The sequence below is a fragment of the Marmota flaviventris genome, chromosome X, assembly GCF_047511675.1.
Source record: "Marmota flaviventris isolate mMarFla1 chromosome X, mMarFla1.hap1, whole genome shotgun sequence".
Taxonomy (NCBI): domain Eukaryota; kingdom Metazoa; phylum Chordata; class Mammalia; order Rodentia; family Sciuridae; genus Marmota; species Marmota flaviventris.
Genome location: NC_092518.1, coordinates 64,832,268 through 64,904,356, shown reverse-complemented (window position 1 = coordinate 64,904,356; position 72,089 = coordinate 64,832,268). Strand labels below are relative to the sequence as shown.

The following is a 72,089-nucleotide window of genomic DNA, read 5'->3' as shown; positions in this document are numbered from 1 at the left end:
TATGTGGAATCTATGGGAGTAAAAGATGACATGAAAACATGAGGAAGACTATTAAAGATGACTAATGGGACACAGGAGGGGAGAGCAACAGGGGATAAGGGGGTCGATATGATTAACTTAAGCTATGTGCATGTACAAATATACCGCAATGAAACCTACTATTCTGTACAATTAAAATACACTTTAAAATGAAAGAATCAAAGGACAGTAAAATGACATTTTCATGTACTAAGAAAAACTAAGTTGAATACCCAGAAAATGTCCATCAAGAATGAGGATGAAATTTTCAGGAAAATTGAAACAAGTATTGTCAGAAGACTCTCACTGTGCCAGTTGTCAATTGTTTCTCGGCTCCATATTTACTGTTCCGCTCTGCAAAGTTAGAGATGGGCTCTTCAATTATTTTTCCTTTACCAGTTGGCATCATGTCAGGCTCAATAGGAGACAAAGGAATTTTCCTTTCTGTTTCAGTTCTTGACATCTCAGAAAACTCTAATAGTGAGCCCAGCTTCCCTAGCACCAGGTTCCTCCAGTGCAATCACCAGTACCTAACAGCCAAAAACTTCTTTTGACAACTCCCCAAGGGTGTGTCCTGATAAATAGCTTTCCTTGGAAACCTAGAGTACAGATTTCTAGTAAGTTTCACAAGCACAGCACCTCAGCAACTTCTCTACTGTTCAGTGGGCCACAGCTGTACTCTTTCCATCAAGGTCTGGAAATTGAACCTAGGCAATTTCTTCTTTGGATGACCTACCTCAGCCTGAGGAGTGGTGAATGCTCACTATATCTGATATTCCAATACTCTTTTTAATTTTCTCTTTACTGCTTACTAACCAATCACTTATTTTTGTTTTATTCCCTACTACACTTAACCATTGGTTCTATTAATCATTTCCTATTCAAAATTTTAAAAATATATCCTCAGGAAGATTAACAGCAAATTTTTTTCTTCAGTAATCTTAGCGGACAGAAGGCATTGAGAAATACATGATATATCATAAATGCTGAAAGAAAAATATGTCAACCAAGAGCAATGCAGGTGACAAGACTATTCAAATTTGAAGAAGAAATTAAGGCATCCCCAAATAAACAAAAATTGGGGGTATTTGTCACCAATAGATCTGTCTAATAATAAATTCTGATGGAAGTCCTTAAGGCTGCAATGAAAAGACACTATAATAACTGAAAGTTATATTGAGAGAACAAAAACAACACTAACAGTAAATTTACATAGGCAAATATAAAAGCCAGTATAGTTGCATTCTGATTTAAAACACTTCTCAATCTTCCATATGATTTAAAACATGAATTCATGAAATAATAAGTATGAATCTGTGCTTAAAAACAATTTATAAAGATATAAACTGCTAACAAAAAATATAAAGGGTGAGAAGATGGATCTGTAAAATTATCATATTTATTGCATACTCTTGAATATAAGTTGTTGTTAATCTATACTTTAGTGTTATGAATTTAAGATATCAATTGTAATCCTATAACTACTAAGAAAATAATATAGGAAAAAATGAGAAGCCAAACAAAATAGTACACTAGGAAAATAGCTAAGCACAAAGAAGGCAGTAATAAAGAAATTATGGAACAAAAAGTTTTGTAAGACATATTGAAAAGAAAAACCAAATGGCAATACAAGTTATTCCTAACCAGAACATAAATACTAAATTATTAACTTCATAAAAATAATATAGAAAAAAATTAAATATAAATGCACACATTTAGCTGAATTGACGAAGGACCAAAAAAACCCCACAAATCTACCCATATGTAATCTGAAAAAAAATTAAGAAAAATTCTACAAAACATCAAAAGAATAAAGTACTTATGAATAAATTTAGCCATGGTGACAGAACTCTTGTACACTGAAAACTTGAAAATATTGCTGGAAGAAATTAATGAAGATCCAAATTAATGAAGAGGCATTCCATGTTTATGGATTGGAATATTTAAGATTGTTAAAATAGCATTATTCCCCAAACTATATCTTCATTGCAATCCTTGTCAAAACCCCAATATTCAGAATTGTAAAATCTCATCTAAAACTTCATATGGAATGTATGGAATTGCAAAGGTCTACAATCAAAACAATCTTTAAAAACAATAAATTTGGATAATATCACTTCTCAACACTTCCCTCCTCCTGCCACATCTCCTACCCTTTGGACCCTTTCCTCTACTGATCTCCCTTTGATTTTTAGGGGATCCAACCCTACATTTCTTTTCCTTTTTCCTCTCTAGCTTCCATATATGAGAGAAAACATATGACTCTTAATCTTTAGAGTTTGACTAATTTCACTTAACACTATGGTCTTTAGTTCCATCCATTTTCATGCATATGACATAATTTCATTTTCTTTATGGTTGAATAAAACTCCATTGTGTATATAAACCTTATTTTCTTTATCCATTATCCATTCATCTGTTGGTGGAGTATTATTAAGCCACAAAGAAGGCTGGTTCCATAGTTTAGCTCTTGTGAACTGTGCTGCTATAAATTTGGGTGTGCATGTATCATTGTAGTAAGATGCCTGTAATTCTTCAGAATAAATTGCGAGGAGTAGTATAGCTGGGTCATATGGTGGTTCCATGCCTAGTCATTTGAGAAACCTCCAGACTAATTTCCATAGCGGTTGTACTAATTTACAGTCCCAAAAACAGTGATCATTTTCCTCCACACCTTTTCCAGCATTTATTATTATTTGTATTCTGAATGACTGCCATCAGTATAGTTTGGATTTGCATTTCCCTAATTGCTAGTGATAGTGAACATTTTTTCATGTATTTGTTGGCCATGTGTATTTTTATTTTGAGAAGTATCTGTTGAATTAATTTGCCCATTTATTAATTGGATTATTTGATTTTTGGTGTTAAAGTTTTTCAGGACTTTACATATTCCAGATATTAATCTTCTGTTAGAAAAGTAGCTATCAAAGATTTTCTCCTATGCTGTAGGTTGTCTCTTCACATTTTTAATTGTTTCCTTTGCTGTGCAGAAGCTTTTTAATTTGATGCTGTCCCATTTATTAACTCTTGGCATTAGTTCCTAAGCTTTAGGTGTCCTATTGAGAAAGTCACTGCCTGTGCCAAGAAAGCTGGAGTGTTGACATATTGTGTGCATGTATGAATATGTAATAACAAATCCCATCAATATTTATAATTATAGGGTTGGGACTGTAGCTCAGTGGCAGAGCGTTTGTCTAGCACATGTGAGGGGCACTGAGTTCAGTTCTTAGCATCACATAAAAAATAAAATAAATAAAATAAAAACATGCTGTCCATCTACAACTACAAAAAATTTAAAAAAATAGAATTATAATGCACCAATAAAAATGTGGTGCTGCAGTCTGGCTGGGCACAATTAACCAAGCCGCCACAAAGCACTTGTATGTTCAAACAGGAAACTTTATTGCCCGAATTCCACCAGCACTCCACACAGGCTCCCTGGGAACCCTCTCTCCCTCCACCGGTCTCTACCCGCACTCTCTCCGAACCCCGGGAGAACCCCAGGGGAACTCCAAAGTTGCAGGCACCAGAGGGAGCAAGAACCGCCCTATTGCTGGACAGTAAAGGTCTATCTACAATTGAATACACAGCTTAACATAACCATCATCATCTCAATGGCTCGCTGGCATCACCTTTCAACCATTCCCTCTGGCAAATTGCTAGGCATCATTCCGACTTGACTGTGGCTCTCAACAATGTGGAGAAAAGAACAAATTTAGAAGACTTATACTTCCAAATTTAGTACAAATAAAAAGTAATAAAAATGGTATGATAATAACAATAAGGAAAGGCACATAGCTCAATGCAATAGAACTGAGAGTCCAAAAGTAAAACTCTTCGCCTACTGTCAAATAATTTTCAACAATGGTGCCGAATAAGGAGTAGTTTCTTCAACAAATAGTGCTGGTACAATCTTACATCCACAAGGAAAAGAATGAAATTAGATTCTTAGTCATGTAAAAAAAAAAGTAACTCAAAATGGATCCAAGACCTAAATGTGTAACATCCTCCTAGAAGAAAATCTAAGATAAAACTTCATGACATTGGACCTAACAATGAGTTCTTTGTGTGATGCCAAAAGCATGTGGAGTAAAATAAAGATAGATAAATTGGATTTCCTCAAAATTAAAAACTTTTTTTGCATCAACAATATCAAGAGAATGGGAAAAGACCTACAGAAGGAAATAAGGTGTTTGAAAATCATAAGTAATAAGGAACTTAGCTCTCAAATATACCAAATATTTTACATTTCAATAAAATGAAACAAATAGCCCGATTGAAAAGTGATCAAATTATCTAAATAGACATTTCACAAAAGAGTATATGTAAATAGTTAACACATGAAATAATGTTCAGTCATTAGTCATGGGGTAATAGAAATTTAAAATACAATAAGAAACCACTTCACCCCTACTAGAATTACATTATTTTTTAAAAGGAAAATAACAAATATTGGAGATGAGGATATACTGAAATCCTTATAGAATACTGATAGGAATGTTAAAAGGTACAGCTAGTGTGGAAAATAGTTTGGCTGTTTCTCAAAATTTATCATAAAAGTCCATATGACCCAGCAATTATACTCTTAGATATATATATATATATATATCTAAAAGATAGAAACAAGTCCACAAAACTTACTCATAAATGACCATAGCAGCATATTCACAATAATCAAAAGGGGGAAACAATGCAAATGTCTATTTACCAATGAATGTATAAACAAAATGTGGTATATTCAGACAATGTAATATTATTTGCCTCTGAAAAATGAAGTCTTGATGTATACTAAAACATAGGTGAACTTCCAAATCATTATGTTGAATCAGTAAAACCAGACACAAACATTCACATATGTATGTCTCTATTTATTTGACACATGTAGGATATGTAGATCCATAGAGACAGAAAGCTGACTTGTGGTTGCCAGGGCTAGGAAGAAGGAGAAATGAAGGAACTGAATAATGAATATGAGTTTTCCTTTTGGGTGATGAAAATATTTTGTAACTGGATATTTATGGTCATACACGTTGCAAATGTATAATCAGTCCAACTTTGAATGGGTCAACTCATGATTTTTCAATTTTACTATGGTGTGATAGTGAAACACATACAGTAGAGACTATACTTTGAACTTTTACTTTTGATCTTTTCCTGTGCTCATAATATGTGGTAAAATAATCTCTCATGGTACCGGGCAATGGCAGTAAATTGTAGCTTCCAGTCAGCCATATGACCACGAAAGCAAATAGCCTGAACTGCACAGTGTACTGCAGTGCAAAGCTATGATGTTTAGTAGATTGTTAGATATTTGTGATATTTTCAGTTTCCCATGGGTTTATTAGGATGTAACCACATCATGTCAAAAAACACCTGTACTAAATGTTACTGAACTCTACATATTAAATGATTAGTTTTATATTATAGGATTTTGTATCATTTTTTAGAAGAGCATATTGTTGGGCTCTACAAAAGACTATGTAAGTCAAATGCTTGAACTGTAACTTCAAAGATCAATTTAAAAAAAAAACAGTTTATGAAAAGACTCTACATCTACAGCCACAGTTAAGAACCATTTTGACACAGTGGAGAAAACAGGATCTTTAGATGACACTTCTGGTGATTATAAAGCTGACCTACAATTAATTGCTGATCATCTCCATGTCAGGATTTTTGTTCACGGACAGAGTTTTTACATCAATATAGATATTGTGCCAGGGCCTGGTAGTGCACAACTGCTTGCAATTCTAGCAACTTGGAAGGCTAATACAGGAGGATAGCAAATTCAAGGCCAACCTAAGCAACTTTGTGATACCTTCAGCAACTTAGCAAGATTCTGTCTCAAAATAAAAATAAAAAATAAAAAAGACAGGAAATATAGGCCAGTGGTTCAATCCACAGTACCTGCCCCTCTCCCCAAAATACAAACATTTCATTAGGGGAAGTTAAAAACAAAATAACACTTTTAAATGTTGTGCTCCTTGATATTGTTAAATTTATGCTGTAATTCAGACAGTATGAGATGAACATAAAGTCTCCTCCAGTAATGATCAACAAAACAAATGATTTGGGAAGCACAGAAGGAGTTGCTTGTGCACATTATATGAAAGCTGATCATAAAATGTACATCTTTCGGGCTGGGGATGTGGCTCAGGCGGTGGCGTGCTCGCCTGGCATGCATGCGGCCCGGGTTCGATCCTCAGCACCACATACAAACAAAGATGTTGTGTCCGCCCATAACTAAAGAAATAAATATTAAAATTCTCTCTCTCTCTCTCTTTAAAAAATGTACATCTTTCAGATTTCTTCAGTGAAACTGAACCAATAGGAAAAAATTACATAGGAAGACATTTATTATGAGGAAGTAACCCACATGATTATGGAGACTGAGAAGTCCCATAGTTTGCCATCTGTAAGTAGGAAAACCAGAAAAGCCAGTGAGGGAAGTCAGTCCAAATCTGAGGCCTGAGAACTAAGAAAGTTGATGGTTTAAATTTCCAAGGGTAAGAGATAACTGATGTCACTCTTCAAGCAGGTTTTCAGGAAGCAAGGCCTAATTCCTCCTTCTTCCATCTTTTATTCTAGTAAAACTTTCAGGGATTGAAGTTGGTCACCCACCTTGGGGAGGATGAACCAAATTGCTTAGTCTGCTTATTAAAATGCTAATGTCATCTGGAAACACTCTCAAAGACACACTCAGAAGTAACTTTTAATCTGAGCACCCCTTGGTCTACTCAAGTCGATGACACATATAATTAACAACCACAAAATATAAGAGAAATGCTATCATAAGTAATTTCCAATGAACCAATTTGTCAAACATGGTGATATTAAGTCAGCATTTCCAAGCTTTTTTCTATTGGAAACAGGTAAAACTGAGTCCATTCCTACTCTCTTTTCCTTCTATGTACAACAGGTGTTTATATACATTTTTCATTTTAGAACAGCAATGTACTAGAAAAAGACTCAAATGGGGCTTTCAGTGTCTTTTTACATCAAGAGAAATTCCTTCAGCAAAATAATTTCGAGGGTCAAACACACAGACTTTGAAGTCACCAGGCTTAATATCACACTCCAGATTTACCAATTATTTGATGTATTATAATGGGAAAGCCACTTATCATTTTTGATATCTATTTCCTTATCTTAAAAATGGTTGTGAAGATAAACTAAGAGTATACTTTGAGAATATCTAGAAAATTATCCAGAAGTATGCTTGTTGCTACACTAAATACTTAATAACATTAAATTAATAGGGGCTGGGGTTGTGGCTTAGTGGTAGAGTGCTCACCTAGCACATGTAAGGCACTGGGTTTGATCCTCAGCACCATATAAAAATAAATAAATAAATAAATAAATAAAGTTATTAAAAATAAATTAATAACAAGACCTTGGAAACATGAGACAGTTTCGAAGCCTCTTGCCAAAAAGAATTACCCTCCCCTATAATTCAGGCCTTCCAATGACTCTATCCCTATAACTCCAAGAATGTTGATCAGTATTCAAATGAAAGTTCTCAACTGCCAAATCAGAAAGAAGCGCTGTGAAAGAAAAACAGTACCTAAGATGATATTTTGCTAAGATAAGCCCTTTCCTTTCCAGTTTGACAAATCCTTCCTTGTTTGAACAGACTCCAAAAGGAATAATTACTTCTATCTTTAATAGAAGCAAGTGTCCTCTGCAGGGATCAGGTTAAAGCATCTAGTAGCAATTGACTGTGCATCTTATCCATTTTGGCTCCAGGTTTCTCAAAACACATTTCCCTCTCCTTGAGTGCATAATAATGGATATATTGTTCTTCAGAGGGAAACGTTCAGGGAAGACATTTTCTTATTATCAAATTCAAATAATTGTTTTTATTTCAAATGTGCCTTTCAGTGTTGGTAGTAACATGAAGAAATACTGGGACCATGTGGTTCTTTTTTAAAAAAAAGCTTACTGGCATTGTAACCTCTTGGCCATTTGTTGCAACAGAAAATAAGACGTCTAGGCCACACGGTCCTTAATCTCATTCCCTTCTCTTCAATTTATTCACTTTGTCAGAAACTCAAAAATGTTGCTATTTACTCATTGATTTTGGATGGTTTTTCCTTTAATCAAGGCTTTGAATGCTATCCTCAAATAATTGAATATGAGGCAGAATAGGTGGTTAGAATTGATCTATCCATTTGCAATTTTTCACAATACCTAAAAACTTGGGATGTACAAAATTAGGAACCACACACTTAAGAAAGGAGATGTAGGGCTGGGGTTGGGGCTTAGTGGTAGAGCCGCTTTCCTAGCATGTGTGAGGCACTGGGTTCGATTCTTAGCACCACATATAAACAAATAAAGTCCATTGACAACAAAAAAAATATTTAAAAAAAGAAAGAAAATGTGTTCTCTAATGTCAGAAATGGTTTGACAAAGCCAGGCATGGTGGTGTGTTCCTGTAATCCCAATGACTCAGGAAGTTGAGGCAGAAGGATCACCAATTCAAAGCCAGCCCACAGCAACTTAACAAGGCTCTAAGCAACTTAAAAAGACTATGTCTCAAAATAAAATGTGGCTCAGAGGTTAAGCACCACACCTCTGAGTTCAATCCCTAATACCAGAAAAAAAAAAGGAAAAAAAAAAAAAGAAATGGTCTGGCAAGTAACTGGATTCACCCAGTAGGGTGGTGATAGTTAGTAATGCATTTCATAGTCATGTGAACTAGGGAAACAGACCACTGAGGATACATCATAAAAGTGGAACCCTCACCATATTGAGAACTCACTCTTTTTCTACTTTTGTTGATCAATTGAATCATTTGTTCACATGTTCATTTAACAAACATTGGACACCTACTAAGTTTGGTGCATAATGCTAGACACTAGAGACACAGTGGTGAGAAAGCAAGAAATTGTTCCTGCCCACAGGAGCTTACATATTAGTGAGGATAAAGGAATAAAATAAATGTACATGTGTTGTAATTAAACATTATGCAAATGATATTTAGAAAGAGTACAGAGTTTTGTAAGGAATGATATAAACCAGCGGATCAAGAAAAGTCTCCTTAGTGAAGTCATTTTGAAACTGAGAATGAGAATGACAAGGAATTAATCATATGAAAGTATGAAGGAAAAGCATAACCAGCAATGGAAAAAGAAAGTGCAAGTGTCTTAATGTAGGAGTGGGCCTCGAGGGTTCAAAGAACTGATAAAGAGTGGGTCAGAAAGGGAGAGTAATAGGAAATAAGGTCCTAGAGGTAGTCTAATGCCAAATCACGAAAAGTTTGTGATGATAATAACTTATTTTAAGTGAAATAAGCCAGTCCCAGAAAGATAAATGTCACATGATCTCACTCATGTGTGAAATATTAAACATTTGATCCTATAGAACTTGAGAGCAGAATAGTGGTTACAAGACACTGGGGATAGCAGAGGGGACAGGGATTGGGGAGAGGTAGGACAATAAGTATAAAGTTACTGTTAGGAGGAATAAGTTCTGGAGCCCTGTGGCACAGCAGGGTAGAGATACTTACTAATGAACTGAATATCTCAAAGTAGTCAGAAAAGAAGATTTTCAATGTACTTGCTATAAAGAAATGATAAAAGTATAAGGTGATGCATATGCTGATTATCCTGACTTGGTCATTATTTAATATACACAGGAATTAAAACATCAAAATATACCTCATAAATATCTACAAATATGTGTTGATCAAAAATAAATTAATTTTTACAAGATCCTGGCTTGTGTTATACATTTGAAAGGAATCTACTAGTGGCTTCTAAATAAGAAATGTAAATGATCTGATTCTTATTTTTAGAAAAAGATAATCTAGGATCTCTATAAAGGTCAGGTTTTAGGGGATTGAGATAGAAATAGGGGATCAATAAAAGGGTTTTAGTAAAAACAAAATTTGGGAACCTGTATAGAAGCACAGAAAATAAAATTAATTTTGCTTTGAAGTAACCACTATTATGCCTCTGGTGCATTTTCTGCCCCTTAGAGAAAAAAAATAAAAGATCTCATTAAAATACAAGGGACAGCATTAGGATAGAGGAAGGAGATTGAGAGGAGGGAAGAGGGGTGAGCAAGAGGAGGTACTAGGAAGTGAAAATAATTAAATTATGTTATAGGCATGCATGAATATTCCACAATGAAACCCAACATCCTGCACTATGAATATGCACAATAAAAAAGTTGATGAAATTATAATGTGCTCAATGTGCAATGTACTTTTTTGGTTAATGATTTGGAGAGATTTTCAATAGAATTTTCTGGAAATAGACTAGGGTAACTGCAGGCATTTCCTATCTCAAAGTTGACTCAGCTTGGATCTATATCCCATTTGTTCCTCCCTGGCCAAATTATTGTTCCTTACAGTCTATATTTGTCCAGATAAACAGAGGATAAATGAAAGGCCTGGATGCAGAGTCAGCAGACATAAAACATATCAGCCTTTAATGTCAATTCTTAGAAATCTTAACCTTCTCTAGCTTTTACTCCTCTATTCCAGAGACTTTGTTTTCTAATATTCCCCACCTCACACATACTTATCAGTGTGCCTAGAGTCTACTACCAAAGTCAGACATTTCTTTTAGGGCCACTAAATGGCAGAACTAAGAAGGAAACCAGAGACTTTAAAATCCACGCTCCCCACCCCCAATTTGGCAGTACAGGGAAGAGAGGCCCACAAAGGGCTAATGATTTGTGTCAGGTCCCTGAAAATAAGCAAAAGAGCATAGACTAGACTTTGGGTCTCCTGGATCCCAGGCCAGAGCAGCAGCATTTTATCTTCTAATTATTAGCAAATTCTAGCTACCAGCACATGTCCATTAGAGACAGAGTCTGGGCTAGAGAACAAAGACACATAGGATAGAAACCAGTCTTACAGAGTTGAAAACAATTTGAGTTTTCATTGGGGTAAGTATTGCCATTTTTCTTCAGTTTGGGATCAAGGTTCTTTGGTCAATTGGTTTATTCTACCACTTTACTTGCCTTCTCACACAAATTTCCTTCCTTCTTTTCTGCTTCCACCCTCTCTTTCTTCCTTCTTTCCTCCTCTTTCTCTCCTTTTCCTTCTCCTCCTTCTCCTTTCTTGCTTTCTTTCTTGTTTGTAAACCTGACTCATGCCAACTCTCTCTTTGCCCACAAAGTCAAATTTTGAGTGTTAGTCAAATATCAAATTTGTAAACTGATTCAAACCAAGATATGAATATAAAGACAGAATTACTGGTAGTAGACTTCACAAATTTAGATGAGTATAAGTATACTTTCCATGGAAATAGTTGTTTCACTCAGGGCTTATTTACATATGACCAAGATCAAATATGTCCATGAATCAGCATCTGTTATTAGATACAGAGAATTCTATTTTTATGCATGAAGCCTGAAAGTTCTGAGAACCAGCTCATAGAAATAATTATTTTGACTACTTTAGGTTGCTCTCATGCTTCTATTACATTTTTAGCCACCCCTCTTGATATGTACCATCTTTCATTACTTCTTTTTCATGTGTAGATTTTGAACCTGATTTGGTAAGGTGTACAAGGAAGAGCACATCAGGGGCAGGAATTTATCCTAGATTCTTTCACCATTCCTATCACCCAATCTGCAAGCTTATTTACAGATATATGCAATGCAGGATTAGAGTCACATGACAGGAATACAATAAAAAAGTCATGTTCCTTAGTAATAACAATTACATTTGACAAAGATTGCCATCATTTACATGTCTTGCATGTCTAACAGGTGTCATATGTTGTAGCAAGAGTTTTCATGTATATTTTCTCTATATCCGCATGATGAGGCATGAGGGGGGCAAAAATACAGTCAGTGTAGGTAATGAATGAATAATCTGGGTCAGATGTGGAAGATGGGGGTTGGTTGGAAAGGAAATAAAATGCTAATACCTCCAAAACATGTCCCCTTCCTCCTTACCTGTTGCCAAGATTACTTGCCTTCAGGGAATTGTTCCTCCCTGCAAGCAGTTGTTAATGAATGGCCCCTTACTGCCTTACCCCTGAGTGGCTTAATTCTCACCCTTGGATCACTCTGACATTTTTTTATAATATCAATTGCATTTTTTAAAATATATTTTTTAGATGTTGATGGGTATTTATTTATTTATTTATATATGATACTGAGAATCAAACCCAGTGCCTCACATATGCTATGCAAGCACTCTACCACTGAGCCACAACACCAGCCACTCTACCTTTTGGTCATTCCACCTTTTGGTCACATAGGGAAGAAGGGGGCATGAGAACAAAGGAAATCTAATATCAATAAAAGAGTCAGGACACCCTCACTTCCTTGGCATCAACTTCTAACTTGAACTCCCTTCCTGCTGAGGAGTCATTCTCTCTCTCTCTCTCTCTCTCTCTCTCTCTCTCTCTCCTCTATCCTTTAAATTAAAACTTTTGCTATTGCATTGGCACTTCCCAGATTTCAATATTCAACATCTCAGGGAAGCAGGACTCAGTCCTGATTCTCAACATCAGTATCAATGAAAGTCTTTCAAGGTAAGAACTTTTTAGTTTCAATTTCCTGTGAGAAAATCAAATCTTTGAGAAATCAAGCAATTCACTCAGGGTTAAATAGTTAATGGTGGAGCTGACATTTAAGCATAGGTTTGCCCAACATTATTCCCACAGTCTCCTTCAGAATTGCATTGCTAAAAGAAAGGTAGAAATAAATTTCCCTGATGTCAGAAGATGAAAGTACAGAATAAGGCAAAATTGACTCATTTGCCAAAATAAGGTTTTATTCACCATTTTGTTTTTCATTCAGCTAAAAATTATCTAATGTGAACTTTAGGGTTTGTATCTTGGTAAGATGGTAATTACTACTTTGCTCATTTTTTTTTTGCACTATTGATACTTTAAGTAAAGAAAAAATTGAGAACTTAGCTTTATTGGCATGTTAAAATTGAAATGGAAGTCATAATGCCATGGTTATGCTGCCATAGTTTTAAAAATAAGGAAACCAAGGCCCAGAGAGGGACTGTGATGTGCTCTAGATTTCAAAAAGCATAATTGGCACCCCTGCTTTATAATACTGATAAAGATACACTGTCATCACTCCATTTTGTCATCAGAACCTTTATTTTTATTTAAATTAATAGGATATGAATACTTATAAAGCAAATATATAAACTTGTTTAGGGCCTACAAAATGAATCCATCAATCTAGAACTACTTATAGATTGTTTGTCTGGTACTCTAGTTTTGTGCTAAACTTTGATGTAAGAAATAGAGATAAAATGACTGCCTCTAGGCTCTGCCTCTGAGGTAAATCATAATTTAGGTAATAACATAAAAATAACAAGTGCATGAAATTAAACAAATAACTCAAAAGGCAGCATAAGGTAATTGAAAGTATATAGGATGTTCAGTATATCAAGCTCTGAATCCTCATTCTAACATAACTTACTCTAAGATCATTTACTGTGTAACTCTCATAATGTTATGGTTCTCTCCATTTCCTCCACCAAAATGAAGAAATCTGACAATGGCTACATCGGGAAATATTATATAATGGTAATAGCTCTCCTCATCTCCATCAGACTCTACTCTCTCATTTTTGAATGTGGACAAATAGCATTTTCTTGATACATTCAAACTCTATTGGCTCCCTTAATATCTTGTTATGCACAGGTAATTTCTAGAAGTCCTTCCTAATTTAGATTCTAATATAGGTATGATAAATATGATAAATGTGGCACAGACAGTTGGTTCTACAGGAGCTCAGAGGAAAAAGTGAACATTGAGAGTGATGGGCATTGGGTTACATTCCTAAGTCAGGTAAGAATTAAATGATTTCAGAATTAAAATAGGATAAATAGTAGAAAGTATATTCTGGAAAGAGACACAGAAAGAAAAGCCCATGGGAAACCTCAGGGAGAGTGAAAAAATTAACTGGAGTAGAGGAACAGAGTGAAGTCCAAGAAGTTAGAGCTGGGTCAAACAGGATGAGTTAGATTGAATGCCATGCCAAGGATTCTGGGTTCTCCTCATCATTGTCAGCAGATGACAAAGGAATTGTGCTGAGGTGAGGAAATGAGAGGTGATACTAAGTGCCATTTTAGGCCCATGTAATAACAACTACCTATAGGACACCACACTATTAACCAATAACAAATATTAAGTTTTCCTTGTATGAGCACTTCCATTCTGTTACCATGCTATATGTGGTCTTTTTGTTCTCTTCCTTTATTGCTCTTCAATTAAAGGAGTTTCACAAATATTGGGGCCTTGAATATGATCAAGACAGTAGCATTCTTGTTGATCTTTGGGTTAGACAAAGTCACTGAAGTCCAATAAGAATATATCCAGACAGCCACCAGCAGTCAAGGGAAATAATAGCTCAAAAGAAATAGAGGGAGCTCAGGGGCAAACCAGAATTGTTGTTGAGTGAAGGCAAGAACAGGAACAGGCTTCCTCGCTACATGATGATACACATAAAGGTAATACTATAAACAATGTAGATAGAATTCACACAAATCTGATTTTATTAGAAGTTTATTGCAGTCACTGGAAATAAAAGAAAGAATGGGGAACACAGATGAAAGAAGGAGAAAGTAATTGATTTTGAGAGATACTGTATTCTACATCAACTCCTTCTACTTCCCTACCGAGAAAAGAAAGAAAAATTATCCTTTGCTAATAATGACAACCACATTATCAAAGCAAAAATGAAGCAAACTTTCAGAAACATTTTTAAAGCACAAATGGCAAACATATTTTATAGAACCACAGAAGTCAGAGTCTAATGTAATACAGTTATTTAATAAACAGAGGCAGCCAGACTTTGGCTTTATTTTTATTCAACAAATTCAGCTAATCTGCCAAGAATTAATGACTCCAATGTCAGGTGTTCATAGTAATAATCCCTTTTTAGGTCCCTAGCTCCTAATGGTTGTCAAGGTAAATAAAGGCCAAGGAAATGAGTGCATAAACTTTGTGGTATTTTTAAATGTCACCTCTATAGGGAATAATATTCTATATATCTAACCAATCCCTATATATTTTCTTTTAAAACACCTAAAAAGGCATGTATTGAGTCTCTTTCATTTTCATGGTGCTGAGAGAATTGAATGAATTATATTTTCATTCCTAATAGACTCTCAGTTTATTTTAGAATTCAATTTCCCTTAGAAAAAGAAATATGCAAATCTTAATTAACCTAGTAATAGAAACTAATTACAGAAGTTTTCCCTATAAGAAATTATGTTCAAATTCAACATGCTACACAGTAAAAGAAATGGTGAGTACCCTCAAGGAATTCATAGTATAAGGGAGATGATGTAGTTTTACAGTGAAATAGAATTTAAACTGAATATTAAATGATTTCTAAGAGTGGATAGACAATGAGGAAGTATAAAGATGACAGAGAAAGAGTATGAGCAAAGCCATGAGTATGCATGTTCAATGATTTTTCAAGAGACTTTGAGGTTTACATATTTTATATTTATGCATATTTCATTATCCAATGTGTTTAAGCACACCAGGAGTTAAAGGGACTATATTGAAAAGAATGAAGTACTTTGAAACTTTAAAGGCCCCTTAGCAAATCTATCCATGTCTCAAAACCTCTAGTAAGTAACATAGTCCTACCCTCATCCCTTCTCTTTACAATAGTAAGTTCCTCTATATTTCTCTCAAATTCATTCCTTCCCAAAGTTCTGAAGGCATTGCTTCCCATCTATATAATTTATTACCTGATAAAAGTGACTAGGCATTATAGAATATTTATTGTTTCCTTAAACCTATCATCAGTCTCTGATACTTAAATTCTTTAGAGATACTTGACACTAATCATAACTCTCACTTCAGGAATACTGGACCTAAGTAACTCAGGGTAGAGTCCTCAGTAAATGGTTCCTTCTGTTACCCTCAAATGGTCTCAGCCAATGATGTCCCAATCCTGAGAACTACTTTAAGCCTTCATATTTCCATGGTGCTAATGGATTGTTTAAAATCTTTGTTAATATCCTCTGTGTTGTTAAGAGTTAAGGAGAAAACTATCTCCTTTCCGTGATCCCATTGTTAATACTACCTCTCCCTTTGTGCTTATGTTTATATAATCATTTTTACAAATTTTTGAAAGAAAAATATTTTTTTAAATTTATCTAATGATATCTTATTAGAGCTTCACAAGAGTCTTGTGAAGCAGAAAGGGCAGATATTATCACCATATTACAGATGAGAAAACAACTTCAAAGCCATAAAGTGTCTTTTTCAAGATTACACAGGAAAGAAAGGGTATTAAGTCTTACTAGTATCAATCAGTTGCAGAAAACAATCATACCATTATTAAAACTCCTTCTCACCGGTGTTTTGGGGAACCAGAAGTAATAGAGATATAGTCTTGGCTATTAATCTGGTCCCAGAAATATTGGATCAAAATTATATCCCCTCTTCTAAAAGCAAGAGTAAATTTGAGAATTCTGATAGATATGAGAGAGTTGTTAATGTAGTTTGTTGTGCTTCTCCAAACTTAATGGATATTGTTCATTATTCATGATAAAACAGGACAATTTCCAAAAATGGATTATTTTTTCTCAAATAGGACTTGAAATACATTGGGGAATTTCTACAAAGTGCCCTTAAAGAGGAAGGAAGCAATGGCCAGAGTGAGCACATGTTTTCTTAAGAGCATTATGGAAAATAGAAAATAACTTCACTTAAAGCAATTAAGTAGTTTTGAATATACTATTTTTTGATGAAACAAGTAATGATTTTGGAAAGTTAATCACATGTATATGGCAATATTTATATTCCAAGAAACTCTAGGTGTCAAAAATAGCTAGTCATGTGTTGGAGATCCAGAGCTCAAATATCTGGCAGCCTCACCTATCTAAACACAGCTGACAGAGCCAGGAAGGAAGCAAAATAGTCCTGAATTGCCAAAATAGATGTCATAAAGTCCATAAACTAAAACCCATACACTTTGTTCCATAGGAGAGTTTCCCTTTTCAACACACATCCTATCCAAATAAAATAAAACAAGCAGGCTTTTACTCATTTTTGGTAAGTCAAAGCTCTATTTTAACTAACTTGGTAGTGCATTTGCAAAGCCACAAAAGATTAGAAAGACCTAATCAAAATGATAGGGACTGCTTAAGACAGGCCTACTGACAATGACAAGTGAGAACTTATAGCTGGAAAAGGTAGAGATATAAGTATTATAGACATAATCAAAAAGAAGAAGAAATGAAAAAAATGGGGCCATTCTAATGTAGGTGAAAACAAAGCTAGAGGTTTTAATAACCCTGAGCAAAGAAACATATACCATACAATACTGATGTTTGTAATAATGACCCTCAGTGATCCTGAAAACATGCATTAAGTAATAACCTTTCTTAAATAACAATAATAATAATACTGAGAATAACAGCAAACATTTATAAAGTGATTTAAGCACTTTCTAAAAATTATGTTGCATACCAGTCACATCTAGTGCAGCTGCCATTATGTACAGATAATAAAACTGAAACCTAAAGAGAATTAACTTGCCTCAAATCACATAGCTTAACAGTGGCCAAACTAAACTGGGATACTTATCCTCTGAATCTGAATTAGTGCTTCTTTCATATACCACGTTCCTTTGGTTAACACAAACTGCTTCACCCATATGAAAAATTGTATTTTTGATATATTTGCAACTAACATGATGTTTTAAATGTTTAGGTATTTAGAGAGCTACATGATCATTTCTACAGAGTACAACTGTCCAAAATACAGATCTTTTTCAGATTTCAGAAAACCTAGGTTTTACCTTATTTTCATGCCCTGTTGTAAATATGAGCTGTTTTGTTTGGACAAGCTATCATTACAAACAATTCGCACAAATAAAACATCATGTGAATTTCCAGTCTTATAAAGGCAAAAACAAAAATGCTTTATAATATTGTAAGACCAACAGCTACTATTTATTTATTTAGTTTTGGTACCAGGGATTGAACTCATGGGTACTTAACCACTGAGCCACATCCCCAGACCATTTTTATATTTTATTTAGAGACAAGGCCTCACTAAGTTGATGAGGCTAACTTTGAAGTTGTGGTCTTTATGCCTTAGCCTCCCTAGCCACTGGCATTACAGGTGTGCACCACCACACTAGGCAACAATTGCTTTTTAAAATGCCATTTTAATGAAGACCAAGGTATAGATTTTGTTTGTTAATTTTCCAGTGGAAATAATTTGTATTATAAAATGATGTAAATAGAGTTTTTAATGGCAAATTTTCATTCTGTATTTAGGATAATATTCAAGTCATCAATATATCTTTATCTGTGAATAATGGGGTCCAAACAGATTTTAACAGTCAAAAAAAACTGTACAAATGCCTGGGATTCTTCATTAACTCATTAGTTTAAACAAATGTATTAAGTAAAGTTGTGACTGAGGTTGTGTATGGAATAATCAATCTCGATAGAAAATGGTACAGACAGTTTTAATTAACAAATATAATAAAATATTTTCTGAATTAGTGCCATTATATAAAAACATGCATCACATTACATGCACTCAGCAGATATTCAAGCGAAGAACCTTTATTTAAACCCTTAAAACTCAAGTTTGCAAAATGTATTAAAACACAATTTTGTGTTTAAGGTATACGCATTGTGGGTGAATCCCATGACACTTTTGAGATATTTGGGGTGCTTCTGATTTGTTTCCCCAAGGAGAAAAAAGTCTCATAGATATTTCAAGTTATAAGGATATTATTTCCTATAATTAATACTAATATCAAAAAGCTTTTCCTCTTCCATCTACCTTGCTCAAGTAGTGTATTATTCCTAAAAAAAAAGTTAAGGCCATATTGTTCTCATGTATACTTTTCAAAGCTTGAATAATTAACTCATATTCACTTGTTTTCAACTTATATTTTGTTTCTCTCAAGAGAAGGTGAATAAATTGGACCCATTGCTGAGAAACAGGTATGCAACTTATTCAGCTGCTCATCAATTTGCGTAAAGAAAGATTTTCTCACAAGGTCCATAGAACAAAATGTTTTCATTTAGACAGATAATATAGGCATGAATAATTCCTTCAGAAGGATCATTTTGAGGATGTAGGGAAGGGTGCCATGTTGCATGAAGACACTCAAACTCCATTTTTAAGAAAAATCTTCACAATGATATAGCTAAATTGCTAGAGCATATAGGTGACCCTAGCTGATTGTTTGACTACATTGTCTTGGAATCATCCAAACATTCAAGTGAGATAGTTTGAAGATCCTCCTCCCTTTGACGAATTTCCAAAGCATTGTCCTTGCATCTCACACATGACTGAAGAACCGAGACTCCATGTTCTGAAAATTGATCACGAAATTCTGAAGTCATAAAATAATATACGACTGGATCAAGACAACAATTCAGATTTGCAAGACACAGGGAAATGATGTGGAAACATAGAGTGCTCTTAATGAAGGAACAATTTGAAAAAACATGTTGCTTTACCATCATAAAGAATGGGAAGTTGAGATGGTAAGGAGTGAAACACACAATGAACACCACTGCACACATCAGGACCATCCTCAAAGCTTTTTTCCTTTCTTTTGTATTCTGAGGGGGAACTTGGAATTCCTGTAAAGATTTTCTTGTTTTCCAGGTGCAATAAGTTATAATTATAACAGGCAATACAAACCCTCCAAGTTCAGCTGCAGTTACCATACCAATGGAAGAAGCCATGCTAATGTTGTGAAGCCCTAAATCAGCAAAGCAGAATTTGGTGTTCTTGGCTAAGTTCGCACTCCTCAGGATGGGAAGTGGCAAACAGGCAGTCCCCACGATGACCCAGATGGCAGCACTGATGCCCACATCATACCTACGCTTCCAGTTTCTGGCCCTGAATGGCTTGAGGAGAAAGAAGCACCTCTGCAGGCTGATGCACGTCAGGAAGAAAATGCTGGCATACATGTTGAGATACTTCAGGTAGAAGCACAACAGACAAAGGGCCCTCTGGAAAGGCCAGTGGTGATTGATGTAATAGTAAATCCGGAGGGGTAAGGACAGCACATGAGCCAGGTCAGCCACAGAGAGGTTGATCATAAAAATGATGGCTTTATTTTTCTTGCTGATGAAGCGGCACAGGACCCACAAGGCTGCGCTGTTGGCCACAAGACCAGGGATGAATATCAGGATATAGGTGGTTGCATAGAGGGAGTCCTGAAATGGCATTTGAAGATCAGTGCAGTTTGCTCTTGTACTGTTTGTGTTGTTATTTCCCATCTTGAGGACTTATACTCCTTCCTTAAGAAAAACATTAGAGTGATGACTTCTGCAGTAAATAGAACAAAAACAGAGTCAAGGCCATGTCAGTTTATGTTTGAATATGCAAATATATTTGTTCTTTATCACAGAAGTTTTCAAGTATGAATTTCTATAAATTCAAAAGATCTCATCTATGTAAACAGAAAATATCATGTCAATCCACAAAGGAATGACAGGAGTGAGAAAGACATTTTCAGGAATCAAAAAGATTAGTACTTTGGTAGTACCTTAAGTCAGATTTTCTCCTTGAAAGGGAGTAATCAAACTCCTAGAGCTAACCAACCAACAGGAAAGACCTCATTGCAAAACAGCCCCTGGACATACATTCCAACACTGTTTTGAGGTTACACATTTCAGTTTTGCAGTCATCTCCATCTGCATATCCAAAGTTTAAAATTTAACTGAGTTCTCTATCACCAACCCTGGGAGAAAGAAAACTTAATTCATTTTTTTACTGCTTCTTTATGAAGGATTAGATGATGGTAAGGTGAGTCTATAAACCTTTGTAAATGAGACATGGGATAGGGGCCTTGGTATGACAGTAAGAGCTGAAAAGATCACCAAATCTTGGGGGGATAGGGGCTTGGAATGACAGTACAACTCAGGTAACTTTTGCCTCTCAGAATTTGAGGGAAAAATTAGTCTTGCTTGTATGATGTAGCACTTTTCAGAAACTCTTGTAATTAAAGTTCTGCGTTTATTAACAGTTTTATGGTAGCTCAGACATTCACGTTTATTGAGACTAACATTGTCACCATTTGAGGCAAATACCTGAAGGATTAAGTGTATCTGGTAGTAGATACAGCAAAAAAGGGCTATGTATCCTTCATCTCTCAGGGCAACTCCAGTAAAAAGTTATTAATGTCAATGATTACATTTTTAATGATCATAATTGTTAGAAATTTCTTCCCTCTAATGAGTCAAAATCTATTCCCCTGTCATTTCAACCTAGTTAGGTCTGTCAAGGCCAAATAAAATAAAAGTCTATTCCCTGTTACACACACAAGCTCTCCAAACATCTAAAGATAGCGATCATGTCCTCTCTTAAATCTTCCTTATCCAGGTTAAACTCTCATTCCTCGAATGACATTGTCCTTGTTCTTAGTTTTGCTTTATGTCAGAATGTTATTGCTTTTGGCCAAAAGCCATTACAGTATGTAGCTTACTTTACTTTTGAAAATTAAACTACCAAATGGTTGGTATTTTTTAGGAAAATATTATTTATACATCTGATGGCAGAAACAAAAGGTAATTGAGATTTCAATACTGCTTTGTGCTTTTTAATTGCCTGCAGAGGCAGTTATTTTGGTAGACATTTTATGGAATTAAAGGAAAAATTAGATAGCTTTAACATTAACTACCTAACACTCAAGTGCAATTGTAAATAAACATTTTCAACAATTCTTGAAATATAAACTTGTAAAACAATATACGATCTAAGCGTGTTTATTCAACCTTAAACACAACCAATTAAAAATGTAAAAATGAGTAACTAAGAACAGAGTAGGGTCGAAGAGCATGAGAAGAAGATTAACATTAAACAGGGATGAGAGGTGGGAGGGAAAGGGAGAGAGAAGGGAAATTGCATGGAAATGGAAGGAGACCCTCAGGGTTATACAAAAGTACATACCAGAGGAAGTGAGGGGAAAGGGAAAAATAATACAAGGGGGACAAATGAATGACAGTAGAGGGGGCAGAGAGAGAAGAGGGGAGGGGAGGGGAGGGGAGGGGGGATAGTAGAGGATAGGAAAGGCAGCAGAATACAACAGACACTAGTATGGCAATATGTAAATCAATGGATGTGTAACTGATGTGATTCTGCAATCTGTATATGGGGTAAAAATGGGAGCTCATAACCCACTTGAATCAAAGGGTGAAATATGATATATCAAGAACTATGTAATGTTTTGAATAACCAACAATAAAAAATTAAAAAATAAATAAATTAATAAATAAATTAAATAAAAAAATGTAAAAATGCATTTAATTATATACAGCACATACAGTGCCAAACAACCTATTTGATGCCTTTATTTACTTAACTGACAGTTCACTGAAATAAAACAACCAGGTGATTCAGGCAAACAACTACTTTGATTATTTTTCACTGAGTTGACTCTGTTGCTGAATTGCTCAATTAGTTTAGTAAACTATAAATATTAAACTGGGTGGTTTATCCATTGGACTAACTAAAATAATTGATATTGTTTTCTGTATGTTCACTGTAAATTTGAAAAAGTCATACACTTGGACAAGAACTAGTCTTGAAATAAAATTAAGAAAAAGTTTAATACACATGATCATCTTTGATTTTGTTACAAAAATGATTAGTGATTACTGAATGCTTATTTTTGGCCAGGTGCTATTATAAGTATTTTATGTACACTCTATTAATCTCTGACAGAAATCCTTTGAAATAATAATATATTATTGCTATTTTATGGATGAGGAAACCTAGGCCCCAAGAAAGGCAAGGCTCACTTTTTCCATGAAGACTTTCCTGAACTCTCCAAACCACAAGTCACTGGCATCACAGTATCCACAGCTCTGATTATTTCTTTTAGGAAGAATGAATTTTTAATACATCCAACATGATGTGGTGGCTTACTTTTTCATGGGGTCTATTTTATTGCCCTAAAAAGATACTAATCTTCTGGCCTCCAAAGTAAAGTGTCTTGAGTACATTATAGGTCAACTAATTATTTGTTGGGTGAATAACTGTATAATAGTTGGATGAATCCGGGAGGCAGAAACTGTCTCAGAGGAAAATAATCAGTGAAAGGGAATAAGTGACTGGGGGATTAAAATTAGTTGTGATGTTTGACTTGACCACCAGGTGTCATAAGTATACCAACGTTCAAATATCTTTTGACATTTAATAGAATTTGTTTTAAAATTTCATTAAGGGAGAAATAAAGGGAGAGGAGTACCAAGAAGCATACCATGTAACTTCAGAAACAGAATTTTTAAAGAGTATTTTAGAGAGTTTACATTTATTTTATTTTTCTCAGTTTCTATACTGCTTCATATACTTCTATAGAGACAGCTTGGCTTCTAGATACATTATGGATTTTTAAAATATTCAAGTTGTTAAAGACCATTAAGATCTTCTGATTCAGTAACTTTTATATGAGGAAACCAAGCCCAGAAAAAAAAAGAGAATGAAATGTTCAAATTCACATAAAAAAAAATTAGTGGCAAAGGCTGAACCAGGATCTCTTGCCTCCCACTACAGAGCAATTTCTACTTTTCCAGGAACTTCTAAGATGAAAACCATATTTTTGTAATTATCTAATAATAATACAAATGTTCAGAAACAAACCAATGCCAGATTTTATACCACTAACCTTGACAGTGAACTGTTACAGCAAGAGGGATTAGTTCCTTCCAAATATTCTAGGACAAATACAGTATTTTGAAAATGAATATTTCTATTCCCTAATGATAAGATTGTGTAAGAAGGCTTCTTAGGATCTTAGATTATTTTGTTTTTAAGCTTTTATTGTTTCTTCACACAAGAAATGTCTCACATTAGAAAAAGAGATTAAAAACAACAAATTTTATTAATATAAACTATATTTCAACCTGAGACTCCCATGTAGTCTATTACACACACACACACACACACACACACACACACAAAACAGATTTTTAAAAAATGTAGTTGTAGATAGACAGCATGCCTTTATTTGTTTATTTTTTTTATGTGGTGCTAAGGATCGAACCCAGGACCTCACACATGCTAGGCAAGTGCTCTGCTACTGAGCTGCAGCCCCAGCCCCCAACCCAGATTTTACATTGTTAACATTTTGAGGCATAACCTCTCGAATTTAATTTTTCTTCTATGTATATAAATCCATATACATACTAAATATGATTTATATGCACATATTTTTTATAAAGCTTTATTTATTCAATCATAATTAATATAAATATCTCTCCATATCAGCATCTAAGTAATTATTTTAATGAACAATTAAAATTCCACCAGAATTATAATACCATGATTTATTAAACTAGTAGACATTGAGGTAGATTCCCATTTTATCACTATCAGAAACAATAGTGAAAATATTGGTAAACATCCTACTGGGCCTGGTGGTACAAGGCTGCAATCCAAAAACTCAGGAGGGTGAGGTAGGATGATTAAAAGTTCAAGGCCAGAGGCCAGTATGGGCAATGTAGGGAGAAAAATAAAAAGGGCTCATGAGGTAGATCAGTGTTGAGTGCCCCTAGGTTCAATCCCTAGTGCCACACAAAAAAATTGTAAACATTCTTTTTATAGATAGATATAGATGTATTTAGTTGTAGATGGACACAATACCTTTATTTTATTTATTTATTTTTATGTGAAGCTAAGGATCAAATTCAGTGCCTCACTCATGCTAGGCAAGCACTCTATCACTGAGCTACAGCCCCAGCCCTAAACGTTCTTATATACTCATTTTTGTACATTTGAACAACTGTTCCCTTTGAATAAGTTATTAAAAGTGGAATTGCTAGGCTGTTGATGTGTAATGACAAATTATTCTGCAGAAATACATCCCATGTGAAATTCCAAAAATGCTCTTTTCAAGAACATCACAATGTCAAATCTAGATATATAAAATTTTGTCTATCTGGAAGATCAAGTATAATGTAGAGAATTGCGATTCAGTCTTAATTTTTTCAAAGGGCAAATGACAAAATTTGGATATTTATGTTGTGCAATGTAATGTTTTGATGTGTGTATACATTGAGGAATGTTGAAACCAAGCTAATTAACATGTCAATCACCTCAAATACAAATCATTTTATTTGAGAACACTTAGCAATTGTCAAGTATACTGTACATTTTTATTAAGTATATAATTATGCTATGCAATAGATCTCCAGAATTTTGGGTTCAATCTTTAATCAGGCTCAAAAATAACTTCTATGTTGTCACAAATAAATCCAATAAATTTTACCATGTCCACCTCAACACCACGGTTCTTGAATTTAAGCCTCAGAATCATCTAGAGGTCTATCACACCTATAGTTTCTGATTCAATAGATCTGGGTTGGGGCCCATGAATTTGCATTTCTAATTAGCTACCAAATGATTCAGGGACCGCTCTTTGAAAATCACTTCCTTAAAACACTTTATGCCAGCAAAGATTGTGTTTTATTTGAGAACCAGTCTCTTCATGAATATTGTGAATCATGTAATTTTTAAAAAATTAAATGTTTTTCTACTTTGAACATGAATAAATTCACAGAAAGCTTGTAGCCTAACTTTTATCACTGTACTATAATCTGTAGTTTTGATTTAGACTCATTTATTTCTCTTGTCTTGACCACATGGAAAAAAATTTCTAGTAAAAAAAAACCAAAAACTGTGTCAAAACATTGCATTGTATTCATATTTCAGAAAAAGGCTAAAGATTCTATGCTTAAAAAATAAAAATTTATGAAGTTGGGAAAGTGTGACAGTTCTCTTAATGCCATAATGAAAAGTTAAGCTTTAATAGATTTTGTTTTTGTTTTTACCACAATGGATTCTTAAGAAAAGCTTAATAAACTTACTTGTAAAATAATAATTATGAAATAAATTATCCAACTGATTCAATTTAAAAAACATTACTAATGTTCAGAATAACCACTGTTCATGGCTTATGAATTTTCATAAACAATGTTTCAAAAATTCAAAACTACTATAAAACATGTATTTTAATAGAACAAACTATGTCATCTCAGAATTCCTAATTTCATTTCCTTGAGTGTCAGAAACTTGAAAACAGTAAGTTCAATCAGTGCAAAGGAATGCATTTGTGTTAAACCCTTTCATTAGCTTTCAAAATCTTCCTGCTAAGCCTTTTGCTAATTTGACTGATTTTCATTTAAAAGGGGAAAATATTTCTGATTTTATTTTCCCCCAGAAATTAGAGAAGCTTATAAAGTTTCTCCCATAACCACCTATTTAAAATTCTTTTTCACCTGATGCCAATATGGTTTTAATTCAGTTTTCTGGATTTATTTATTTTTCTTCTTGACAGTCAGTATACTGTAGTGGTTCCAAATACAGGCTTTAGAGTCAGACAGACCTGATTTTGAATACACATCTCTCTGCTTAGAAGTTGTTTGTCCTAATTTATCTGATCTACAGTTTTTTAAACTGTACAACACATGCCATTGTTTTATACATTCAAAGAGGCAAGATAATTTATGCAATGTATGTGTCCGGTACATAGTTATGTCACAAGTGTTATTATTCTAATTTGTTTTGTGTAGTTGTTCTGTCTCATAAAAGAAGGTGAAATATAAATACATTTCAAAGTTCAGCTTATATTCATGTACCCTTTGAAGGTACATCTGGCTATTCTAGTTTTTGTCAACCTCAATTTTCTTAGAGTTTTTAAGTATCTTACTTATTCTACATGGATTCAGTATTTAATGACATTTAAATTTCTTGAGAATTTTCTATGTGCCAGGCACTATATATATATAGTATTATATTGTAATATATATATATATATATATATATATATATATATATATACATATTATATATATGTAACATATAGTATATATTAGTATAACTACATAGTATATATAAGTAGTATATATATTGTATTGTGTGTGTGTGTGTGTGTGTGTGTGTGTATAGGCTGGGAATATGGCTCAGTGGTTAAGTGCCCCTGAGTTCAATCCCCCATACCTAAAAAAAAATAGTAAAAAATGTTGCCTATGAATAAACTGCTAGTTTGCTACAGAACAGAATTAAACACAATGAATCTGATTCCACAGACAAAATTATGCTCTGTTAACTTATTGCTGGTACTTTATTTATTTTTGTCTTTAGGGCATTGACCTTGAATGCAAGCCCCTTGACACACATGTTGTTTTACCGCCTATGAAACACAGACTTGACTCTTCTTAAAAGTGATTGAATTTGAATGATACATGATCACTCTATCATTCACACAATAAGTGTGAGTATCCATCTAAGTTGAACTTTTAATATATTTACTTACAAATACCATCATACATAATCACCAAATTTTATGATTACTATGGAAGATGATATGTCATGAGCTGTGTAATGTTTTGAACAACCAATAAAAAAAAAAAACTAAAAAAAAAAAACTAAAAAAAAAAATATATATATATATATTTTTCCTTTTTAAAAAATTTAACTACTTTTTCCTGCATCACATCTATTCTAATTCAGGCAGCCATCTTCTTTATCTCTTATTATTATCAGTCTCTATAAATTTTCCATTTTCAATTTTTGGTTGATACTAATGTTTTAAGTTAAGACATTAGTTGAAATTTACAAGGAAACTACAAAGGAAATAACTCAAAAACTAAAGTAAAGAAACAACACATGAGGCCTGGGGTTGTGAGTCAGTGGTAGAACACTAACCTAGCACATGTGAGGCCCTGGGTTCGATCCTCAGCACCACATATAAAGAAAGAAATAAAATAAAGGTATATATAAAAAAAGAAACAACACATGAGTTGAAATGGTGCACAAGAAAATATTTATGTAACACAAATGAAGACAGAAATGGAGGACTGAAGGAAATTGTCAAAATTTCATAAGACATTAAGAAAACTGAAAAGTAGCAGATGTAATCCAACCTTAATGATCATTAAATGTAAATATATTGAATGCTACAATAAAAAGGCAGTTATTGTGGGCTGGGGTTGTAGCTCCGCAGTAAAGCACTCCCCTAATGTGTGCAGGGCACTAGGTTTGATCCTCAGCACCACATAAAAATAAAATTATGTCCAACTACAACTAAAAAACAAAATATTTTTTAAAAAGGCAGTTATTGGTAGAATGGATTAAAAACCATTAAAAATCACAAGTAGATTGAAACAAAAAGGAAGCTAAAAGATATTCCATGCAAGCTTCAAACAAGAGAGCTAGAGGACTGATATAACTCAGTGTTAGAACACATGCTTAACATGTGTGAGGCTTTGGGTTCAATTTCCCATCCCATGAAAAGAATCTAAACAGACTCATTAATTTGTTGGGCCTGGTGGCACATACTTGTAGTCCCAGCTCCTTGGGAGTCTCAAGACAGGAGTTTTACTTGAGCCCAGGAGCTCAAGGCCAGTCTAGACAACATAGCAAGACCCCATCTTGAAAGAAAATAGAGAAGGAGAGAGAATTAAAGAGGCTATACTAATATCAGAGAAAATAAATTTTAGATAAAATTGCTATTAAAGACAGAGAATGCTATATTATGATAAAATGAACAGTTGATCATGGAAACATAGTAATTAAAAATATATAGCCTGGGATATATGAAGTAACTCAAATGAAAAGAGTAATAAACAATTCAACAATAATAGTTGGAGACTTCAATATTTTCGCTAATGGACAGAACAATTAACAAGGATAGACAATTAACAAGGATATACAAGACAATTAGACAATTAACAAGGATATACAAGACTTAAGCAGCACTGTAAATTAAATCAACTCAACAATAGCAACATATATATATATATATATATCCATCTCAAGTTCACATAAAAATTCTTCAAAATAAAATACATCAAGCCATAAAAAAGCCCTGATAAATTTTAAAGAATTGAGATTACACATATGTTCTTTGACAATAATGGAATAAAGTAAAAATTAAATCCGAGAAGGAAACTTTGAAAATTCCTAAATATGTGGAAATTAAAGAATTTTTTTAGTTGTAGGTGGACACAATATCTTTTTTTTAAAGAGAGAGAGGGAATTTTTAATATTTATTTTTTTAGTTTTCCGTGGACACAACATCTTTATTTGTATGTGGTGCTGAGGATTGAACCCAGGCCGCACGCATGCCAGGCGAGCATGCTACTGCTTGAGCCACATCCCCAGCCCAGCACAATATCTATTTTTTTATGTGGTGCTGGGGACCAAACCCAGGGCCTCAAGCATACAAGGCAAGCACTCTACCACTGACCTACAACCCCAGCCCAAGAATACACTCTTGAAAAGCAAATCGATCAAATAAAAATCACAAGAGAAATTAGAATATACTTTCATATGAATGAAAGTAAAAACATAACATATAAGAACTTATTGAACGAAACTAAACTAGTCTTTAAGGAAATTTATAGCTTAAAACATATATTTAAAAATGACAAAGATCTCAGGTCAATGACCTAACCTTCTACCTTAGGAAACTAAACCCAAATAAGCAGAAAAAATAAATAACAAAAATTAGAGAATAAATAAATGAAATATATAATAGACAAACAATAGGAAAATCAATGAAAACAATATTGTTCCTTGAAAGAATATACAAAATGGATGAATTTTTAACTAGACTGACTAAAAAAAAAAAAAAGGAGGAAACACAAATTACCAAAAGCAGGCTTGTGGAGCTGTGGATATAGCTCAGTTGTTAGAGTGCTTGCCTCACATGCACAAGACCCTGGGTTAGGGTTCAATCCCTAGCACCACAAAAAAAAAAAAAAAAAAAAGAAAGAAAGAAAAACTCAATCTTGTAAGAGAGGACATCATTAATGACTAATGTAATACTGAAGATTATGGGAGAAGATTATTAGCAACAGTATGCCAAACTTTTGACAGATAAATTTATATAACAACACACACCTACTGAATCTGAATCAAAAACAAAGACTTAATTTTTTAAAAATGACTTTAAAAACTGAATGGACCTATAATAAGTGAAGAAACCAAATTAGCAATCATAAAACATCCCACAAAGAAACCAGATGGATTCACTAATGAATTGTACTAAACTTTTAAAGGATAATTAACACTGTTCACAAAGTTCCAAAAATAGGACAGGATGAGACATTTCCTAACTCATTCCACAAGGAGGATAGCATTACTCTGATGCCAAAGTCAGCCAAAGATATCACAGGAAAAGGAAATGACAGACTAATAACCCTATAAATATAAATAAGAAAATCCTCACTAAAATTCTAGCCAATGGAATTCAGCAACATATAAAAAAAGAGTACAATATGACTAAGGTTAGTTTAATGCCTGAGCATCAATCAATGTAATATAGCATATTAACAAAACAAAATCCAAAAGCCACATAATCATATCGGTGGCTATGCAAAAGGTATCTGATAAACACCCTTTTTATAATAGAAACCACTCAACTAAGAATAAAATGGCCTTTTTCCCAACCAGAAAAATCCACAGCTAATAGTACACGTAAAGCTTGAGACTGAATGATTTTCCACTTAAAAAAGGAAGAAAAAATATTCATTTCACTACCTCTATTAAATATTGTATTATCCTATATATTTTTTAAATAGTGTATTATAGTTTGGAGCCAGTACAACAGGCAATTAGGGAGAAGCAAAACCGCTTCCTTATAGATTACATGAATTCATATATAGAAAATCCCAAATAATATACTAATTTTTTCCCTTTGTGATGCTGGGGATTTAACCCAGGGACTTTCTACCAATAAGCTACACCCCAGACCTTATTTATTTATTTATTTATTTATTTATTTATTTAGAGACAGGATCTTGCTAGATTGCCAAGACTGGCCTCAAACTTGTGATCCTCCTGCCTCAGCCTCCCTAGTTGCTGGTATTATAGACATACACCATCACTTCAGATTCTTTAAAAAAAATTTTTGAACAAAGTTCAAAAAAACAAGTTCATCAAGATTGTAGAATACAAAATCAAAACACAAAAATATCACATTTCTGCACTTTAACAATGAATAATCCAAAATGAAATTAAGAAAGCAATATCATTTATAATAAACACATTAAGAACAAAATATTCAGAGTAAATTAAATCAAAGATTTTTAAGAATTTCATGCTAAAATTGCCAAATACTGTTGAAAATAAAGGAAATCAAATTAAATGGAATGGCATATCATGTTTGTAAATTGGAAAACTTACTATTGTCACAATGGCAATACAACCAAATTAATTTACCCCAGCTACCTTATTTGTAGAAATTGACAAACTAATCCAAAAATTTCTATGGAAATACAAAGAACCTGGAAGAATAAAATGGACTACTTGATAAAATAACAAAGTTCAAGGGTTCACACTTCCACATTTCAGAAGTCATTACAAAGCCACAGTAATTACACCAGTGTGGCACTAGCATAAAATGATAGATACATAGATATATAGAATGTATTTAAAAGTCTAGAAATCAATCTTTACATTTATGGTCCATTGATTTTTGACAAAAATGTTAATGAAATATCAAAAAGAAGGGACAATCTTTTCAACAAATAATGCTGAAACAAGTCAATGTCCATATAAAAAAGAATGAAATTTGTATCTCTAATGGCCTTTTTTTTTCATATATCAGTTTGGCTAAGCTATAGTCCCCCAGATATTTCAGTAAAACACCAATGTTTTAGGATGATTTTTATTAGTATGTACTAATTATACATATTTAAGGGATGCCGTGTTATATTTTAATAAATATAGAGTACACTGATCAAATCTAGCCTCTATCCACCCTCTCCTGTCCCATTCCAGACCTCTAATAATCACTATTCTACATTCAGATTGACTTTTTTTAAACTTCCACATATGAGAGAGAACATGCAGCACTCTTGTCTTTCTGTATTGGGGCTTATTTTACTTAACAGTGTCTTCCAGTTCCATCATTTTGCTGCAAATGACAAGATTTCACTTTTCTTTATGGATGAATAATATTCCATCATCTATATACAACATTTTCTTATTCATCAATATCTTGATGGCTTGATGGGCAACTAGGTTAATCCCATACCTGAGCTGTTGCAAAGAGTGTTGCAGTAAACAGGCATGCAGGGGCTGAGGTTGTGGCTTAGTGGTAGAGTGCTCCCCTAGTATGGGTGAGGCACTGGGTTCGATCCTCAGCACTACATAAATATAAATAAATAAAAATAAAGGCATTGAGTCCACATACAACTAAAAATATTTTAAAAAATAAATAGGCATGCAGATATCCCTAATATTAATTTGAGGGCATTTTGGTGATGTAATTAAAATTCATAATCATTTGACTTTACATAAGGGAGATTATTTTAAATAATCTGAGTAAGTCTCATCCAGTTGAAACACTTTATAAAAGTAGAGTTGAGGCTTCTCCAAAGAATTTCTGACTTCAGATAATAGCTTCTACTTGTGAACTCAAGCCTGCCATTTCTAATAGCCTGAACTGTGGATGTCTGAATTGCCTGGCCAGCCCCTACAATTGCATAAAATTCTTTACGATAAACCTCTTTTATATTTCCTTTCAGTTATGTTTCACTGGTTGAATGTTGACTGACATTGATTTGAACACTGAGAGTTGTTCTAGAGGACTAGCATCTTAAGGGTGAATTTCTGAATTGCTTCTGAATTTTATGAAATTGATGTTCTCTCATCTGATTGGAATTAAAGGCATCAATGATCATATTCCACAGTAGGACAGAGCAACAGTATAAGGCCTGATTTGGCAGTAGAGATACATAAAATATTGCCATCAATTTTTTAAGTCAAATTCCTAGAGAAGGTAAGTTTCTGAATGACCGTGTATTTATTATTTGAGAGCTAAAATATTTTAAAATGTACAAATAAGGAGTATAATAGGATTGACTAGTTATTTCACTGTGCTAGAGAAAGTGGCAAAAGACCAAAACTTCAAATTTTCAGTTCTCATTTAATATTAATTATCTATAAGGGTCTTCATTTTCCCTGAAAGAAAGAAACCTTTATCTTCTGTAGACTTAGGGCCAAGAGATTTAGTTAAAACAAAAACAATATCGTCCTTCAACTAGCTGAATTATAATGCAAATTAAGCTCCAAAACCTGATGGAGATCTTCTCTTAAAGTGAGGTATTGATTAAGAAAATATGGAAAATAAAACTTGGAATGGGAATATATGGTCAGATCACAATAAAGCTGGAGAGATTAAGACCATAAATTCTTCTATCTTCTTTCTGGTAAAAAGAGTTCCTCCAACCTTGTCTAAGGATTTTATTGAATCTTTGCTTAAGAATTTGTAATGGCCTCCTTTGTGGAAATTGCCTCTAATTCTCTTCAGTACTTACCCCACATCCCCTCTTGCTACATTGACCAAAATATGTACTATTAGTCTTTCCCAAAGGGTACCACTTCTATTTTTAAGTGACTGCAAAATTAGGGAAACAAAACTAATCAGATTACTCAGGAGTTATTGAATACTGTCTCTCACTGTGGGTCCAGTAAGTTCTCAAACCCAGCCTATTCTCAATTTCTTGAATGTTTACATTTCCTTCAGCAGCTCAAAGAATCTCCACATTTTTTTCCTGACCAGTAGAGTGAAGGCTATTATGATAAGAATATTCAGATAGAAGCCACTAGACTGCCTGTATCTAGAAAATTTGTAAACCAATATATATCACATTCCTGGAAGAATCACAGAGATTAATGTCATCAAAAACTGGGGAATTAAATTGATCAAATTATGTTTCCACTAATATGTATAATTACTATGCAAAAATTTTTTAAATCAGAATAAAAGGAAAAAATACTTGAAAGGATAAGGATGTGAATCCCACCATATTCCCATTCAGCTTGTTTATTTGGCCCATGAAAATAGATTTTAGAGAATTTAAATAGTGAATTATCATAAATTCAGTCAGGTAGAGTCTCCACTTGATGCTTCTGCTCATATGTTTTGTTTACATCTCTTGATCTAGGAAATGCTCTTTTCTTGATACCTGCTAGTGAAGACCACCAAAGGCAGTTTGAGTTCAGTTAACAATACCATAAACATAGCATCATTGTCCTTCCACAGGTTTGTAGAAACTCTCTAGCTCTGTATTATAATTTTGTATATATGGACTTTGATCAACTTTTCACAAAATTAAGGACATCACACTGGCCTATTAAATTGAATATATTACACATATTTGTCTTGGGGAACAGGATGTAAAAATAATTCTAGGCATATTAGTAAGATAATTTCATATCAGAAAGTGCAAAATATAAACCACAAATATTCTGGAGCTTTCTCTCTGTGAAGTTTCTAATTATCTAGTAGTGTATGACATGTTAAGGTAAACCTTTAAAGATGAAGTGTAATTATTGTTGTATTTGATCTTTGCCGCAACCAAAAAGGAGACACAACACTTAATAGGCCCTATTGAATTTTGGAAGCAATATATTACACATGTGGGTCTGATAATCCATCCTTGCTTTGGTCTGAATATTTGAATCCCTGCCCCCAAATTCATGATATAATTTAATCATCTGTGTGATGGTATTAGGAGGTAGAGCTTTGTGGGGCTGATTAGATGGACCCCTAAAAATGTGACTAGTGGTTTCATAAAAGAAAACCCAGAGAGTTGCCTTGCTGCCTTCACCATGTGTTTTTTTCACAGCAAAAAAGAAGCCCATCACCAGACACTATGGTGTATTGATCTTATACACTTTCTAGTCTCCAGAACTGTGAGCAGTAAATTTCTATTGTCTATAAGCTAACCAGTTTATAGTATTTTGTTATAGCCTCCCAAATGGACTAAGAGAAGCACATTTACTGAGTGATCCAAAAAGCAGATAGCTTTGAGTAGGGTCCAGAACAAGACAGGCTCTGCAACAAGTCAAAGCTGCTATGTAAGCTATTCTGTCACTTGGGATATATGATGGTAATGTGGCATCAACAGAAGATCAAGATACTGTGTGGAGCCTTTGTGGGCCCCCCTGTAGGTAAATCATAGATCCATAGAATTTGGAGCAAAGCCCTGTCATCCTCTAAAGAAAACTGTTGTTCTTTTGAAAAACACCTTTTAGCTTGCTGCTAGGCCTTAGTAGAGACATAGAATATAACCATGAGCCACCGAGGTACCATGCTACTTCAGCTGCCCATCATTAAACAGATGTTGCTAGACCCTCCAAGCAATAAATCTGGCCCTGCATAGCAGTGCTGTTATGCAATGGAAGTGAAATATGCAAGACCATTATTTAACAGGCCCTAAAACCACAAGTAATTTTCATGAGAAAGTGGCCCAAATGTTTATAGAGCCTATTCTTATGACATTATCTTCTCTCTTACATCCCATAACTATGGCCTCTTAAGGAATTCCTTACAACTAGTTGACTAAGGAAGTGAAAACTCTGGATTTGTTTACAGATGACCACAAGCAGTGTACTTGATAGTCCATCTATCTTAGTAGAAGTGTCAGGAGGATATACTGAATCATGTGCTATAGCCAGTGGTTTGTACAGATGAAGAGTAATCAGATAGAATGCTATTGGAAAATTGGTAACTAGGTTTTGGGTAGAAATACCTGAGTAGAATTCTCTGAATGGATAAAGAAAGTGAAGATAATTGTGTCTCATGTAAATGCTCACCACAATGTAACCTCAGTATGAAGGGTGATTTTAATAATCATAAGAGGATGAGTTCTGTGGATACCAGTCAACTTCTTGTACCAGCCATACCTGATTGCATAATGGGCTTTTGAACAAAGTATCCAAGATGGCAGAGATGAGATTATGCAACATGTATTTCCAAACACCAAGACGGATATGGTTACAGCCAATAGTGAGTGCCCAATATGCTAGCAATAGAGACCAGTAATGAGTACATGATAGGGCACCAACTTCAGAGTGATGAGCCAGCTACTTGGTGGCAGAACTGTTTAACTCCCATCATGGGTAGGGAAGCACTTCCTTTTTACTGAAGTAGACAGTTACTCTGGTATGGATTTTCCCTCCCTGCAGTGTTTCTACCAAAACTATGATATTTATTTACAGAACACATTATATGATTCTATTACCATATCATTCCACATAGTAGGTCTCTGACAAAAGGAAACATATCATTGGCAAAACTAAATGGAGCAATGAGCTCAGGATCATGGAATTCACTGTTCTTCTTGGGTTTGAAATTATCTTAAAGTAGCTGGTCAGATGGCCTCTTAAAATACAATGACCTTTTGAAGAGTTGGTGACAGCAACCAGCAAGCCTTGAGCTACATCCTCTAAGAGCCTGCATGTGCTCTAAATTAGTGTCCTTGATGTTTCTCTCATATACAGGATTTATAAGTTCTGTAGTTGAGAAATGGAAATAGAAGTGAACCACTCATTATTACCTCTAGTTGTCCAATAGCAAAATTTTGCCTCCCATCTTTACAACCTTAGGTTTTGCTGGTCTGGAAGTCTTAGTTCCTATAGGAAGAATATTTCCAGCAGGGACATGACAATTATTCTACTGATCTTGAAATTATATTAATACCCAGCCACTTTGAGCTCCTCATCTATCTGAATCAACAGGCAAATTAGAAACCTACTTTCCTGAGAGGGATGATCGATTCTGCATACAAAGAGAAAATTGGGTTGCTACTACAAAATGGAGGAGAGAAAAGAAAATGGAGGTAAAGAAGCGTATATGGGAGTAGGGAAGAATATTCTGCAACTCAAGAAATTCCTTAAGGAGCCTTTAATACTACCATATCCTGTGAGTAAAGTCACTGAAAAACTATAGCAACCAAATTAAGATAGAACTGTTAATGGCCTAGAACATTTAGTAATAAAAATTTGGGTTATTACACAAGAAATGAGGGGTACACACGAAGATGGAGCACTTGCCAAAGAAAGGGAAATATAGAATGGATAGTAGATGGAGACAGTTTAAAATATCAGCAATGAGGATATCATTAAGATAGTGGGCTAGGAGGTCCCAGCCCTCACCCCCTGACATACACACACAAACAATAATTTGGCTACACTCTGTAGAAGAAAGTAGCCCTGCAAGAGCTTTGGATTATAATTAAGAAGTGGCAATTTAGGAGAGCACAAAAACTGGTGGATCTCCTCTGACTACAGGTTCTCCTACAGGAGAAAAAATGTAGCAGGAGGACCCCAGCAATCTTCAGAACCACTGAGGTCCTGTGTGGCGTTCAGCACAGAAGATGCACAGGGTCTTTGCTAAATGAAGACCCTAGCTTCTGGGGCAGCTTAAGTGAATGAATACATGTCTTACTGGCCTATGTTTAAGTCTTTAATCCATTTTGAATTGACTTTTTCATATGGGATGAGGTCAGAGTTATAATTCATTCAGTGCGTTAATACATAGTTTTCCCAATACCATTTATTGAATAGATTGTCCTTTGTCCATTGTATGTCTTTCATACTTTTGTCAAAGATTCATTGACTGCCAGTATGTTGCTGGTTTGATTACTACAGTTTTGTAATAGATTTTGAAATTAGGAAGTGTGACACCTTCAGCTTTATTTATTTTTTTCCTCAAGATTGGTTTATTTGGGAGTCTTTTGTGGTTCCATAAAATTGGAAGGATACTTTTGCTATTTCTGTGACAACGACCTTAGAATTTTGATAGGGATTTCACTGTCTTTGTAGATTGTCTTGGATCATATGGACATTTTAGCAATATTAGTTATATCAACTGGTGAGCATGTCATTTTGTTCCATTTTCTTGTGTAATCTTCTATTTTTAATCAATAGTTTATAGTTTATATGAATTGTATACACAAACACACATATACATGGCCTCCTTCACTAAATTTATTCCTAAATATTTTGATGCTATTATAAATTAAATTGGTTTTATTCTTTTTTGTTTTGGATAGTTTGTTGTTAGTAAATAAAGACACTAATTATTTTCCTATGTTGTTTCTGTATGCTGTAACTTTAGTGAATTCATTTAGTGTTTCTAAAATTTCTTTGGTGGAATTATTAGGATTTTCCATATAGAAGTTATGTCATGTGCAAATAGGGACAATTTAACTTCTTCCAGGCTGAGTTTGATGTTGTTTCTTTCATTTTTCTTTCTTTCTTCCTTTTCTTTTGGTTCTTAATTGCTATGGCTAAGATTTACAGTACTACATTGAGTAGTAGAGATGAGAGTGGGCATCATTATCTTGTTCTAGATCTTAGATAAAAAGATTTGAACTTTTTGTCATTAGACTGAGTATAATGTTAGATGTGTGCTTGTGACATATGTTCATTATTGGATTGAGGTATATTCCTCTTACACCTATTTTTAGAGCTTTTATGATGACAGTAATTTTGCATTTTTTCAAAACCTTTTCTGCATATGTTGAGATAATAAAGTAGGTTGTGTTTCATTTTATCAATGTAGAATCATATTTATTCATTTGCATGTGATAAACCATCCTTATGTCCCAGGAATAAATCCAATTTGATCATAGTGTATGATCACTTTAATATGCTGTTGCACATGTTTTGTTAGTATTTTGTTGAGAATATTTGCACCTATGTTCATGACAGATAGTAACCTGAAAATTTCTATTATTGCCTTTTTTGATAGTTGGCAGTAATAATGCCATTTTTATTGGTTCTTTTTAGTTATACATGGCAATAGAATTTATTTTGACATAATTATAAAACTTGCCTGGCATGTGTGAGGTACTGGGTTTGAGTCTCAGCACCACATACAAATACATAAATAAAATAAAGGTCTATCAACAACTAAAAAATATTTTTTTAAAAAAATTTGCAAATGCCCTTGATGAAGGTTGTTACCTCTGACTCTTCCATTTTGCTGATATCATTCAAGGGAGATTATTTTAGATTTTCTGGAGAAACCTGACTCAGTGAGCCTTAATGCCATAAGAGCAGAGTTGAGGCATCCTCATAAAAGAAGAAATATCACATTTGGAGAGGAGTTACATTAGTCAACTTTGTGTTGCTATAACAAATACCAAAAGGGGAGAAAAATCTTACAAGAGGATAGAATTATTTGGGCTCACAGTTTCAGATATTTCAATCCATGGTTGTCTGGCTCCATTGCTTTGGGCCTTAGGTAAGGCAGAATATCATGGTAGAAGGGTGTGGAAGAGGACATCTACTCAGCAAATGGCAGTCAGGTAGCAGGGAAAGAGTTGGGGGCAGGGACAAGATACATTCTCCAAAGGTACTCCCCCAGTGACCAACTTCTTCCCACCATGCGCTATCAGCCTACAATTTCACCAATCCCATGTAGTCGATTAAAATCATTGTTAATTAATAATTAGTAATTCATCAAATATATTAATTCACTGCTAAAGTTAAAGCCTTCATAATTCAATTATTTCCTAAAAAACCCACTCTGGACATTGCTACATTGGGGAACAGTTTACAACACATGGGCTTTTGGGGAACATTACATGTTCAAGATGTAACAGCAGCATCAGCCTGCACTAAAGAGAGCCAACTTGTTCTTTGTGCAGCCTGTTTTATGGATTTTGGAGGAATTGGCTAGCCTTTCACACAATTGTGTAAATAATATATATATATATATATTTGGTACCAGAGATTAAACATAGAGGCGCTTAATCACTGAGCCATATCCCCAGGCTTTTTTATATTTGATTTTTGAGACAGAGTCTCACTAAGTTGCTTAGGTCCTTACTAAATTGCTGAGACTGGCTTTGAACTTGTGATCTTCCTGCCTCAGTCTCCTGAGTTATTGGGATTACAGGGATATATCACTGTTGACAATAAAGGAAACCAATTTCTGACAATAAACCTGTGTGTGTGTGTGTGTGTGTTCATAATACTAGAAAAATTCATTTTAGTAAGTTTTGTGGCCTTGGGGTTAGAAAATATTTTCTTAAATACCCTTCTGAATGTACGAGCAATGAAAAAATAGACAAAATAGATAAAATAGGTCTTCATCAAGTGTAAAAATAAAATCCTCTCTACTTTAAAGGGAATCATCAATAAAGTGAAAACACATCTACATACTAGGAGAAAATACTTACAAATAATATGCCTGATCAGGCATTTGTATCCAAAATATGTTTTTAAATAAAGTGTTCTTCTTTTTATTGGTTCACTATAATAATACAAAATAGTGAGATTCATTATGCCATATTCATATATGCACATAACATAATTTGATCAATCTCATTCTTCAGTATGACCCTGTGCCCTTCTTTCCTTCTTCTCCCTAATCCCTTTACTCTACTGGTCTCCTTTCTATTAATATATTATTTTTACTTAGTGAATTGTAAATATATATATATATATATATCAAGAAGTAAAGAGGAGGGGAGTACTGGGGAATGAAATCAATGAAGTTAGGCTAAATCTACGTACAAATATACCATAAAAAAATCTCTTATAATTCAACAATAAAAACACAATCACATTTCAATATGAACAAGGGGTTTGAATATACATTTATCAAAAAATGTAAAAAAGTGGTTCAATAAGCATATGAAATGCCCTATGTCACTAGTCCCTGAGAAGTGCAAATCAAAACCATGAGTTTCAGGGGCTGGGGTTGTAGCTCAGTGGTAAAGTGCTGGCCTGGCAGGTGTGAGGCACTGGGTTTGATCCTCAGCACCACACAAAAACAAACAAACAAATAAATAAATAAAATAAAGGCATTCTGTCCATCTACAACTGTTAATACTTTTTAAAACATGAGTTAACACTTTGTACCTCTGAATGACTAAAATTAAAAATTCAGACAATAAGAAATATTAGAGAAGATTTGATGATTGGATCATAAAATGATGCAGATACTTTGGAAAACAAGTTGGTGGTTCCTCAAAATGTTACATATAGAGTTGACATATAATGCAATAATACTACATCTAAGTACTCAGAGAATTGATAACATTGTCTAGGCTAAAATTCATACATGAATGTTAACAGCAGCATCACTCATAATAGCCAAAAGTAAAAATAATCCATATATCCATCACTTAAAGAATGGATGAACAAAATGTGATATGTCCATACAATAGTATATTATTCAGTACTAAGAAAGTAATTAAGTACTGCTATGAGATGAATTGTGTTCCAGCAAAATTCATAAGGTGAAATACCAACCCTTCGTGTGACTATATTGGAGACAGGGTCTTTAAGGAGGTGATTAAGGTTCAATGAGTTCTTAAGGGTAGGATCCTAATATGGAACTGATACACTGGCAAGCAGTGGAAGAGACACCAGAGTTCTCCCTCTATTATGTGAGCATATAGTAAGAAAGTGACCATCTTATGGCTCCATTTATATGACATGTCCCAAACAGGCAAATGTATAGATACAGATATTAGATTAGTATTTATCAGAGAGTGAAGGCAGAAGGGTGTAGGGTAATTGCTAATCAATACATGATTTTTCTGTGATGGTGAAGACATTCTAAAATAATATAATGATAGTAGTTTTAGATCTCTATGAATATACTAATTAATATGAATACGCTAATAGCCATTGAGTTAACCAACTTAAAAAATTCATTTTATGGTATGTGAATTATGTCAATAAAAACTGTCTGAAGTGCATCCTAAAAGGCTAAATTGAAGATGATGGTAGGGCTTTTCTCCTTTCTGAAGATTGTAGGGTAGATTCCATTTTCTTGTTGTTTCCAGCTTCTTAGACACTTTTTGTATTCTTTGGCACATGACCCCTTTTCTCCTTCAATGTTAACATTAGCCAGTTGTATCTGTCTCACTCTATCATCTATATGCTTTCTATCCTGCTTCCCTCTCCATCTATAAAGACCCTTGTCCATGGATTACATTGGATCCATTTGATTAATTCAGGATTACTCTAAATGTGTGCTTGTCATGTAAATTAACATGTACAGATTCTGGGATTAGGATGAGGACATCATCATGGCCTGTTACTCTATCACATTCAACTATACATTGTCTACAAGAAACTCATATATGAAGCTAGTACTGCCCTGATGCAAAAAAAGAAAGAAAGAAAGAGAAAGAAAAGACAAAGAAACATCAAGAAAAAAAAACTTCAGATCAATAACCCTGATGAACATAGACACAAAAATTATTTTAAAAAATTACTGGCATTACTTACTAAAACCTATTTAAAAGTTATTACACCATGATCAAGTGAGTTTCATCCCAGGGATGCAAGAATGGTTCAACATACAGAAATCAATAAACATAATTCATTACATCAATAGACTTAAAGAAAAGAATCACATGATTATCTTAATAAATGCAAAAAAATCCATTTGACAAAATGCAGCGACCATTTATGTTGAAAACACTAGAAAAACTAGGGATAGTAGAAACATACTCCAAGCTGTACATGCTAAACCCAAGGCCAACATTATTCTTAATGGAATAAAACTGAAAGCATTCCTTCTAAAACCTGAAACAAGACAGAGATGTGCTGTTTTACCAATTATATTCAACACAGTACTGAAAACTGTAGTCAGAACAATTAGACAGAAGAAAGAAATTAAAGGGATAAGAATAGGAAAAGAAGAACTCAAACTATCCCTGTTTGCTGATGACAGGATTTTATATTTAGAAGACAAAAAACAAAACTGCACCAGAAAACTTCTAGGACACATAAATAAATTCAGCAAGTTAGCAGCATATAAAATTAACACCCATAAATCAATTGCATTCCTATACAGAAAGGATAAATCAACTGAAAGAGAAATTAGAAAAACTGCCCCATTCACAATAGCCTTGGGGAAAAAAATATTTTGGAGTCAATTTAACAAAAGAGGTGAAAGACATCTACAATGAAAACTACCAAACACCAAAGAAAGAAATTGAGAGAAATCTTAGAGGGGGCAGAGTGAGAAGAGGGGAGGGGAGGGGAGGGGGGATAGTAGAGGATAGGAAAGGCAGCAGAATACAACAGACACTAGTATGGCAATATGTAAATTAATGGATGTGCAACTGATGTGATTCTGCAATCTGTATATGGGGTAAAAATGGGAGCTCATAACCCACTTGAATCAAATTGTGAAATATGATATATCAAGAACTATGTAATGTTTTGAACAGCCAACAATAAAAAATTTAAAAAAAAAAAAAGAAATTGAAGAAGTCCTTAGAAAATGAAAAGATCAGCCATGATCTTGAATAGGCAGAAGTAATATTGTCGAAATGACCATAATACCAAAAGCATTACACAAGTTTAATGCAATTCTTATTAAAATCCCAATGACATTCTTCATAGAATTAGAAAAAATAATCATGAAATTTATTTAGAAAAATAAGAGAACCAGAATAGCCAAAGCAAACCTTAGCAAGAAAAGTGAAGCAGGATACATCACAATACCAGAACTTAAACTATACTACAAAGACATAGTAACAAAAATGGCATGGTATTGGCACCAAAACAGACATGAAGACCAATGGTACAGAATAGAAGACACAGAGACAAATGCACATAAATACAGTTATTTCATACTAGACGAAGGTGCCAAAAGACCCTGTCCCAAATGGAAGAAAAAGTAGGCCCAAATCTCCCCATGTTGACTTAGGTACTAACTTCCATAAAAAGACTCCTATTGTACAAGAGGTGAAATAAAAAATCAATAAATGGGATGGACTCATATTAAAATCTTCTCAGCAAAGGAAACAATCAATAATATGAAGAGAGAGTGCACCGAGTGGGAGAAAATCTTTGCCACCTTCACCTCAGATAGAGCATTAATCTCCAGGATATGTAAAGAACTAAAAAAATTAATACCAAAAAAATAATGTAGTCAATACATGGGCAAAGGCACTTCATGGAAGAAATAATAGGAAGAGTCAACATAAATAAAAAAATGTTCAACAATTCTAGCAATCAGAAAAATGCAAATTAAAACTACACTGAGATTTCATCTCACTCCAGTCAGAATGGCAATTATCAAGAATGCAAGTAACAATAAATGTTGGCGAGGATGAAGAGAAAAAAGTATACTCATACACTGCTGGTGGGTCTGCAAATTGGTGTAACCATTATGGAAAGCAGTATGGAGATTCCTCAAAAAACCTGGAATGGAACTACAATTTGACCCAGCTATCCCACTCCTCTGTTTATACCCAAAGAATTAAAATCAGCATACCACAGTGATACAGCCACATCAATGTTTATAGCGGCTCAATTCACGTTAGCTAAGCTGTGGAACCAACCTAGGCACCCTTCAACAGATGAATGGATAAAGAAAATGTGGTATATGTATGCAATGGAATATTACTCAGCCTTAAAGAAGGCCCAGATCTCCTCATGTTGACTTAGGTACTAACTTCCATAAAAAGACTCCTAATGTACAAGAGGTGAAATCAATAATCAATAAATGAGATGGACTCATATTAAAATTATGGCATTTACAGGTAAATGGATGAAGCTGGAGAAAACCATGCTAAGTAAAATAAGCCAATCCCCAAAACGAAAGGCTAAATTTTTTTTTCTGATATGCAGATGCTAATTCTAATTAAAAGTTGGGGGTTATATTTCAAATTAGAGGGGAGTGAAGTGGGGGGTATGGGGGTATGAAGGGTAGTAGAATGAATCAGACATTATTACCCAATATGCATATGTGATTACACAACTGGTATATTTCTATATCATTTACAACCAGAAGAATGAGAAGTCATACTCCATTTATGTATGATGTGTCACAATGAATATTTCTGTCATGTATAACTAATTAGAACAATAAAAAATAAAAAATAAAATGTGATATATATACACAATGAAATATTAGTCATAAAGAAAAATGAATTATGACATTTGCCTGTAAATGGATGGAACTAGAGACTATCATGCTATGTGAAATAAGCCAGTCCCCCAAATCCAAAGGACTAATGTTCTCTTTAATATGTGGATGCTAACACACAATGGTGGGGATAGAAGTTTATTGAATTAGACAAAGGGGAATGAAGGGAAGGGAGGGAGAAGGGGAATAGGAAAGACAGTAGAATGAATCAGAGATAACTTTTCTATGTTCATATATGAATACACAACTAGTGAAACTCCACATCATGTAGAAACAGAAGAATGAGAAATTATACTCCATGTATGTCTAATATGTCAAAATACACTCTACTGTCGTGTATATCCAAAAAGAACAAATAAAAAAGAAAGAAAAGTTATATTACTACTTCAAATAAAAAGTAAAAATTGAAGTGATAGGGAAAAATTTGAAAACTTATGTAAAACATAATGGCATAGGCACATTGTAGAGAAATAGATGAGAAGATATACCATGAAGACATTAATTAAAGAAAGAAGCTGGATTGTATTTATCAATCTGAGGTAGACTTTAGAACAAACAAAATTATAGGGATAAAGACAGACATTACATAAGAATGAAAAGGATCAATCTACCCAAAATATGTTGAAATTTTAAATGTGTAAGAAAAAAACCTTTAAAACACAAACAACAAAATTAGATTCAGCTGAAAAGAGAAATAGACAATTATCCAAAACTACATTTGGAGACCTCAACATTCTTTACAATTTATAATAATACTACAGAGACATCTGCAAACAAGTAGAAGACATGAACATCAACATCAACCCATAGGATCTAATCAAAATTGTACACATATGTAACATTGTGATATAATAAAAAATGCATATTTGGATTTTGCCTTCAATTTCTGGCACAGAACTTCTAAAACCCTTGGAATTCCCCAGTGAAAAAGGTAAGAGGAATGTCTTTGGTTATTCATAATAAACACTGTTCAACCATACCTGAGTTTATGCTAAATAATTGAATTTTGATAGGACCCTAAATCTTTCAGGATAGGGGCTGAGTGCCAGAAAAAAACAATAATGTGACTAAAGGATTGGAAATTTCAGCTCTTATCCCTGAACCTATCACCAAAAGCCTCTGGAGAATGAAGAGGGTGAAGACTAAGTTCAATCATCAGTTGCCCATGATTTAATCAGTTGTGCATACTTACTAAAACCTACATAAAAATCTAAACAAAGCATTTGGGAAAGCTTCTAGAATGCTGAATACATCTATATGCCAAGAGGGTAGCAACCCCAAAGTTCTGTGAGCCCAGAAGCTCTTGTACTCAGATCCCTTCCTGCCCTTTCCTTATGTATTTCTTCATCTAGTTATTTTTTGTATCTTTTATAATAGTCATTATAATAAACCAGTAAATATAAGTGTTGTTTCCTTGAGTTCTGTGAGCCATTGCAGCAAATCATCAAATCTGAGAAGTAGGTTGTGGGAAACAAAACTTTGCTGCCAAATCAGACTAAAGTATGAGTAACCTGGAGATTTGTCACTTGTGACTGGCATCTGAAATGGGAAGCAGACTAATAGGACAGAGTTCCTAACTTGTGAGGTCTAAGTCCAGATAGGTAGTGCCAGAATTGAATTAAATTGTGAGATACCCAGTTGGTGCCCATAGATAATTAGATAATTGTTTAGTGTAGAAAATACACATTTGGTGTTAGAAATATTGTTAAGAAACAGGTTTTCTTTAATATTAAAGAAAAAAGAGCAAAGCACACATTCTTTTTATGTACCATAAAACAAATTTTAACTGTTTTAAAAAGTAAAAAATTCCTGAAATACAGAGGTTGTTCTCTCACAATAATGCAATCAAGTTAAAAACTAAGTTGTGGGCTGGGGTTGTACCTCAGTGGTAGAGCGTTTGCCTAGCATGTGTGAAGCACTGGGTTCAATCCTCAGCATCACATACAAATAAATAAATGAAATAAAGGCATTGTGTCCATCTACAACTAAAAATATTTTTTAAAAAGACTAAGTTAGGAATTGTACTAATAATCACTAATATCCTAGAGTTCAGACTCAATGTCAACAGAAAATTCACCAAGCTCATGGAAATTAAATATCACATTTCTAAATACTTCATAAGTCAAATAGTAAATTCCAAGGGAAATAAAACTCTATATTTTACTGGATAAAATTGAAAAATACAACATATCAAAATATAAGAGGAGCAGCTAAAGGATTACTTAAAGGAATATTGAGATCATTGAATATTTATATTGGAAAAGAAGAGAGGTATTGAATAAATAATAAAACCTTTCATTACAAAAAACTAAAAATTTGGAGAAAAAATAAATTTTAACAATTTCAATGAAATTGTTTCATGAAGGAATGAAATAATAGAGATAAGAAGTCAATGAAATAGGAAAGAAAAACAATTAAGAAAATCAATCAAATTCAAACCCAATCTCCTTAAAAAGATAAACAACAATTGCTAATCTTCAGTAAGCCTAAAATATAAAAAGAAGAAAACACTAATTATCAACATGAAGAATAAAGAAAAGATTGTGACTATAGACTCTGTAAACATTAAAAGGTTAATGAGAGAATATTATGAGTGGTTCTATGCACATAAATTTGACAACTTAGAAGAAATAAAGCAATTCCTTAAAAAATCTCATTCCAGGTAAAATAGATAATTTGAATGTTCTGTAACTATTTAAAAAAAAAACTGAATTACTAAGATTTTGTATACTTCAAAAAATAAATTTTCAGGCCTAGATGGTTTCATGGATAAATTCTATCAACTAATTAATAATAATAAAAAACATCAATTCTACACAATTACTTCTAGAAACAGAAGAAGAAGGAATATTCCCCATATCATTTTATGAGGTCAATATGTTTCTGATACTAAAGCCAGTCAAAAGCATTACAAAAATAATTGAAACTACAAAACAATATCTCTTATGACTATATGTGCAAAAATCTTCAAAATACTATGAAATTAAATTCAGTGATATATAAACAATTATACAACATAACCAAGTGAGATTTTTCTATGAATACAAGACTGACTCAATATTTTGAAATGAAACCATGTAATTCACAATATTAAAATGTTATAGGAGTAAAACTACGTGAACACATCAACTAATGGGGGAAAATAATTTGACAAAATCCCATATCCATTCAATCAAAATCAAACTAGGAATCAAGGACAATTACCTCAACTTGACAGAGACTCTCTTAAAAACTAAGCATCATATTTAATGGGGAAAGACTAAAAAGATTTTTCAGTAAAAATGTACAGAAATTCACTGCACTTCTACCTCTTTGATTGAAGATACTGCAGGAAGTTCTAGCCATTACAATAAGACAAAGAAAAAATAAAGGGAAAATTCAAAATGAAAAAAAAAATTAAACCACCCCAATTTGGGGGGGCAGGTACTGGGAACTGAACTCAGGAACACTCTGCCACTAAGCCACATCCCCAGCCCTATTTTGTATTTTATTTAGAGACAGGGTCTCACTTAATTGCTTAGTGTCTCGCTTTTGCTGAGGCTGGCATTGAACTCATGATCCTCCTCCTGCCTCAGACTCCGGAGCCACTGGGTTTACAGGCATGCATCACCATGCCGGGCCACCCCAATTTTTAAAAAATAATTTCACATCTAGAAAATATCAGGTAATCTACCAAAAAATCTCTCAGGTTAATAAATTAGCAAGGTTGTAAGATAAGATGTTAACACAAAATCTATTTTACGTCTTTACATTAACAATGAAGATGTAGAAGCTAAAATTGAAAATGCAATACCATTTATAAAAGCTCAAAGAAAAACCAAGAATTACTCAGGTGGAAATGTAACAAAATATGTACACGAATTGAATGCTGAAAAATGAGAAATGTTGATAACAAAATAGAGAAGCATAATGTGTCCCTATTGGAGGATTCAATAAAGTAAATGTTTAAATTATCCCCAAATTGACAAACATGTTTAATATCGCTCTTATCATTACCACAGGAGATATTTTTGTAGAAAATAGGCAAGTTTATTCTAAAATGTATGTGGAAATACAAGGGAATTAAACTATTGTTTAATTCCATTCACATAATGTACTCAAAAAAAATCAGAGATGTAGAACATGTCAAACATTTTTAAGGTGTTAGAGATTCTGGTAGGTTTTGGTGTAAAGAAAGGGGAAGGACTTTTTTTGTGTGTGATGATGAAAGAATTCTAAATCTTAGTTATGCTATTGGTCATACACATATATACATGTGAAAAAATTGTATAGAACTAAACACATGTATGAGTGCATCTAAAAACTGAGGAAATCTAATGTCTGTGGTCTAGTTAAGAGTATTACGATCAATTTCCTGATTTTGATAATGTGCTATAGTTTTATAAAGTCTTATCATTGGGGAAAGCTGATCACTGGTGAATAGAACACAGGGCCTCTGTACCATTTTTACAGATGCATAAAACTAAAAATATTGCTAAGTAAAAAGTTACAAAAGATGCCCTGGTGAAATGTCTTAAAGCACAACCGGCTGACTCAATGAGGAAACTAATAAAAAAGGACTTATCTCAGGTTTTTCATATATAAGATACTATGGAGAAAATCATCTTATGATCTGTCAAATTTTGACTATGCCATTCATTTTCACAAATGTTCACCCATAATTAAGAAATAGGTTTACACTTTGACTTTGTTTGTCATAAATGTCACCCTCTGACTTTAGGAAATTCAGTTGCAAAATCTGCAGAAGCCTCTCTGGGAAAACATGTGGTCATTTTTCAGCAGTTGAATTGAATCTCTCATCACAGCTTACTCTCAAGTGTGACATTCAGGAAGTATGATTGTTAAGTGCAGACCCAATCTGAACTCTCTTACTTGCCCACAGAAATGCAGCAGCATTGCTTCAATCTAAAGCCAGCAAGAAGAAACTGACTAGAAAGGGGAACATTTGAATATTATTGGTGGGACTGTAAATAAGTAAAGCTATTTTAGAAAATTGTGTAGAATCTCCTCAAAAAGCTAAAAATAGAACTACCATATGATCCAACAATTCCACTTCTGTATATATCTTCAAAGGAATTGAAATCAGTTGTTGGAGAGATATCTACACTCTGATGTTTATTTCATGATTATGCATAATAGCCAAATTATCAAAGCAACCTACATGTCCATCAGTGAATAAATGGATAAAGAAAAAGTGGCATAGATACAGAAAACAATACTATATGACTTAAAAAAAAAGACATTCTCCCATTTACTCCAACGTAAGTGGAAGTGGGACACAATATGCAAATGAAGTAAGCCAGGTAAAGAAAAACAAATATTGAATTATCTCACCTATATGTGGAACCAAGAGAAGGTGATCTTTTAGAAACAGAATAGAAAGCAAACAGCTACCAGAGGCTGGGGGAGGGGTGAGGAAAAGGAAAATGTTGATAAAATGGCACAAATTTTTATGTTTTCTGGAAGAAATGCTTAAGTGACCACAGTTAATGTATTGCATATTACAAAATTACAAAATAATAGAATTTTAATATTCTTGTCATAAAATGATAAGTTGGTTATGTTATGTATATATTAATTGTCTTCCATGCCCAGAATAGTGAAAGCAATCCTTAGTGAGAAAAGTGAAGTGGGAAATGATATCACAATACCAGACCTTAAATTATACTACAGAACTACAATAACAAAAACAGCATGGTGTTGGCAACAAAACAGACATGAAGACCAATGGTACAGAATAGAGGACAAAGAGTCATGCCAACATAAATATAGTTATCTCGTACTAGACAAAGGCCCCATAAACATACACTGGAGGAGAGATAGCCTCTTCAACAAATAGTGCTGGGAAAACTGGAAATCTGTATGTAGCAAAATGAATTTCAACTCTTTCTCTCACCCTGCACAAAACTCAACTCAAAATGGATCAAGGATCTAGGCATTAGACCAGAGACCCTACACCTACTAGAAGAAAAATTGGGCCCAACTGTTCATCATATCGGCTTAGGAAAACAACTTCCTCAACAAGACTCCTGAAGCACTAGAAGTAAAATCAAAAATCAATAAATGGATGGTATCAAACTAAAAAGCTTCTTTAAAAACAAAGGAAACAATCAAGAATGTGAAGAGAGAGTTCATAAAATGGGAGAAAATCTTCACCACACACACATCAGATAGAGCACTAATCTCCAGGATATATAAACAACTCAAAAAACTTAACACCAAAATAATAATAATAATAATAATAATAACAAAAAAATCAGGTAAATGGTCAAAGGCACTGAATGAGCACTTCACAAAATAAGAAATAGGATCAGTCAACAAGTATATAAAAAATGTTCAACATCTCTAGCAATTAGAGAAATGCAAATTAAAACTACACTGAGATTTCATCTCACTCCAGTTAGAACGGCAATTATCAATAATACAAGTAACAATAAATATTGGTGAAGATGTGAGGAAAAAGGTACACTTATATTTTGCTAGTGGGACCACATATTGGTGCAACTATTATGGAAAGCATTATGGAAACTCCTCAGAAATCTTGGAATGGCACCACAATTTTGACCCAGCTATCTCACTCCTTGGTATATACCCGAAGGATTTAAAATCAGCATACTATAGTCAAGCAGGGACATTGGTATTTTTAGTGTCTCAATTCACAATAGTTAAGCTATGGAACCTACCTAGGTGTCCTTCAATGGACGAATGGATAAAGAAAATGTAGTATATATAAACAGTGGCATATTATTCAGCCATAAAGAAGAATGAAATTATGGCATTTGCCAGTAAATAGATTGAACTGAAGATATCATGCTAGGTGAAATAAGCCAATCCCCAAAACCAAAATGCCGAATGTTTTCTCTAATATGCAGGTGCTAACACACAATAAGAGGAGGAATAGAAGTTCATTGGATTAGACAAGGAGGGATGAAGGAAAGGGACAGAGGATGGGAATAAGAAAGATAGAAGATAAAATGGACGTAACTTTTCTATGCTCATATATAAATACATGACCAGTGTAACATCATGTACAACCATGTACATCCACAAGAATAGGAAGTTATACTCCATGTATGTAAAACATATCAAAATACACTCTATTGTCATATATGTCTAAAAAGAACAAATAAAAAAAATTAAAAAAATAAAAATCATATTGTACCTCATAAATGCACACAATTATTATTAATTAATTAGTAATGCATTTTGAAAGAAAATGCATGATTAAAATAAATGTATCTATAGAAATTACCACAGGAAATTATATGCAACATATCTGAAACTACATTTAAGATGCAAATTTCTTTTCTGAACATAACTATTAAAAAATGAAAGAAAGGCATTGCTCACTTTCTGGATTTTTCATAGGTATGTTCACAGGTTGTTGGCCAGGTATAGAACACACACATTGCAAATATCATTCTTATTAAGTAGACAGGAAGTGTGAAGTCAGAAAATTTCCCTCTACACTATCTTGTAATGTCTTTCTTTTTTACTCCTTTGCCCCCTTTTCAATCACTAAGAACCTTTTGAAGTGCCAGCCTTCCTTGTTTGAGAAAATCTAACAGCTGGCTGATAAATCTAGCTCATAAATGCATTCATTGAATTTTCACTAGCTTAACCTAATACCACTAACAGGAGCATTTGCATTTCAAGAATAGGAATTCAGAGAGGCAGTAAGTAACCTCTGGGACTAGATTACTAATAACGTCATTTCTGGTTAGAAGCACACATGCAGGCAGGACTAGGAAACACATCAGTGTGGGTGCATTTTCCCTACATCAAAATAATATACTTAAGCAGTTGCCAATTTGTAAGTCTAACTCTAGTGGTATGTTATCATTTTATATCCCTAGAAACTATGGACAAGTATTATTTTTCCAATCTTGAGCAATAAATTTGACCAAGTGGAAAAATGTATCATGTTCTAGTGAATAATTCCTTTCTGCGCCTTCTAGGACACCCACATTCACAGCTGCAGAAACCAAGACATCAGCACAGAGTCAGCCAACAGCAATCCCTCCCTTCCCCAAGGGCTCTACAATTCAGCAACTGACTAGTCCCTACTAAGCACCAGCTTTGGACTAAACTTTGCTGTTAGAAATACATAGATAATTAATTTCTCCCTTCCCCCACCCAGTCTCGAAAGCTTGTTGAATAACCAGCCTCCTCCTCAGAAAACTTGCTTGGTGGGTGGGGGAGGGACAGCCGACTGGGAAAGAAAAAAACTCCACCCAGAGATTTCAAGTCCTCTAAGGAGGTCCTTTCCTCACAATCCCGCCAAAACTAAACTTCTGCGGAAGGTCAGTCCAAGGAGTACTGCTGACCTCAGCTTTTCTGGAGGTCCCCAGAACCATGCAGCTGCTTAGCTTGCCTGGGTTTCATATACTCAGTCTCAAACCCAAGTTTCAGTTATTCTGGAACCACTTCCATGGAGGAAAACCCCACCTATACTTGTGGTCAGAGAAATTAGGCAGAGCTTCTTTCAATATCCAACATTATGGTGCCACTTGGCAACCATAATATGCAGATAGTGCCATCCTGTGAGTCATGCTCATGTAGTCTACAGCTGTTCATTACATTTTGTTTCTGGGGGGGGGAAAAACTAGTAGTACAATAAAGTCTTTATCCTGATACTTCACAGAAGAAACTTCACTGGCATGTCTTTTACTAAAATTTAGTATCTACAACACTTTAATCTGAGGAAATTCAGTATATAAAAATATACTGATTTGTCTGTATCATAAAAAGGTTGTGGTATGACTAGGTCTCACTGATATCTTGGTATGGCTTACATTAACTTCTCTAGGATTATATATATTTTTATATACTGTGAATAATCTTACATACTTAAGAATCAAACTCCAAGTGTGAAGTCAGCCAGCTTTAAAAAAGAACAAATATTTTGTTATTTCAAGTAAGGAAAATGGAAGAAATTCCTTCTAAAAACGACAGCAAAATACTTGGAACCGCTTCTTAAAATATTTCCCATGTTCTCAAATTAAAAATACATCCAAAGAAATGTTCATGGTAAGTTGAGAATCAGCCCCACTGAGATTTGACAGCTGTGCTAGCTTCTAGGGCTTGATGAAAATCCTTTTGTACTATTTGAAGCCATCAGGTCCCACCCGAGAAGGCATGCATGGAAAATGTCCCAATCCAAGAAAACATGTCAAGTCTCATTTTGTGAAAAGATTTAGGCATTTAAATATATTTACTACTTGAATGCTGTTTAATTTGGTTGACAGAAACCATGGCTTTAAAATTTTAAGTTTATTTTTCTCCACAGCTCACACTAAGAGAAATGCGTTTAATCAACCACAATCTTAATTTTGACACAGAATTGTTAGGAGCAGTGTTTAACATTAGCCTGGACTCCTGGTTTTTGTCAAAGGCATACTAAATTGTAGAGAAAGGAGCTTTCTATCTAGACAGCCTCATTTCCTTTCACAAAGCATGCAGCAGTTTCAGTGAACATTTTAACCACTTACACTTATAAATAGATATTACCTCACTGGAGTCTCCATTCTTCTTAACAATATATTCCACCAAAGTAAGATATTAGCAGATTCATGGTTACATTTTCAATGGAAGCAGCAGAAATTTAGTGTCGTTTCCAATTCACGGAGACTTTTAAGTTCTATTTTTGAATGTATGAAAAGAAAGCCAAGAGCCTTACCCTTTCTACCCAGATATCCTGTAGAGAACTGCAGGCTTGTACAGCTACAAGAGGAAGTAACGTAGTTTATTCAGCAAAACAGGAAAAAAACAAAATCTTTTACCTCTAATGGGAGGTAGAACTGTTCGTCAGCATCACTCAGTTGTTTAGGAAAGCAGTCCCCTCAGAGGATATTGTGGGCAAAGAAAATTCAAAGTTTGGCTTTGATAAATTCAGAGTTTCCATGATTTGTACAACTTCTTCAATCAGGAACAGAGTATCTGACTTTAATTTGCCACGTATTACCATAGTTTTTTTTTTTTCAGTCGATTTTGAAAGTTTAAAGTGTGGGCTATGCAAAAACCCAGCTTAACTGTTAGAATTTTACTTTGTTATTTAAAAAGTGAGTTGTATTGTATTTAAAATTCTACTAAATTCATACAGAAAGCAATAAACATTATTTACACATTGATTCCCCATTGTCTAACCATCATATTTTCATCCTTACCATAACTTCTTCCTGCTTCAGTCCTCCAAGGCATCTACTTCTTGGGGAAGTTCATTTGACTACTCTGAAGGGTATCAGGGAGCTATTCCATAGTTTGCTAAACTTGAAGAAAGTACTACACTTCCAGATATCATTACATCCCATGGATGCAATGGCTGCTGCTTCCATCTAAAGACATAAAAGGTCATGTGTCTTTGCTATGGTGCTTGGAAAAAGAATGTGTCAAAAATGCAGTGAGCTTCCTGCTATGCACACACCCATCTTACTCTATCATGATCTTTCTTCTTCCTTTTTTTTTTCTATGTGTATGCATGTGTATGTGTGAGTCAAATATGACTTTCAGACTGGCTGAATGAGGTAAATATTTCCAATCCATATTGAATTATTTAGCTCACACTGCTATGTTCTGCCATGTTGTCTGTTTCAAGTATATAAGAGGTATTAATAGGAAACCTTTTGGGAATCAGGTCAAACTTTATTGGGTCACCAAAAAGAAATGATGTGAGGTCACCAGAAAGACTACTTGACAATGTCTCCCATAAAGATAACTAACATAACTCTTTGAGACATTCTTTTTTGGTTAAGACTTGTTCTCTTCCTATACTTATCTTCAAATATACTAGTTTTAACATATTAAATTCTTAAAAGTAATGAAAATGTGTTTGTTGGGTAGCATTAGGCATGGGTGGAAGAAAAGCAAAATGCCTAAAGATGCAGACAATTGCTCAGAAAATATTGGTAAAGATTTCAAAGACAAACTTCCAGGGTTTCATGATATTGATATTGGCCACATTGGAAGGGCTCACCAACAGTTATTTAACAGACTTTTGTCTGAAAATATCATTAACTGCAGCAAAAGCAAAACTTTGAAACCAAAAATTCATCCCTAAAAATGTTAGTTTCACTATTGAATGTAGTTATAGTTTGAATATCTAAGATTTTAAGTGGCTCTCTGGCAAATTCTGGATATTTTCCTTTTAAATGTAAAAATGTGAAAGTGTGTGTGTGTGTGTGTGTGTGTGTGTGTGTGTGTGTAGTATAGAAGAAAAATCAAATGATCATAATACTGTTATAGGCCATGATAGCTCAACAAAGGTTGTGCCCTGAGGAGTAATGTAAAAAAATCCAGGGCCATGGCATATGGTTATATGCAGTGAAAATCTGCAAAAGAGTAACAATAATCTGAAATGTGCATGGAGCTGAAATTCAAGCCAAGAAGTGCTCCTTAGCACAGTGCTTCTTCACCTGCAGGAAGATGTATAGTTTTCCTTCATGAAAGGCAATCCTTTTAACCAGAGAACCATGTGAGAGTGGAAGACACACTTTTTTCTAATTTTATAAAGGAGACAAATGGACTAGAAATGATTATGATGAAATATATTATTTTTTTACATAATCTGAAAATAAGATACAAATAAATTGGTGGAGCAAGTCTGAAGGCAAGAAAACAAGTCAGGAATATCATGACAGTCCAAGTATAAGTTAATAAGAATTTGGCAAATATCATGAACAGGTCACGGGCAATTTCAAATTGTGTGGATAAAGATTGAATATCAGGAAGTGACTTGTTTATTGAAAAGAACTATATTGTTATTCCATCAAAAGAAGGTAGTCAGATCAGCTGCTTTAGGAAGTAGGTGTGATGATCATATAGTAGAGCTTTCAAATAATGGGGCTGGGTAGCCAACTACATTAATGTTTTTCCCTCACTAGTTTCTGGTGTTTCAAGTTTCTTGTTCCATGTTCCTACCACAATCTTCTTTTGCTCTCCCTTAACATCAGGAGATCTTAATCTTGATTCCATGAATGGGCTTCTGTAGGTACACAAAACCCTTGAAATTGTGGGCTGCTGGGAGCCATTAGCCAAGTAGGTATGACAATTTCCTTGCCAGCGTACCCCATGTTGCTTAGTGGAAGGACTCGTGGAAATAGGACATTTTGCAGTGACATTGCATCTAAGGTGACCTTGCTCAAGGACCAGGGCGGATCCGGGTTTAGGGTGTTCCCGGTTTAGGATAATCCGGGTTTAGGGGTTTAGGGCGTTCTAGGTTTAAGGTTATTCCTGCTGGGAATAGGGCGTATCCTGCTGCCTGAGTTCCCCTTGAGTTCTCACGGGATTCAGACAGTATTTTTGGGGAGACAGAAGCCCAGTGGGGGTGGATTTGGGCAGAGAACGTGGATTTCCCCAGAACGTGTTTGTAGAGTGCCGGTGTGAGTTCGGGAATAAAGAGTTGCTGTTTGAATCTACAAGCTGTGTGGTGGCTCATTATTTTGTGCCCAGCCAGACTGCGGCAGTGGGCATATTGTTGATTTTTTATGTTTAACATTTTTAAGTGTCTTATTTTAGAATTGTTCTATTTGGCCTTCAAATTTCTTTTGGGGGAAGTAAATAGGAGATACTTATAAATGATAGAGACATGGAAAGATGATAAATAGCTAGATCTTCATTATCATTATGGCATCTGAGGGAGAATGAACAGACTGGAGTAATATTCTCTTTTTTTGGTACCTAGGAAGAACACTAGAACCCTCTACAGTGCTTTTTAATTTCTTACTTTGAGAAAGGGTCTTGTTCAGTTGCTTTAGGACTCAGAAAGTTGGTGAGACTGGCCTTGAACTTGTGATCCTCCTGCCTCAGCCTCCAGAGTTACTAGGATAACAGGTGTGCACAACAGTGCCTGGTTTGGAGTCATTTTTTTTTTTTTTTGGTCCCAGGGATTAAACCCAGGGGCACTTAACCACTGAGCCACATGCCCAGCCATTTTTGTATTGTTTTTTTAAAGATATGGTCTCACTGAGTTGCTTAGTGCCTCACTAAGTTGCTGAGGCTGACTTTGAACTTGCAATTCCCCAGGCTCAGCGTCCCGAGCCACTGGGATTACAGGTGTGTACCACTATGCCCGGCTAGAGTCATCATTTAAGAATCAAAGAATTTTGAAGAAAAGTTCAGTATTTTCACTTAGTATTTACAAATTTAATTTAAGCAGGAAAGAATAAGAATAATGGAAATTTTTAAAAAGTCTCAGAACCCATCATAGAGAAGAAATTCTATATACTGACAAATGTTGTAATGGTAAGAAGACAAAATTATTAATTCCTATAGTCCATTGGCTATAAACTAAGTTGAACAAAGTGTATGTGAACAAAGAATAAGAAGAAGAACTAATTCACTGTATACTTGCAGACTGTCACAGGTAAGATGGGTGATTACAAAAAGAAGAATTTGAGAGATGGTACAAAGGAAAAAAATAACTGGATTTTGTGTCTGACTTTGGAGATTGGGAGAGAAGAGACAATCAACAAGCAACGTATTTTGGGCCTAACTAACTAGGTTGATGATGTGAAATGGAGGCAGACATGGTGGTGCACACCTGTAATCTCAGTGCCTTGAGAGGCTGAAGCAGAAGGATTGTGAGTTCAAAGCCAGCCTCAGCAATTCAGTGAGGCCCTAAGCAACTCAGTGAGACCCTTTCTCTAAATATAATATTAAAAAGGGCTGGGGATGTGGCTCAGTAGTTATGCATCCCCGAGTTCAATACCCAGTACAAAGAAGATGGAGGAGGAGGAGGAGGAGGAGGAGGAGGAGGAGAGGAAGAAATAAAGGAAGGAGGAAATAGAGCTTCACTCATCTGTTCAAGAAGTGTTTATTGAGCAACTAGTAACCTGTAAGTACTTTGCTCCGTGGCACAGTAATAAGGTATGGCTTTTAGTCACAAGGATTTTAAAATATATATTGGTATTACTGTTCCTACTAAAGGGACATGATTGGAAAGAAATCTCATCACTTTTAGAAAGAGTAGATAAGTAACAAAGAAGGGAGAAAACTCAAGAATTATTTATCTACTAACCAGAGCTACTTTGCTCACACAAATGCCTTGGATGCATATACATGAACTTATTAAAATTATCATTTTCCCTCTAATTGCTATGACTTGTCCCTTGATACACTTGTATTACAGCCCATTCTGCCCTCACTTTCACAAATTTCTCTGACTAAAAAACAGCTTGAGATTCCAGTATTATTGTCCTATTTGTAGGTGACTGAAGAAGGCTGTTAGCTTCCTTTAAACAGCATTGATTCCCTCTTGGCACCATTAAACAACAAGAGAATCACTGTGCAGAGAAATCCATGACATTCCATTACATTCATGGAAATGGTTGAATAGAAGCAATTGGCCTAGATTTCTTGGTGTTTTAACCAGACCACAACAAGCTAATCTGCTTCAAGCCCTGTCACATATTTCTGTGAAACTGTATTGTGGGAGTCCTGTTTTCATATTCCTTACTGTTTGTGATGAGCTTTCAAGACACTTGCTGTTGTTTTTCAAACTTACAGCAATTGACTCAGAGACAGTTTTTTTCTTTCATCCTGAAATAACTTCAAAGCCACTTGAAAAACCAAACTATTTTCCCACGGAATAGTGAAGCTTCCATATTTATGTATGAAGCAATTAATTTAAGGTTTTCAAGAATTTCTTTAAGAATGGAAGTTTATTTAATTATTGTCTGGGTGGTAGGTTCTATTAGAGTGCAAAAGCTGTTTATTTATGTTCTTTTTGTTTCTTGGAAAACTGGCTAAGAAGAATCCATTCCTTTAAAAAATATACTTAATCTGTTAATTCCACAAACTCTTATAAAATACCTGTCATATACTAAAGACTTTTGGGTGGTAGATAAATGAAAAGATCATATCACCATTAAACAACAACAGAATCACTGTGCAGAGAAATCCATGACAGGGGTTTAGAGGAAATTCAAACTTAGATGAGCTCTATTATTACCCTCATTTTACAGATGAGAAACCTGAGGCTTAAAAACTTCATCAAAAACTTGTGCAAAACAACACAGAGAGAAATATTTTAAAGAGGATTTCCAACCATGCTCACCCAAGACCTCTGTTCTTTTCATTAAGTTATATTCTCTCTCTGAGGAAGGACACTACACTTTTACTTATTTTTTTCATTTCTTATGTAGTAATCAAGATAAAACAATATTTGTGCATACCAAAAACCTTCATAAACTACATAAAGTAATACTTGTATGTTGACTAATTTATTAATGTTCATCAGCTACACACACTCACACAGCAAAAAAATAAAACTCACTTTGGCATGTTCAGCCATTTTTGGTTAAACAGCAGCTGCACAATCTTTTTTAGCTTCTTGGTGAAAGACTATCTCATTGCAGGTGGGGAGGAGTGTAATGTGAAATTTAAAGCCTGGAAAACAACAAAAGAGAAAGGAGACTTCCTCAGAGGGCAGTCTCCAGGTGCCCTATGAGTACACTTAAGCACATTTGTTTGGGAGACAGCTGGAGTATGGTCTAATTTTTAGAGTTATTCCATCTTCTATTTACTTATTTCTAGAGTCAATGTTTCCTATGCCTAAGTACTCTGTTAGGAGCTGGGTATTCAGAGATGAGCAAACCATTGTCCCTGACTTCAAGGAGTTTTCAATTTAATGTTTTACCAGTGTACCTCTCTAGATTTCTGTGACTTCTTTCATCTGGAGAATCCATTGAGACCACAAGGACCTACTTTTAGAAGAAGCTGAATTTGAGGAAGTGATTTTAGAGTACTCCCAACTACTTTCCCGTAGTGTTTAAAAGATCAAAATTAGACAATCAAGCCCCTCCACTGAAAACTGATTTTAATGAAAATGCCAACCACTTTGCCTGGGATAACATTATGTATATTAGTTCTTCATGGGCCTTTATTTGATTTATTTATATGTGGTGCTGAGAATCGAACCCAGAGACTCACAGATGCTAGGCAAGTGCTCTACCACTGAGCTAAAGCCCCAACCCCTGCGGTAACATTTTAACCTGTGTCTGTGAGATCTCTGAGGGGAAAAAGACCATTTACTTCAGCTCTGTTTCCTTAAAACCTAGCCCAGTGTATTGTACTAAGTTATCCTTCAACAGTTGATGAATGAATAAACAAGACACTCACACTTTGGCATGAATAAAAGAAAAGTTTTGAATGTGAGCAAAAATAGCAGATGAGTACCCTTAGGGAAGAAGGTGGAGAGCAACTAACAGTAAGAGGAAGTTGAAACAAAATTAGCCTCTTTTGCATTTTGACAAGAGTTCAGTTCTTGGTTTAAAATATCTCAAAATTTATTTAAGCCCCACTAACCCTTCCTAGCACGTTAATACTTTTTCTCTGTGGCCTTATCAGTGTGCATGTTCTGTAGCTCTGTGACCTTGAGATACCCAAGAGAGAATTTCTTTTGTTCTTTCCTAAGAAGCATATATTCTTCCAGTGGACCACAGTGAAACATCCCCTCCATTGGCTAACAATGAGTTCATCATTTCCATGCACACATTTGTACCTGGCAATCACTCTAGGAATCTAAAGGGGTCAATGGGTACCCAAAATAAATGAGAGAAAAGAAATAAATTCCTACAATTTAATCTTTTGTTTATAATACTGTGACCACAGTTTAGGAGGGCTACAGCAGAGTCTATTCACAAGAGGGAAAAAGATGATATATGTTTGTTCTGTTTGACTTTCAGAGAAATCTACTCTGTATTTCCTCCAGAGGGAAGTCAAGAAGGGAAGTGATAATTTAGGGTTCTCATGACGGGACTTAACTTGGTTTGATCTCTTTCCACACATTTAATCTCCAAACAGATGTCAGCACTTTTTGTAGACCTCTCCAAGACCCTGGTTTTTGAAATCTGTACAATTCTGATATTTAAAATGAGTGTTAGTCAGGATCTTGGTTTTGGAAGGAACATTACTATATTAAGGGCCAAACCCAAATTCCTAATAAGAATGCTAGTCTATGTTGGGCCTGGAAACTATCAGAGGCACTTATAATTAATGAACTGGTGAAGGTTACTTCTTAATGACCAGGTGTTAACATCAAAAAGTTTTGAGCTTCTCTGTATAAGGGCAAGAAAAATCTAAGTACATGATTTCAAGAGGCCCTTTGTTATCTAAACAATTTTTTAAAGGAAGGGGAATACAATAAGAAGCAAAAAAGAGCAAAGTATGCATAAAATGTAAATATTAACTCATGGGACTATACATTGAAGATAGGTGCATTTCATTTACTGTATATTATACATTAATTTACCAAAGGTTTATTTGTGGTAAAGAAAAATTAATTTAGCATTGGCTAAGGCAAAAATTTCAAGTTAATGGGGAAATATTTAATGCTTATTTACATAATTTTTGAATAAGGAAATCAAGACACCAAACACATAAATTTTAAATAAAAAAAAGAATGAAGGAGTTGACTACTTGAAAATTTAAAATGTTTTATATAAAAGAAAATAAGAAAAAAAATTAAAACTAAATGACTAACATTAAGGAAAGTATTTACAATCAGAGTTATATATTTAATTAAGAGTTCTTATAAGTTACTAGAAAAAAATTCAAATTTAACTGAAAATAAACATAAGAGCTGGAGATATAGATCAGTAGCATAGCACATGCCTAGCATCCACAAGGCCCTGGGTTTGATCCCCAGTACCATAAAAATAGTACTAGGAAGTGTTGAACTCATTAAAAATATCTCCCTATATATTAAAATATTTTAAAAGAAAAATATAAAACTTGTAGGAAATAGAGAACATAGGAAATAATAATTGTGATATACATTTCAAAAAACATTTTTCTTCATGCTCAAAAATAAAAAGTATTAAATGAATGGCTTCTGGAAATATGAAGTAGATGTGTTTTTCCCTGTATATCTCAGTAAGTAAAATAAAAAACTTGGACATTATATATTTTTTAAAAGGAGAAAACTCTGAAAAACTATAAATAAGAACATAGACTTGCTAAGGACTCCAGGATTCAAGGAATAATAGAGAACTGAATTCCCTTGGTTTTCTTTTATGTTCATATATCACAGATTTTTTGCTGGAGAAGTAGCAATTTGAAAATATCAATAGAAAATCCACAAGAAAATCCTCCTTTTACAAGTCAAAGGACCAGATACTTGACACATAGACAGAAAACCTGTCCTCAAGCATGGTGGCACATGCCTGTAATCCCATTGGCTCAGGAGGCTGAGGCAGAAGGATTGCAAGTTCAAAGCCAGCCTCAGCAATTTAGCAAGGCCCTAAGCAACTTAGTGAGACCCTCTCTCTAAATTAAAAAAAATATAATAATAAGGGCTGGGGATATGGCAGAGTGGCTAAGCACTCCTGGGTGAAATCCTTTGTACCCCCACCAACAAAAAGAGAAAAGGAAGAAAACTTGTACAAAACAAAACCCCAAAAGAATGCTGCAGGGAAAAAAAAAAAAGGCTGTGACCTTCTACCAACCCCACTTCCTCCGGCACAGAACAAGTAAGAAGTCTAGGTTTTCTCCCTCACTAGGCTGTGTAATAAATAATGTGTCTTGTCTTTGATCTCCAACCTCCTCAGCTACAGTGGTATCATTGCTGTAAGAATTCTAGACTTTAATTCCCACTGAGAAGTAACAAGCTCTCTCCTAGCTGAAGTGGCAGTAAAGACCACATGTGGAGCTTTGACTTCCAGGAGGACCTAATAATAATTAGATAATACTTGCCCTGTTGTGTGTGGTAGAATCAGAGAAGGACCAATAGAGAGTCATTATCCACAAATACTAGTGAGGACATCACCTCTCACAGTGTCAATGGAGGCCACTTGGGAACAGAAATAAGGCAATCATTATTATAAAGCATCAAGTGTGGCAGAGGGGGAACCTCATCTGCTATTGGTAAGAATCTCCCTTCCAGCATTGGAGTGATGTCCGATGAGAACTATTTTAAAAGATTTAGATAATATTCTGTGTCTTATAATACTTTATTCAAAGTCCAGGATCAATTATAAAATACTTATTTTCATCAATAGCCAAGAAAATCAAAATATGAAAAAGAAAAATCTAAAAGAGACCAATACTGAGATAGCAGTTGTAAAAATTATCTGGCAATGATTTTAATGTAGCCAATATAAAATTATCACAATGAAAAATTATAAACACACTAAAAACAAATTTTAAAAATAAGGCATCACACTAAAGAAGAAAATTCACATAATCAAAGCAATTGATGCAAAATGAACATTTGACAAAATTCAACACATGTTCATAATATAGCTTCTCATAAAACATGACATAGAGAAGAGTTTCCCCAACTAGATAAAATGTTATTTTTCAAAACATCATCATACTTAATGGTAAAAGATGGAATACTGTCCCACTAATTCTGAGAAGATAAAAACTTAAAATCTGATTTTTTGACATAATCCTTTTTTACATAATAATAGAAGTTGTAGCCAGTGTGAACATGTAAGAAAAAGAACTATAAACTACCCATATCAGGAATACCTTATTTGAATAGGGTATGATGATCTATATAGAAAATCCCCAAGGAATCTACACAAATCCTCCTAGGATTAATTTAAGTAGTTCACAGGACACAGTTCAAAATAGAAATCATTTGTGTTCCTATGTATTACCAATAAATTAAAAATGCAATACCATTCACAATCACTCAAAAGAAAGAAAATAGGAGGTATAAATCTAAAAAAAAGGTACAGAATTTCTATGCTGAAAAATAAACAATGTTAATGAAATGTAAAAGTGCCTAAATTAAGAGAAACACATATTTTTTTGTGTGTGTGTATTGGAAGACAAAATAATACAAGTGCGAGTTCTCCCAAAATGTACATATAGGCTTAATGCAATTCCTACCCATATTCAAGTAAGATTTGTTTTGCACTCATAGTGGGGTAGGGAGGGAGAGCATGGGAGGATTAGACGGATTTTAGATAGGGCAGAGGGGTGGGAATGAAAGGGGCAGGGTAGGGGATTAGCAAGGCTGGTGGAATGTGATGGACATAATTATACAAAGTACATGTATGAAAAAAGAAAGATTTGTTTTGCAGATACAACAAAACAAATTTAAGATTCATATAAAAAGGCAAAGGAAATGTAATAGCAGATGTATTTTAAAAAATCACAATGAAATGGGAGAAGTGAGTGTGCCTATCTCAAGAAGTATTATATCTCTACAGCCAAGACAGTATCAAAATGACAAAATGATAGCTATTTAGATCAAAGGAAGATATAGAAAACCCAGAAATATATCCACACAGATATAATCAAGCAATTTTTGAACAGAGATACAAAAGGGATAGATTGGAGGTTTCCATTCTGAGACATGTTGCTGAAGTAATTAGACATCCTTGACCTAAACATCACACCTCTCCAAAAAATTAACTTAAAATACATCATAGCTTTAGATGAAAAATATAACACTATAAAAAATTTCAAAAATATACAGGAGAAAATTTCTCCAGTGTCAATTTCCAAATCCAAAATTGTGTAATAGCTAAGTAAATAAGCTGTAACTATCAGCGTAAATTGTGTAAAAAGTATGTAGAACCTTTCTGTACTATCTTTACAACTTCTTGTGAATATATGATTATCTTGAAATAAGAAGTTAATACAAATTTAACATTGTGTTTTCATGGAAAAATAAAAATGATCTTGATATCTCTGTAATTAATGTTTAATGGTTGCCATTGCTTCATGAATTTTGCAGTTCTGTATCTTTCATATCTTGTGTAGAGATAAAAAGTAGATAAAATATACACCATGATAGAAATAAAAATAGATTTAAAATGCACATTATGATAGCAATAATGTTAATATAAGTGTAAGTATATTTCAACCAGTTTGTCCCCTGTACCAGTATTATAGTGAACATTCTTGTCTTTATATACATAGGTATGTGTCTCCTTAATGCCTCCAGGCCTCCCTATTCTGTCAATAGAAATAAGGAAATGGTTGCTGTGATGACTAATTTTGTGTGTCAACTTGACTGAGTTAAGGGGCTCCAGATAATTGGTAAAATATTACTTCTAGGTTTGTCTATGAAGCTGTTTCTGGAAGAAATATTAGCATTTAAATTAGTAGAATGAGTAAAGAAAATATGTCTTCACCTCATTAATGTGAGAGAATTATCCTATCCATTAAGGTCCTGGATAGAATAAAGTAAGTTGAAGAAGGAAAATTTGTGCTCTCTTCCCTTGAGATGGGACATACATCTTTTTGCCATCAGACATCAGAACTCCTAGTTTTGGGCCCTTTGTGCTCCAAGATTTATAATATCAGTCCTTCTATGCCACCACTGGTTCTCAGGCCTTCAGTCTCAGATCCAATTATATCACTGGTTTTCTTGGTTCTTCAAATTACAGATAGCATATTGTGGGGTTTCTGGATTCCATAACTACATGAGCCAATTCACATAATGTTTCTGCTTATATGTCTATATGTATATCTTGTTGGTTCTGTTTCTCTAGAGAATGCCAATTAATAGAAATTTTGGTAAAGAGAGTGGTTCTAGAGAAAGAAATCTAAGGATAAGCTTTCTGAACTGTTTCTGGGATTTATGACATTCAGTCTCTTATCTGATTATAATAAAAAATATTAACTCTATTTCTAATGGTAAAGAGAGCCCTAGAGAGGGGAAAAAAACATACTGATGAACAAGTAGCATCCATTGCATACTGGGAACTTCCTTAGACTGAATTAAATCAAAAGTTGTGCAGCTGAATGATGAGATAGGGGAGGTGAGGGGAAACTGCTCGAATCTAACTCAGAGTCAGCAAACAGATGTAACATAGGAACAGTGTTTTTTTTTTTTTTAATTAAAAGAAAATTAGAGCCAGGGGTAGTGCAGCATGCCTATAATCTCAGCAGCTTGGGAGGTTGAGGCAGGAGGATCATGAGTTCAAAGCCAGCATCAGCAACTTAGTGAGGTGCTAAGTTAAGTGAGACTCTGTCTCTAAAAAAAGTACAAAAAAGGGCTGGGGATGTGGCTCACATGTAAAGCACCCCTGGGTTCAATCCTCAAAACAAACAAACAAAATATACACCATGATAGCAATAAAAATAGATTTAAAATGCACATTATTTTAATCCTCAAAACAAACAAAAATAGATAACAAAATGAAGAAATAAACTGCACCAATCTTGCACACATGACTACTGTGTAAGGGAAGAGGAGATTTCCTCTGGATAGCTGAAAAAAGTAATCATAGAATTTTTAAAACTTCAGACTCTACTACTGGATAGGTAGGCAGCTTGAGCATAAAGGGGATTTAATGAGATGGTGTGGATGAAGAGTTTACCTGTACTTCCAGCCACTTCCCTGATGATTCAGTGAGGCCTAGGAAGATGAAACATCTTAAAATAAACTTCATTGTCTAGGATGTCTGTTCAGGAAATCAGAAATCCCTGCACTTTTTTTTTTCTTACTTTGTTATCTATGATGTTTTTTTTTTTCCATATCCTCGAGACCCGATGGCCATTTTTCATTTTCTAAAATTTGGCTATTGAATGCCTATACCGAAAATCAACAAGGCCTCAAGTAAAACTGTGGCATGAACCCATTGGGAACTCAAATTGTAACAAGCTGTAAGCAGCTGCTTTGAATTTGGTAATCTAGATCTACTCTGATGCATGCATACATGCTGCAGTCTGGCACAGTTTAATCTGTCCAGATTTCTACCACTGGGATTTATCACAGACTTTTCAGAGCCATCTTGGCAATACCAGAGAAGGACAGTACAAGATCCATCCTGCTATACTGGGAGCACAGGTATATGCATACCCTCTTCAGTCACCAGGATTTATTGCAGAACTTTCAGAGCCACACCAAACATGCCAGAGAAGGTTGGATTGGGGTATGTATCATTAGCCCCAGGGTCATGGTATTTCCCATAGGACACACAAAGGCACTCTCCTCAGCAAGGGAAAATTCTAGCAACAGGGTTGCAGACATTCAGGGACATTCCTTCAGACTCTCCTAGGGGCTTTTTAAAACTAACTTGCTACTTTACCAAAGAAGCAAATAAAAGGAAAATAATTACTTTTAAAATATAAATAAAAGATCCTCCAAATCTGAAAAAAAGTAAGAAAGAAAATATAGGGGCAATACTACCTATAGAGACACAGGCAATGACTTCCTCAATAAGATTCCTAGAGTTCAAGAAATAATAGTCAGAATCAATAAATAGGATAGCATTTAATTTAAAAGCTTATTCACAGAGGCTGAGGTTGTGGCTCAGTGGTAGAGTGCTTGTCTCACATATGAGAGGCACTGGGTTTGATCCTCAGCAGCACATAAAAATAAATGAAATAAAGGTATTGTGCCCATCTACAACTAAAAAAATTTTTATTGGTTGTTCAAAACATTACAAAGCTCTTGACATATCATATTTCATACATTTGATTCAAGTGGGTTATGAACTCCCATTTTTACCCCGTATACAGATTGCAGAATCACATCGGTTACACATCCACGTTTTTACATAATGCCATACTAGTGACTGTTGTATTCTGCTACCTTTCCTATCCTCTACTATCCCCCTCCCCTCCCCTCCCATCTTCTCTCTCTACCCCATCTGCTGTAATTCAATTCTCTCCCTTGTTTTTTTTTCCCTTTCCCCTCACATTCTCTTATATGTAATTTTGTATAACAATGAGGGTCTTCTTCTATTTCCATGCAATTTCCCTTCTCTCTCCCTTTCCCTCCCACCTCTCATCCCTGTTTAATGTTAATCTTTTCCTCATGCTCTTCCTCCCTGCTCTGTTCTTAGTTGCTCTCCTTATGTCAAAGAAGACATTTGGCATTTGTTTTTTAGGGATCAGCTAGCTTCACTTATCATAATCTGCTCTAATGCCATCCATTTCCCTGCAAATTCCATGATTTTGTCATTTTTTAGTGCTGTGTAATACTCCATTGTGTATAAATGCCACATTTTTTAAATCCATTCATCTATTGAAGGGCATCTAGGTTGGTTCCACAGTCTAGCTATTGTGAATTGTGCTGCTATGAACATCGATGTGGCAGTATCCCTATAGTACGCTCTTTTAAGGTCTTCAGGGAATAGTCTGAGAAGGGCAATAGCTGGGTCAAATGGTGGTTCCATTCCCAGCTTTCCCAGGAATCTCCATACTGCTTTCCAAATTGGCTGCACCAATTTGCAGTCCCACCAGCAATGTACAAGTATACCCTTTTCCCCACATCCTCGCCAGCACTTGTTGTTTGACTTCATAATGGCTGCCAATCTTACTGGAGTGAGATGGTATCTTAGGGTGGTTTTGATTTGCATTTCTCTGACTGCTAGAGATCGTGAGCATTTTTTCATGTACTTGTTGATTGATTGCATGTCCTCCTCTGGAGAAGTGTCTATTCAGGTCCTTGGCCCATTTGTTGATTGGAAATTTTTTTTTAAAAAAAAGTTTATTCACAAAGGAAAGAGCATTGTGAAGAGAGAACCTATAGTATGGGAGAAAAATCTTTTTTTTTTTTTTTTACTATATCCAGCATATACAAAGAACTCCAAATTTAATACAAAAAAAGAAAAAAATCAACAATAAATATCCCATTTGATAAATGGCAAAATGAACTAAACAGACATTTCTCAAAAGTACAAATGTCCAAGAATTTAATGAAAAAATATGTTTGATATTTTTAGCCATCAGAGAAATGAAAATAAAAACTACACTGAAATTCTGATTTACTCTACTCATAAAAGCAATCATCAAGAATACAAAAAACAATAAAAGCTGTTAAGAATACAAGGGGAAAAAAACTTATACATTACTGATGGGAATGTAAATTATTATAGCCATTATAGAAATCAGTATGTAGTTTCTTCAAGAAACTAAAAATTGAGATACCATATAATGCAACTATGACAGTCCTCAGTTTTATCAAAAAGAATTAAAGATGCCATACTTTAGAAATAGATGCACTCCCATATTTATGGCACCACAATTCACAATAGCCAAGTTATTGAACTAGACTAGGTGTTCACAAACAGATGAGTGGTAAAGAAATGTAGTACATATACACAATGGAATTTTATTAAACTATAGGAAAGAATAAAATTGTCATTTGCAAGAAAATGTATGGAATTGGAGAGCATCATGCTGAGTGGAAAAATCAGACTCAGAAAGATAAGGGTCAGATGTTTCCTCTCATATGTGGAAACTGGAAAGAAAAATGAAAAAAAAAAAAAAAAGGACATTATGTAAGTTCTCTTCAAGACCTACCTGAACCACCTTTTGTTTGTTTCTAGGTATAAATAGACTTGAGTCCCAGAATGTCCCTAAAACTGAAATATAAAAGGTGAGTCTAGGGCTGGAGTTGTGACTCAGAGGTAGAGTGCTCACCTGGCATGCGTGAGACACCGGGTTTGATCCTCAGCACCATATAAATGTAAAATAAAGATATTGTGTTACCTAAAACTTAAGAATTGATATTTTAAAAGGTGAGTCTACTATGCCTCAAATGAACTACTTGAGATTACTAATTTATACAAACTAAAATTCATGCAACATTTGGGGAATGGATATTAAGTGTATCAATAATGGTAGAAGGACATAAATTTGGAGAGGGCTGCATTTATTGGCCTCTCATTAAGCTGAGACCCATTAAGCTGAGATTCTACATTAATGTTGCAGCTCAGGGAATTAGGGCTCTACCAGCTTGGTTGGTTGACTGAAATATGGATCAAAACTGGTCCACTATGAGTAAATTGGAAATGCCCAATCTTTATTGGCTTAATTTAGAGGAAAACATTCAAATTCTTGGGAGAATTGGAATGTTATAGTGGATTTATCATTTAAGACTCATGCTATGTGGGTGCAGAAGATATGCCTTTCACCTATACTTAGGGATAAAAATTCATGTGGAAAACTAAAACATCCTCTAGATTTATTGGTAAGACATATGCTTTTCAGAGGATGAGAAATAAGCCTAACTAAAATTCAGCAACATTTTATCTCAGTAAAGTTTCTAGAGGCCCAGTAGTGTGGGATATGTCAAGAGATGCTTCCTCAGGTGAAAGATAAGTTGTTGAATCTGGAGCCTCCTGTAACCAAGAAAGAGATAAAATACCTAGTGGACCTAATTGGATTTCCGAGACAACATATTCCTCATGTGAGTGTGTTGCTCTAGCCCATTTAATGAGTGATCTGAAAAGCTGCTAGCTTTGAGTGCAACCCAGAATAAGTAAAGGTTTTCAATGGGTCTAAGATTTAATACAAGCACATGGTGCCCCAGATGCCAGACATGGAGGTACAGGATTTAATATTTGTTCTGATGGGTTTGGTTTTGCTTTAGTCTGATACTTTCTATCTCCCATGTCTCCCTTTTAGAATGGGAACAAAATGTGTGTATATACCTTTTTATTTTTATAGAGATTCACAACTAAGCTTGTCTTAAGTCTCAGGGTATAATTTGAACTTGGACTTTTGTGCAATGCTGGAACTCTTAAGAATTTATGGACTCTTGGGGATGGACTGAATGCCCTTTGAATAAAAAGAGGTACATGAACATTTGGGGATAATAGGTAGAATGTTAGACTGGATCTATAGTGTTCCCCAAAGGCTCATGTGTTAGAAGCTTGATGGTTAGCCTGGGTGCTATTGGAAGGTGACAGAATATTTAGGAGATAAAATGAAGTTAAAAGTCATTGGGTAAGTACCATTGAAGGAATACTGGGGAACCCTCTCCCATTGATTCCTGGTCACCATGAGGTGAGCAACTTTACTCTGCTATGTGTTCTCCACCATGAGGTTGTTCCTCAACACAGGCCCAAAGGCAACGGCATTAAGTAACCATAGACTGAGGCCTCTGAAACTATAAGCTAAAATAAATATTTCAACCTAAAGGTTGATTATCTTTGGTATTTTCTTACAGGAATGTAAATCTTACTAACACATCCAGTCACTTCAGACATTGTCCAATAGATTTATGAAAAAAGTAGCCAGGAATGAAACTTTGGGCCATTCCACCAGACATAAAATAATGAACAGCTGAAATACTTAGTGAAGGTAACAGGAACACAGAATGTGTAATAGAAGAAGGCATTTATAAATACCAACTCCCACCATGTAACCAGTTACAGGAATGAGGACTATGATTGTCATAAGCATTACAACTTTAATTTTATATAAATATTTGAATGTCTATGTTTATATATAAATATGTGTAATATATACATGTATGTGTATATATATATATATATATATATATATATATATATATATATATATATATCAAAATCTCTTCTTTTCCTTCCTCTTATATTCATACATTATGTAATATGTTTTGATTTTATATTGGTGTTTAAATATTTCTAATTTTATATAAAATTGTTTAAGTTATAGGCTATAAAAGAAGAGTAAATATCACTGAAGGACTTTACCTCCTCTGTTGGGGAAGGAATCAATATATTTTGCTAGAGTGCAGGATAGTTTTATCAAGT

The 72,089-nt window shown here is 34.3% G+C and overlaps 1 protein-coding gene across 1 annotated transcript; it reads right to left on the bottom strand.

The window, feature by feature from the left end:
• Positions 1 to 14,477: 14,477 nt before the first annotated feature.
• LOC114091510 (putative P2Y purinoceptor 10) lies at positions 14,478 to 54,319 on the bottom strand. The gene is made up of 2 exons (XM_027933996.3): positions 54,169 to 54,319; positions 14,478 to 20,276 (listed from the first exon to the last, which is right to left on the bottom strand). Exon 2 carries the CDS (start codon positions 20,225 to 20,227, stop codon positions 19,184 to 19,186), a length of 1,044 nt encoding a protein of 347 aa, XP_027789797.1. The 5' UTR covers positions 20,228 to 20,276; positions 54,169 to 54,319; the 3' UTR covers positions 14,478 to 19,183.
• Between the last annotated feature and the right edge of the window lie 17,770 nt (positions 54,320 to 72,089).

What these genes read in the sequence shown, in the direction of transcription:
- LOC114091510 (XM_027933996.3), bottom strand. Translation starts at nt 20,227, where the DNA reads ATGGGAAATAACAACACAAACAGTACAAGAGCAAACTGCACTGATCTT.